This window comes from Nyctereutes procyonoides, unplaced genomic scaffold (assembly GCF_905146905.1).
Source record: "Nyctereutes procyonoides isolate TBG_1078 unplaced genomic scaffold, NYPRO_anot_genome, whole genome shotgun sequence".
NCBI classification, from domain to species: domain Eukaryota; kingdom Metazoa; phylum Chordata; class Mammalia; order Carnivora; family Canidae; genus Nyctereutes; species Nyctereutes procyonoides.
In genome coordinates, this window is record NW_026575155.1 from 6,563,029 (window position 1) to 6,635,117 (window position 72,089).

At 41.6% G+C, this 72,089-nt stretch overlaps 1 protein-coding gene and 1 pseudogene across 1 annotated transcript; both read right to left on the reverse strand.

Annotated features, from left to right (window-relative positions):
• Positions 1–2,804: 2,804 nt before the first annotated feature.
• Positions 2,805–21,031, reverse strand: CUNH21orf62 (chromosome unknown C21orf62 homolog). The gene is made up of 2 exons (XM_055313608.1): positions 20,901–21,031; positions 2,805–5,975 (listed from the first exon to the last, which is right to left on the reverse strand). The coding sequence occupies exon 2, from the start codon at positions 5,908–5,910 to the stop codon at positions 5,251–5,253; it is 660 nt and encodes a 219-aa protein (XP_055169583.1). The 5' UTR covers positions 5,911–5,975; positions 20,901–21,031; the 3' UTR covers positions 2,805–5,250.
• Positions 21,032–28,968: 7,937 nt separating this feature from the next.
• On the reverse strand, positions 28,969–32,152 carry LOC129502012 (microtubule-associated protein RP/EB family member 1-like; annotated as a pseudogene).
• Positions 32,153–72,089: the final 39,937 nt, after the last annotated feature.

The following is a 72,089-nucleotide window of genomic DNA, read 5'->3' on the forward strand; positions in this document are numbered from 1 at the left end:
ATATTAAGTAGCTTTTTTTTTTGCCAGTCAAATAGATGAAATATCAGTGTCCCATTGCATTTGTCTTGGTTCTTTTAGTAGAGGTAATTTTTAACTCAGTTATTGGCTATTTGAGTGTCATGTGAATCACCAATTTATTTATTTCTGTTTAATATAATGTTAATCCTTTTCTTTTTCTTTCCCATATTTTAGAGTTGTTTGTAGTTTCATTTTAGTATTACCCAACTTAACATTATGATGTTGCTTAGGAGGTCAGGCTGTAGCTTTAGGTATTAAGCACTTGTTCTAGCATTTGTTTATATAAAAATGCTCTTATTGGGTTTTCCCTATTACAAAAGTGATTCTATGTTTATTCAGAGAAGCTTAGAAAATCAAGATACTCAGGAAGGAGAAAATGAAAATCACTTTTAATATCATCACCCAGACACAGTACCATTAATATTTTAGTGTATATACTTTTTTTTTTTTAGATTTTATTTATTTATTCATGAGAGACACAGAGAGAGGCAGAGACATACGCAGAGGGAGAAGCAGGCTCCTTGAGGGGAGCTTGATGTGGACTGGATCCCTGAACCTAGGATCACACCCTGAGCCAAAGGCAGACACTCAACTGCTGAGCCACCCAGGCGGCCCAGTGTATATCCTTCTGATCTTTTTACCCCTCCGCACACCATTTATTAAAATTCCTTCCCTTTTTCTCTTCTTCACACCATTTATTAAATTTCTTTTCCCATGGATTTGTGATTTTATTCTTAACATGTGCTGATTCTTTTAAATGGGGCATCTGTTTCTGAGTTGTTCTTACTGCTTTATTTATTCGTCTGTGTGGTGTTGTGCCTGTATCATTTAAATTGGTGAGGCTTGAGATGCCTGGGTGGCTTAGCAGTTGTTGAGTGTCTGCCTTTGACTAAGGGCGTGATCCTGCTTTTGGGATAGAGTCCCACATCAGCCTCCCTGCAAGGAGCCTGCTTCTCCCTTTGTCTATCTCTTTCACTCTCTCTCTGTGTCTTGAATGAATGAATGAACGAATGAATGAGGCTTTATGATACATTGTGCTCCTGCAGAGCCAGCTCCCCCTCAGTGCTTTCCTGTAGGCTACATCAGGTAGCCTGATGACACATGTGTATCATTCTGAGTTGTGACTTGTGACTACGGACCTGTTAAATTTAAAATGCATTAAAAATTTGAACAGAGCATTGGATGTTATTCTATATATTGGCAAATTGAACACCAATAAAAAAAATTTGAACAGATAAAGGGCTCAGCATTAAACAACTTTTTGTTTTCACATCTTTTTTTCCTATAACAAATCCCATCAGATTTATAAACGTCCAAAAAAAAAAGATTTATAAACGTCCTTCTGTAGATTCTGGAGAAAGAGATCCTGGAGTTATTAATGGACTCTGGGAAATGGAAATTGATTGTCCAACTCCCATTTTTAATTTAACGTGTAAAAGGCTATTAATGGCTTTTCTTGATTCTTTTGTTCTTCCTTCCTTTCAGGAGCCTTTCATAGGTTTACTCAAGATTTTTAACCCTGAACTCTTGTTTCTCATAAGGCCTTAGATCCCTCACTATCCGCCCACCCCCATCTCCCACCTAAGGGCTTTTAGGATCCTGACTCTAGATGTTGAAGAGTGAGCTACTGCATGGGTGGGGAGGGAAAATTTCCTAAAATTCCCATCTGTAGCTCTGAAAGATGAGGAAATGAGGCATATCAATACTGCAAGAGGGGGTGCCTGTGTGGCTTAGTCATTTGGACATCCAACTCTTGATTTCAGCTCTGGTCATGATCTCAGGGTCCTGAGATCCGGGCCCTGATTGAGATCAGGGTCCTGAGATTGAGCCCAGGGGAGGGCTCCACACCCAGCAGGGAGTCTGCTTGAGATTCTCTTCCTCTGCCCACCATCCCCCACCCTCTTAAGGACATGTGCACACTCTGTCCATCTAAAATAATAAATAAATTAAAAAAAAATACTGCAAGTGATCTTCCACAACCCTGAGGTCATTGTCTTCACTCCATTCCTTCTGCATCTCTCTCTACCAGTCAGTGGGGCACTGGAGCTCTCTTGCACTGGCTCACCAGAGCTGACTGTTAACTTTTCAGGAATTTTGCAAGCTGATTGTTAAATAGTCATTATTAAAAATTAAATTATAAAAACTTAAAAACTAATTGTATAAAAAAAGATATTCCTCAAAACTTACCACTTCTTCATTATTCTACTGCATCTTACTATTATTTATGTTCTTGAGATTATTTGTGCCTATTGCATCTGTAGGTAGAAATGCTATCTAATCATGTCCTACTGCATATCTTTGCTCAATTCTGTGCTCAGTGGCTTCTCTTGGTTATGATGTCAGTATTTACACCATTAACATTGGAAAACACTACATATCAGGGTTTGATTTGTTGTTTTGTTGAGTGTGCTGGAGAAAATGTTAACAATACAGATTAAACATAAAAGTGTATCATTTCAATAGCCTTAACATTCGAATAGTCCTCAAAATTAAGGAAATATCTCTCCAGTATTTGAAAAATATTATTTGATTCAGTAATTTGCTTACATCATTGACTAGCAAATGATATTCCCACAAAAATCTTTTTTAATTTCCGTCTTACTCCTAACATAAATAAAAATATCAGCCAGCATTCATGCCAGAACTAACTATATGCACTCATCAGTCACAACCCTAGGTTAGCTTTAGATACAAGAATTTGCCAAAAATCACCGAAAGCATTCTTCAGGAATTAATTATGTATATTTTATTATAATTTTGTAAATTGTGTGATACACAAACTTTCTATCAGCAAAATTTATAACAAACTTATGTACATATTTATCTATGTACTTTTTTTTTTTCTGGAGAGCTGGTGGTTAAACTTACCAGCATACCACTAATCAGAGGTGACAAATGGCTAGCCCCAAGGTTAAGGGGACCATTGACAAGGTCGTGACCACATAGTGTTCCTGAAAGCAACAAACAAAAAGGCAAAATAGTGTCTTAACATTTACAAATTGTGAGGTTTCACATAAAAACCTGGGATTCCTAATTTTCTTGAAAGATGGAATCTGGCCCCATTATATGCTCCCACAGCTAGAGCTGAGGTGCTGTGGACCTTCAAAGGGTGGGCAATACTCTCAATTTGCCACTATCCCCACTGCTCCCTGGTGTCTCGCCAGCCCTCACCCTCCACTGAGCACCAAGTGTCCTTCCCCCCATGTATGTGCTGTGGATTTTCTCTGTTCCTTATTTATCCTCTGTCAGTGAAACCTGAACCATATTTTCAGGCCAGAAATAAATCAGGCAAGCTTGATTTATTACTAAATTAACTTTCCTCTTCTATTGATTTAAGTTCCATTGATCTACAATTATTTCTTACAAGAATCACTTACAACATTTGTGAAAGAGCTTTGAAACTATTCAATGCCACCAAATGGAAGATAATGCATATGAAGATGCTCATAATTTCTAAATCATTTAATTTTATACTTTATTAATAAAAATCCATTAAAATTCAGTTTTTTACATTTTCAGTAACTAATGATAGTAAATATATTTATTATTCATCCTTTCACTTATATTCTTCTTGCCTTTCCTTTTCCAAATCATCTTTTTCCTTGTCTTTTTCTCTCACTTTAAACTTACTTCTCAAATACAATGTCAGTAATGAGGTCATTGCATTGTTCTATTAAAATTCGTACTTTGATCTTAGTTTTGGCCTAATTTAAACACTGACATTATGGACTCATGCTAATTAGCCTGAGTGGCCAAATCCCCCACCAATTAAGTGAATGTGGATATTTCAGGTTATTTCAGGTGCCCTATGTTAAGGTTAAGAGAAAAATGTGGTAAATGTGATCTGAAATCATGAACCCCAAGACGTCCTGAACTGTATAATAAAAAATCTTTCTTCCCATTATGACATTATAAATGCAATTATGTTTCTAGTTCCTTGCATTGTGAGTTTGGTCATTTGTATCATGATTGCCATGGATTCTTTACATTCTATCTTGGTGGTAAATTGAATCTCTGCAAGGAAAATTTTCCTTTGTACACTAAGGTCAGTTTCCTTTTTTTGTTTTTTTTTTTAAATAAGTTGCCTTGGTTCCTTTTGTCATCACATCTAAGACCATTTTGTGTCAACCATGTCATACAAAATACCCTAACTTTCTAACTTTCCAGAATTTAACATCAAATGGAAAAAATTTTTTGTAAATTGTATGATGCATAACCTAAAAAGAGCCCTAAAAGATCTTTTGGTAATTATCTGTTAGTAATATGAGCATTTTTGCCCATAAGAATAACATTATAAATGATTCTTAGATTCTGCAGGCTAGCCCCTAGTAGTGTTAAATTCAGTTCTAATGGTGTTAATCTAAGTTCTTATTTCTGGAGCAGAAGGATAAAGGGGAGAGGGCAGATGAGGAAAATGAGGAGAAAGGTGAAATGGTACAGAAGGGACAGTAAAGAAGTCAAAAAAATGAATAAATGAAAGAGAAAGGATAAAGAGAGAAACTCTCCAGGTTTAGGGCTTGCCCTAAGCAAAATTTTGATGCCAATATGCCATTGGTTTTTGTGCTCTCTGGTTTTCATTTCTGTATCATACTCCTCAAAACCTAGTGCTTTCATTTGGTGAAGGTCCTACCCTAACCCAGCCTGTTCCACTCTCGAAACTCCCCTTTCACAGCGCTCAAGTTTTTAGCAAGATTTTTAGCAAAATATCAGTCTAAGAGAATGTAATCATTTTGTGGAACTCACGGTCCTAAAGCCTCTGGAATCCTATCCTTCTCTTCTTAGGGGAATTCTAGTCAATGTAATGAAAGGAAGCAGAAAAAAATCAAGGCAGTGTTTTGAAGGAAGATGTCTTCCTTGGGGGTCATCCCCCTCTGCTGAGTCCTTGGTGTGCACTGCTTTCTCTATTTCTGACCTGACATTTCTCCACAGCCTCTGGCTGGTTCTTAAGACCTTCTGGACTCAAGTAGTTTTGTTTGTTTGTTTTGGGTTTGTGTTTTTTTTTTCCGAGTTTTTGTTTGTTTCTTTCCTTTAATTTTGTTTTTCAAAATACCTCCCATGGTTGGGCAGAGAGTGGAGAAGAGAAGGCTGGTTGTAGGTGTGGTTCTGTTGTGAATAGGGCTGGGCAGACAGGTGAAGTTGTAGGTAAGGGTACCCAAGGCCTTATTTCCAGATTCCTTGTTCACCTTATCCATAGTTGGCCACAGTTCTTGGTGTTTGGAGCCTGTTTCAATGTTAGTAAATGAATGTGACCACATAGCTTTTGTTGCTTAAAATTGGGATAGTTTCAAAGTAAGAAAAGTAAGGAAAAATGCTGGCAATGCTGGCAACGTTTTCAATACTGTATGCCTTCAAGGATGACTTCCTGTTGAAAAGTGCCATATCCAAGAAGGAGATGTACATACATGTTTGCCAGCCTTTGTGTAACAACATAATCTTCTCTCTGGGTTCACTTTCCCCATTGTTGTAGATGAGTAAGCTCTGCTCCAGTGATGGACCCCTGGCCTCAGCATTGATACGAAGCCTCTTCAGACCACAGATAGCCAGGTATTCCGTGGGGAGAGTGTTGGTACCACACAGAGAAAGCTTTAGGTCCCGGACCAGTGTGAAGTTCAATAGGAGGCCCAGTGCAGATGTGTCCGTGAACCAGATGGTCAGATGGCCATCGTAGCTGGTTTGCTCTATTGCAAAAGGCAGGACAGTTTTGCAGCTGCACATCAAGTTGGCCAAACTATAGTCACAGTCCTGGACATCTGCAGAGCAACTGCAGTTCCGAATGATGTTTTCCTTTGTGAAAATGAGTGTGCTGTTCTTCTGCCCTCTTGTGAAGCAGTGGAGTATGAAAATGCCCAGTGCACTGGTCAGAAGGAGGCTGTGCCCAGAAGGTGGTGCCATTCTGGTCTCAGCGGGGGCCGGCAACTATGTGTTTCCTCTTTGCAAGCCAGTTCCCTGAAGCTCACCTGAAAGAAAAGCATACAGGCTGTCATTAAAAATATACAGCTTATAGGGTGCCTGGCTGGCTCAGTCCATAGAGCCTGTGACTCTTTTCTTTCTTTCTTTCTTTTTTTTTTTCAAGCCTGTAACTCTTGGGATCCCTGGGTGGCGCAGTGGTTTGGCGCCTGCCTTTGGCCCAGGGCGCGATCCTGGAGACCCGGGATCGAATCCCATGTCAGGCTCCCGGTGCATGGAGCCTGCTTCTCCCTCTGCCTGTGTCTCTGCCTCTCTCTCTCTCTCTCTCTCTGTGTGACTATCATAAATAAATAAAAAAAATAAAAAAAATCATTTGAAACAATATATTAAAAAAAAAAAAGCCTGTAACTCTTGATCTCGGGCTCGTGAATTTGAGCCCCATGTTGGGTGTAGAGACTACTTAAGAAACATGCCACTGATAAAAAAGGAGCCCCTGAAATAACCCACAATAATTTTCTCTCTCATAGTTTTATTAAAGGCAGGCAATGCATGGAGCCCAAGTGCAGAAATGATCTTTGCTCAGGGCCTCAGGAGAGGCAGCAAACAACCTGCTCATCTGAGTTATAAAACTTGTTGTGATGTCTGCCGACAGGCTAACACACTAACAGCAAGCAAGACAGGGTGCCCAAGATAAGACCCGATGCACCCTGTCTGTGGGCAGGGATTTTGTAATGCTTAGAGTGTGCACATTCTCCAAACATTGTCTTCCTTGTACTGAATCCCTGGCAACCCCTGAAACCTGCACATTCCCTCCTCCCCCTCAGTATCTGACTTTCTGGAATTTAGGACACAACAGTTCCGCGTTGGATTCAGTTCCCCAAGTGCTACCTGTTAAACAGCATAGCATGAATACCAGTGAAACATTTAGTTAATGATAAACTTTAATTTCTAACTAGACAAACATGCCCCCCCATCATATTAATCTGTTTAGAGGTCCATTGATACTTCCTGCTCTCCTACAAATGTGAAGTATCAGAGTAGATTTTTAACTGTATTGATGGATAATGAACACGCTAACACGCACCAATTAATCACAAGGAACTTGCTCATCTGCTCCTTCTCCAGAATAAATGTTATAAATTGATTTTATCAAATAATTTAGTGTAGGCCTCCAAAACTAAGCAATATATCATTAGCGTTCAATGATCTAAATAGGGTAGGAGTGCATACATAGTTGAAGGAGCAAAGCCAATGTCTGATCTGGAGGAAAATGCCCTAAGTACCTGGCATATCATAGATACATGGTCTTCTTTTATGGTGAGCTTGGAATGAGACATACATTATGAAGTAGGGTCAGGTTTTAGTCTTTCAAAAATAAGGACATTTCCCCTGAGTGAGCTGATGCCTGACCAAGAGATACAAGACCAAAGGTACAATTCAGTTCCTCTGAATTGACCAAAGACATAGTTGAGTTAATCTGCATGTACAAAGCACCATGGGTTTGGCAAAATACTTAAAATAAGACCTCTGACTTGGAAAGTCCAAGGTTGGTGACAGGGCCCCCGCAGGAAGTGCTGGGGAGGGATAGGTGGGTCAATCTGAGGAGCTGAACATGTGTCCAAAGAGAATGGTGACAGCAGGAAAGGGGCGAGGTGGACATGCTACACTTAGGGTGCAAGATGAGGCCATGAGGTGGCAAAGCAAGGTGAAGAGAAGTCAAGGGAGGTAAAGCTAAAAATGCCAGGGTCAGGTAGACGGGCTGCAAGCACAAGCTCATCAGCAGGTGCCTGGAGAGCAGGGAGACTAAAAATAAGCTGAGCCAGGTATACGTGAGCAGGTGAGATATTGGTTCACAGCAATTATAACTCCATTCATTCAGCAAACGTTAATGGGGAGTTCCTCAGGCAGCAGGCACCTTGCTAGCCTTGGGGACACAGCCCAGAAGACAACGAGCTGTTGGAACTTGTGTTCTAAGGGAGTTGATTCTGCTTCCAGGCCTTTCAGGTGAGGATTGAGGGGCTGCAGCAGTGGGGAGGAAGAGGATGCAAAGGTAGAGGAGTCAGGTAGGATTCAGCACTGGCCATGTGCCAAGGGCAAGCAGAAGAAACAAAGACAAATAAGACACATACCCTTCCCCTCCAAGGGCTTATTGGCAGAAAGCGACAAATAAGGCGGAACTGAGAAAGGCCGATTGAACATATGTGTAGTTATAGGGACATAGCAGAGAGCTAGGTTAAAGTCCATTTGAGGGGCTGAGCATGGTACTTTATAGAGTTTTGTGTTTATTTTGAACTTGGCACAGGGCTTTCTTAAAGGCTATATTCATTGGTTCATTTTGTAATAAAAGAAGGGCTTTGAGGAATGCATAGGGTCAGATTTCTTCCTGAACACAGGGTTTAACAGTTTTAAATAATTTTAAAATGTGGTGGTGACTACCCCACTTAGTAAGGAGCAGTGACTAATTTGTTAATTACAAGATAATTTTAGATAATCAGTTGTCCCAGATTCCACTGGAGATTTCTGGGACTTCATGCCCTGGTAACCCTTTCATCCCAGAACTAGGAAAGCTGTCAGCAATATCCCTAGCTTGCTCTGACCCCAGCCCAAGGGGACAGGGAGGTGGAAGAGAATCTATCCATCAGTCTGGAGCTTGGTGAGGAACATGTCTACTTTATTCTTGCAGGTGCTAATACCTTTCAGAGGCATTCATGGAGGAATAAAAGAGGTAGGAAGGGAAATGGACATTGATTTCCTGAAATGAGTGGGGCTGGAGATCATAAAAGGGACTTGTGAGCAGTTCCCCGGGCCCTTGGGCCCCCCCCCCCTGCAGTCAAAGCCCTGGCTGGACCTCAGGGTGGGCTTTCCCTGCCTTCTGGTTATCAGGGCTGGAACCAGGAGGCTAGATACATGAAGCCTCCTGATAGAGCACAGAATGGGATAGATGGCCCTGGTAACAAGCTGATGGGGTTTCCAAAAAGATGCTAGTTGGAGATTTTTCTCCTTCAGCTTTACCCTGGACTACTTTCTTTAGATTTGTTTCTTTAGATTTGTTAATTTGTTTAGATTTGGATTGCGAACACCCTAGTTTCACTATGCATTTACTCATTTGTGGGCAGATTCCAGTATGGCATAAGGAGAATGGGCACAGATACATCACCCTGATCCTTTTCCTCCCCTAGCTAGGCCTCTGACTGTTGTGGGGGTGGTACTATGGGGAAAGAAACTTTTTCCTCTGGGGGTTGCCCATCTTGTTAGAAGGGAAATCTTGATCTACTGGTGACCATAATCTTATCTCCAGAAGGGGTGAACTTGCCTGACAATGAAGCTAGCACAGAGAAGAACAGACAAGAAATGGAGAGACATTGCTAACAACCTTTTTTGAGCACTGGGATCAAGCCATGCCTGACACCCTTCCTTGATTTTTGAAATATATGAACCAAGTTTTTGTTTTTGTTTTTGTTTTTCCTACTCAAACCAGTCTGAATTGGATTTCTTTAACAAGCAACAAAGAAGACACTGACATTTGGTAAACTTTTTTTTTCATTCATTCAATAAACCTTTGTTGAATACTTGCTATATACCGGGCACTGTGCTGGAAACTGAGAATAAAGGCAATGAGAGCTCCCTCAGGGGTTCTACACCAGTAGAAGAGACCCCTGAATCAACAACCACAGCATGGTGTGACGATCATTATAACATTTTGTACAGAGTGTTAAGTCTACCCCTAACTTTGCCTGGAAATGGAAGGTGTCATAAGCTTCATGGAAGAGGAAGTATCTGAGGAGGGCAGTAAAAGTGAAAAAAAGAAAAGGAAAAGTTACCTATGTAATTATCATAGAGTGATCAGAGTTTGAAAACCCAGGAGTAGGGCAGAGAGATTGATGGGCTGTGGGGATGGCGGTGCAAGAGGGGAGGTAAGTGGTCCTATGGGGTGAAACCTTGTGACTTGCCCTGACACATCATTTTCTCAGCATCCCAGCTTTTTGTGTGCTCTGTCATTAGGACTTGCCTCCTATGTCCTAAGATGAGCCCTCTCCCCACCCCCAGGATGGGCAGCGGCTTAGCAGGGACAGGGGCAATTTGACGTGTCTGTGCTATTCTGCTTGTGTTGTGCTGGAATCTGCCCACATGAAAAAATACATAGTGGACCTACGGCAAAGGTTGATTTGCCCCTTATGTGGCGGTGTAATGCCATTAAGGAGCTGTGGGGATGGGGAGGGTGTGCTCTTCTCCACATGGTCATACAGGGACTCAAGCTTTCATCCATAGCTCTATCATCTCCTGGGCCTTTGGATCCTCTACAGAAATTTTTGTTCACATTTCACCAACCAGAACTCAGGCACATGTCAACCCCTCTCTGCAGGCAGTTTGAAGTCCAGCATTATGCCAAAAGAGGAGAGGATGGATGGCATGGGTACTGGTGGGCGCCAGTAATGACCTGCCTGGGTTGTGAGACATAATAAATGGCTTTATGCAATGATGACAAACGACCCGGTGGTGTCAATCCACCTAAATTTTTCAGGCAAGGTGCAGAAAACCATATATGATCATTAAATCTTCGAGCCTTTAAATCACTATGTTGAAAAACCACAGCAACTATTCAGAATCAGTTCAACTATTAGTTTTGTTCTGCAACTGAAGAAATCTCAACAGCAATTAATACCAGCAATTAGCTGGATAAAAGCAAAGATTTCCGAATTGAGCAGATACAGACATCAGTTACTTCAAAACAAGTTCCACACAGATTCCTCCCCAATCTAGGATTACACCCAACGTTTAGATAATGTTTATACTTGGCTCCAAAAGGAATGTTTCAAACTGCACTAGTTCTGTTTATAAGAAGACATTACTAGTAAGGAGATAGTGTGTCTGTCGGTGGGAGGATACTGTTTGGACCATTTGCCCAGAACAGATTTGAAACCTCTTGAATCATGATGTTTTGAACTTTATAGTCTCAACACAAAAGAGAGAAAATACAATTGTGGAATAACAGAGTGGAATTCCTCGGATTCTAACTGCAATTAAAAAATTAAGAGTGATTTCAAGTTTTTCATTGAGAAGCAAGTTTAATTTGACATTAAAAAGGATTTTTTAATGGTAGAAAGGTAGAAAGACACTTAGGGAAAAGACTCCATTGAAGAAGCTGAAAAATAAGACCATAGACTAATGAGATGCTCCAGCAAGAAACACATGGTCTGAAAGAGAAATCTGAACAATAGACATGGGAAGAAAGACAGCTAGTGGCCTGGTACCCCACGAAACCCACTCAAAGCCAGGACTTGGGGAGCTAGGTTAGGATGATATCTCTCCCAAATGCAGTTCTCAAAGCGTGTTTTTGCAAGTCGTTGAAGATTCTCAGGGAGCGAAAATGAGGGAAATTCCAGGAAAGGTGACAATTTGGAATTTGGGGTGTATCCCACAAAGTGAGACCTACACCTTACTCTGGAAGTGTATTTTATCCCAAAGGTGCCCAGTGCTGCTAACCCTGAGAGCAGTAAGATGGCCTCACTCACCCCAGGGGTCCAATGAATTGAATTGCCCCAGGAGTTCAGCAGCTACTCTGGGATCAAACAAGTAGGCAACTAATTATAGGGCAATGAGATTGATGAGTGATTTTAAAGTCACAGAGCAAGCGTTAGGCAGAAGGACCCGGAAAAGACTCCCCAAATGGGTGCTGTTAGGGCCAGGCATGAGGAGAGGGCAGATAGAACGATCACTTGAGCAAAATCTCAGAGACTGTAGTGCTTGGCACATCTGGCAGGGTGTGGGCAGGGCAGGGTTACACAGGACCTTGCCAGCCAAGCTCAGGGGTTTAGTCTCCAAACCCTACTAATCCTCACCCCATCAATAAAAACTTAAAAAAAAATCCTCCCCAATAGATGAAACCTTTTATTTGTAAGAACATTATAAATACCATATTTCTATATTATCTGCATTGTAAGCAATACATGAAGAGTAGAATTTTTAAAATTTGAGATGAGGCACAGCGGTTTAACGCTGCCTTCAGCCCAGGGCCTGATCCTGGAGACCCGGGATCGAGTCCCATGTCAGGCTCCCTGCATGGGGCCTGCTTCTCCTTCTGCCTGTGTGTGTCTCTGCCCCCTTCTCTGTCTGTCTCTCATGAATACGTAAATAAAATCTTTAAAAAAATAAAATTTGAGATGAATGAAAGCTGGAGGATGTTCAGCTCTACCCCACTGGCCTGGCTTGTGTGCTCCCTTGGATGCAAACACCCCCTTTGGAGGCCCCTGGAAGAGGCAAAAAGGAGGTGCTGAAAGTTTGTAAGCAGGGCAGACCTGTTTAGTTCCCTGTATAGGGAAGGTCATTTAGGCGCGCTGGTCAGAGATGAAATTGGAGTCGAGATAGAATACAATTAGTTCTAAATAGCAGAACTTTTTTTTTTTTTTTTTTTTTTGTATTTTCTTTCTGCATTTGCTGACTTCTCACTCCAGGCTCTCCAGCTAAATCGATTTCGGTATCCAGAATCCTGGGATGGGGCAGGGGACTGAGGAAGGAGGATTCAGCAGGCAGGGGTGAGGACAAAGCTCCTGCCCTGCTGTGGGCATGCAGCTGGGGACACCTGCCTGAACTCCTCAGGAGGAACAGGTGGTGTAAGAAGCAGGAAATCCCAAGTGGGCAGCACTGGCAAGCATTCGGTTTCGTTCTTAGCATCCCATCATGGCTTGCCTTGGACTCTACTCCTGAAGATGCCCATTCTGTCCCCGACAGCCCTGAAAAAGGCACAGTTCATTTTCTGAGTCAGGAGCCTCTGGGTGGTTTTGTTAGGCTGGCAGTGAGACCAGCTGCTGGCAAGACAAGTTCTAGGCAAGATTCTGAAGTGGGTACAATAGCTTTCCCATCCCCAGGGTCCCCTTGCTATGCCTTCCCTTAATTCCTTGGTCAGGGCTCATCCAGATACCTGGTGCAAAAAACCCACCCTCATATAGGATCCTAAATGGCATTTGGTGAAACCTTAATATGGATTTAAGTAAACACGTTCTTGCTCAAGGGTGTTTGCACTTTGAGCTTTATCCCTACTTGTCCCTTGTTAGAGGGAAAGCAAGGATTAAATAAGTAGGGGAGGAGTGTGGGATGGGGACTCGTCTCAAGGACCCCAGAACTGAGAGATCTCCTGTTCTCAGGTCTGGTTTCCATTCATCTGTGGCTATACAATCACCCTTCCCAGGCAGGCCAAGGAGGAAGGGCAGGCTCATGGCTCAGGTGGATGAGATGCTCATGGGGGACCCATTAGGTGCAGGACCTTGAGAAGCTCTTTGAGAAAAAGGATTTGGGGCATTTTCTTTTCTTTGGCTCTGTCCCACAAACACGCTGCAGGAGGCAGGTTACAGATAAACACTGGGAAAGACGATATTTAAAAGAGGAGTGATAGCTTTGTCATTTAATATTTGAAATCTTAATAATGTTGAAAGCCACATTGATTTGGGTCTCTCCTCAATGTTTTCTTACTGTGATAAGTGTTGTCTTTTCTTTCTTCACATTCCACAACAGCACACCCCCTAGGAGCCACTGAATTTTCACATGCCTTCCCAATGTCTACTTCTGGAGGCACCACCGTGTGCACACTCTGTTGATGAAGGGCACTTCCCTGTCACTGAACTTGACACAGTTCACTGTGAGAAGTACAAAGTGGAGTTCACCGTGATTCTGAGGGATCGGTATCTTGTTGGATTTATATAGTAGGAGCTAAACTGTTTGCTATCATCTGATTTATTTCCTCATCTAGAAAAAAGCAGAAACAAAAGTTCATGCCTCCATAAGATGGCACTGAGGCAAAATTAGCATCAAGCATGCCATTTGGGTCTCCAGAGGACACAATTTAAAGTATTTTTGTGATGGTTCATGTTCAACTCACTGTGCATGTGGGCCACTCAGAAATGACTTTTTGAGTCATTTCTCCCAACGTGGTATGGGGATGATAATCCCTACCACACTAGGATATAATATGAGTAAAGCAGGGTGCATGTGGAAATATATAGAGTCTATTAGTGCTATTCATGAAGTACTATTACTACTAAGTATACTATGATATACATAGTATTATAGTACTACTTATTAGCCAAGATATTTTGTAATGTCAGAATTATAATGATAATAGGGATAAATTAACATGTTCTATCAGGGCATCCCAAAAGCCACCCCAAAGGAATAGAAAGTTATTGTTTCTTTTAATGCACTACTTACTACTTATTCAAAAATTTGAATAAAGAACAGGCTCAACGTAAAGCAAAGATGCCTCTTTGCACCATTTTTCCTGTAACAAATAACTCTGACTTACAAATATTCTTCTGTAATTCTGGGGAATGGGAAGCCTTGAAATCATTAGTGAGCACATCTAGTAAATGGAAAGAAGTGTCCAGCGATTTCTGCTAATTTAAATGCGTGTAAATGTTTAAAGGAGCAGCAGGGTATAGACTTTGATTAAAACAATTTCTCTCCGGTCTCTTCTTATTCCTGCTAGATACTGTGGGGGCTGCATAAGGGTTGCATGTCCTAATCCCTAGAACCTATAAATGTTGTCTTTCAGAGCAAGAAGGACTTTGCAAATGTGATTAAGTCAAGGATCTTGAGATGGCGAGATCCTGGATTATCTGGATGAGCCCAAGGTAATCACAAGAGTCTTTCTAAGAAGAAAACAGGAAGAGACAGAGAAGAAAAGGGCAACATGACAACAGAAGCAGAGATGAGAGTGATATGGCTACAAGATGAGGAATGCCAGCAACCACTAGAAGCTGGAAGAGACAAGGAACTGGTTCTCCCTTGGAGCCTCCAGAAGGAATGAGCCCTGTCAACACCTTGACTGTTAGCATAGTCAGACTGCTTTTGGACTTTGACATCCAGAAACATAAGAGAATGAATTTCTTTTAAGCCACTCTGTAGAAATTCGTTATGTAGTAATAGGAAACTAATAAGGAGGTTATGAGGAAACTACAAAACACCCATATCACACCACCCTTTGGACCAAACGCACTAGCAACGCTGTTTACAGCCCTACAGTATTTGCTAATTGTTTCTTGTGTCTTATTACTCTCACCAAACTGGATCATAAATAAGCTCTTGGGGTAACTGTATCCTCAACTCCATTACTTGTTTTCTGAAATACCAAGCTCAAAACTGTCCAGAGTCGTCATGCTGTTTGGACCCAGCCCAGCCTAAACAGATGCATCTGGACATGTCTCATGAATTCACAGGGGGGCCTGTATCCAGTAGTTATTTGCATGTGTGGAACTGTCAAGGAAGATAGAAGGAAGCGTGAAGATGATGTGTGAAGGCCTGGGGCAGGGATGAGTGGAAGGACAGGATGGCACTTGTCTTTTCTCAGCCCAGACTAATTAAGGCCTTGGGCTGAGTCCAGTGGAGCTGTAGGCAGAGACTGCACAGACTGCTCTCAAGAACTCTGAGAGGTGGGGCACAAGTGGCCCTATCTGGGTGACAAAATGTGGCACCGAGCTAGGGGTAGAGTCCTTCCCACTTCTGCATGGAGTGCAGAGCAGCTATGGCACAATAAAGAAAGAGGGGCAGGCAACACCACTTGGCCCTTCCAGGAGGACAGACTGGAGATTCCCCTGGTCATTACGCTTCAAGTAGTGAATCAGTGGGGAGCCCTATGGCTAAGGCAAGGGACAGTCAACATCCAGTTGTGGTGGCGACAGAATCAGGTGAAAGGGTAATTTCTGAGCACGGGTAAGACATTCCTGGGGACTCTACTATGTCAAACCAGTGGTAGGAAAGGAGGCAAGGACCTGTATCAGGTAGGTGGAAGCACAGACCAGCAAAATACAAGCGGTTAATGTTCATTTAACCGTATTTGTGCTCATTGGTTGGTTGAAGTCAGGATTTCTTCAAGGATCCATGGATTACTGCTTTGAGATTAAATGTATTTAATAATGGAAATGGGCTCAGAAGCTTCTGGACTGGACTAAGAACCAACTTGAACCAAATGAAAAGCAGGCATTTTGTTTTGAAAGCATTGAGCTCAGCCGGGTACTCATTTCACCTGCTAATTTGCTAAATTGGATGCTGGACCCCTTGCTGTTGGTATGCTGTGTAGGTCAGGTTTCTGATGTGACAAAACTCTAGTCTTTTTGTTTATGGTTTTTCCCCCAGTCCTTAGCACAGATATATAGAGGCATTCCATAAATATTTATATTACCCAAGTGGATCCCTACATTAGCTAAGCCAAAGATGCATTCATTGATCCTTTGCTTCTTCTTTTACCTTTCACCTCCTAGAATTGTGGAGTGCATCACATTATCAAATCAGCAAACAAAATTCATCTTTTTTAGAAGGAATTTTGGTGTTTAGCCTAGCCGTGACAAAGCAAGCATATTGAGACTTTGTGAATGGGTGAGAGGATGGGAAATATGAACTTGATATCCTAAGCCTTGTCTATGAGTCCCTGCTAAAGCCATTGAGTGACACCTGGCAAAAATCCTATAAAACATCCCCAACCTCTGTGGCTTTACCAATGAGTGCCATCTAGGTTTGTAGTTGCCTTGGAACTTTCCTGTAAGTCTGATGGAGACACAGGGCGAAACACATTCGCCTGGAATGGGGACTATGAGCCCCAAGTCAAGGCCCCAGATCCCTGTCCTTCTACCTCACTGCACACACCCATCCAGGCCTTATGGGAAGAGTGAGCAGAGTTTGTAAGCATTTATTTCACAGATAGCCATGAGCATTAGAAGCCATTGCCCTAATTGCTCCCGGTTGAGGAGTTATAATAACCCCTACTGCAAACTTCCCCACAACCCAACATTTAAGCACCCAGTTTTTAAAACTATCCTGTAACAGCTTTGCTGAAATTACTGGGCCTCTATTATATGAGTGTGAGGTTGCCAAGGAGAATGAGTCAGAGCAATCCCTTTGCTAAGAGATTGGGGGGGGGGGGAAGAAGCTTGCAAACCTTTAATATTTTAATTACCTGCTTCCAAAACAATAAAAAAGGAGTAAGCTCTTCCACTTAGTGTTATACATTATTACAGTCCCATAAAATGCCTTGAACTATTTCCTCACAATGTAAGCCTTAAGCTTTTCCCTTTCATCTGTATTCAACTATTCCAACAATTTGATTTTAGAAAAGTAAGAATTAAATTTCCTTTAGTGGTTTCAGTTAGAAATATTGGAACCAAAAGCAATTTAAACCCTGCTGCTTTCTTTTTTAAAAAAAGATTTATTTACTTTAGAGAGAGAAAGAGAGTGTGCATGTGAGCAGGGGGAGGCACAGAGGGAGAGAGAAAGAGAAAGAGAAAGAGAGAATCCCAAGCAGACTCTGCACCAAGCCCAGAGTCTGACACAGGGGTCGATCCCACAATCCTGAGATCACAACCTGAGCAGAAACCAAGAGTCAGCCATTCAATCAACAGAACTAGCCAGGTGCCCCAAACATTGCTGCTTTCTTAAAAGATTTGTAAGGGTCTTTAAATGCCTCCTGGGAATGATGGCTAAGGGTAATGTGGGATCCTGGAAGAGAAATAGGGCATTCTAAGGAAATCTGAAAAAAAAATGTGGACATTGGTTAATAATAGTAATGTACTGATATTAGTTCATTAATTGTGACAAGTGTATATAGCATAATGAGGTGAGATGTAGCAATAGGGGAGACGGGATGTGGGGGGCACATGATAGTCTCTATGCTATCTGCACAATTTTTCTAAGACTAAAACTATCCTAAAATAATTTTTTTAAAAGAATGCCTCCTTATTTCATTGACTTCTTGAAGATTACTTTTGTGACAACAGCAGAGCTCCAGTGGATCATCTGGGCATCACAATTTGGGCCAAACTGAGTACCCATGATATGATGTCTAGGCGTGACTCCAAATGAATTCTTTAGCCCTTTTGGCAACAAGAAGATTCTGGCTTTCTTAATGACCTTGGAGGCCAGGCAATTCAGAGACGCAAATAAATGGGAAATGATCCTTTTAACTGGAAGGGAGAGGCATCAGGAAATATTGTGGGAGGAAGTCCTGAAAGGGCTTGTGTGTGTGTGTGTGTGTGTGTGTGTGTGTGTGTGAGAGAGAGAGAGAGAGAGAGAGAGAGAGAGAGAGAGACTTCCTTCATGTGGCTTATGTTTTTCCCTGTGTCTGGGAGTGTTTTCTATTTCCCAACTGCTAAAAAACCAGCCTCGTCTCAAAGCATCTTTAAATCCTACCTGTTGCATGAAACTATAGTAGCTAGGGACATGAATGGCTATTCTTGCCTGCCTCAAACCTGGGCTCCTATAGGGCTACACCAGTCTACCATAAAAGATATTAAAAACAAGCTCCTATAAGTAAATCTGTAATTGTACAGAGAGAGCCCATATGTTGTTTGTGTTAGATTTTTAAGCCACTCCAGTCAGGCTTCTGTTAGTATCACCTCATTAAAACCATCGTCCTCAGCTTTCAGATGGCTCCCACCCTCCAACATGTCCACATCCAGTGGTTAATTTCCTGATCTAATTTTGCTTGCCCTCTTACCACTATTACTCTCTCTTTGAGCAAAGAACTTTCTGTTCTTCCTTGACACCATATTCTCCAGTTTTTCCTGCTACCTCAGTGGTCGCTCCTGCTCAGTCTCTCTGGCATCCCCCTTCTTCCTTGTCATTGTTGGCTGCCTCTGGTTCAGTGCCTGGCTCCCTTCTCTGTGTATATCCACTCCTTTACTGATTGCATGCTAATCTATGGACTTCAATATTGTCTATATGCTGATGATGAACCATCTCCCAAACTGTTCCTGAGCTTCATGCTCATATATCCAGCATCTTACTTGCTAGCTCAACCTGATAGAATATTCAAGACACCTCAACTTAACACAACTTTTGATTCCCATGAGAGTTCAGACTGCTTGTTAGAGAAGACATGTTATTGTATCAACATTTTACCACATCGACATTTACTGCCCCTCAGCCTTGTGTTCACACAACTAAACCAGCTAACTATAGGAAACATTAATAACCGATGATGTACTTCCAAATAAGAAACGTGGAAAATACATTGTGTTGAAAGTTGACTGAAATTAGGAACTATACATATGTTTTATTGATTTATAATAATATTTAAAGATTGCTTCTCTTGTGCTGGGTATTCTTCAAAGAACTTTTACATGTTTTATATCATTTAATCCTTGCAATCATAATAAAGGTAGATATTGTGGCCCCATTTTTATATCATAATATGGAGACACACAGAGGTTAAATGGCTTGCCCAAGGTCACAGTGCTGGTAAGAAACAGCTAAGATTTGAACCCAGGCAGCCAAATATGCTCTAGGGAGTCGTGGTGGACATCACAGGGTTACTTTCCATGCCAGGGTCACGCTCCTACTCAAAAGCCTCATATTCTATCACTAGACTCTGTGCCCTTTAACATAAAGGGTATTTAGGAACCTCATGCTAGAGGAATAGGAAACAAAGACACAAACATTTCAGAAACACTTTTTTAAAAAAGAACATTTAGAAATTAGATTTAAAAATAAGGGCATCAGTTGAGTGCTAACTCTGCATGTGGGACACAAACTATCTCAGAGACTGAGCAAATGGGAAGACTTCACTAAAATGTGTAGCTACTGCATTTCTGTCCTTGACACAGGGCCTTGTGAGAATTAGTTAACCAGTGATTGCAAACCCTTGAAGCCTTTCTCTTGAATGACTTGATCTATGCTCAGCTAATCAGATCATTGAGGTTCAGACCCCTAGCATGCCATACACTCCCATGTCTGTGCCCTTAATCATATACCCTTGGAGCCATGTGACTTGTTTGTTCTTCTGACACTGATACAGAGATGTGGTCTGCTGAACACTGGATTTTAAAAGTTGATTGTATACCAGCTTTAACCAACACAAATATTGGTATGGAAAAGAAAATTGGGAAATCCAAGTCAGCTGTGGAAAAGCACTCATTTCCATAAACACTTTATTGAACCTATTATTTTCAGAAAATGCCCAATTTCTATAAAAAAAATTAGTGAGAATATTTTTTATTCCTTCAAACATATTGCATTACTTGGTCCAAAAATAAAAGTTAAAAACTTCCCAAAGATCACTGTTTTCATTAACAAATTTTTCAAACAAATGAGGCTGGATATTTTTGGTAGTTTTTGAAGACAGGTTTTTATAGGATATTATGCACAACTTTTCTGAAACATTTCCTCTTCTCAGTTCACACCAACATACTTACTGCTAAAAAAAATGTCCAGAAACATGCTTATTAACAATAAAATTTATGCAGACTGTGTAGGGCTATAGGTTTGAACTAAAAAAAAAATCCCTATCCTCTTGCCTTCAACTACAGTATTTATCAAAATTTTTCACTTTTAAATAAAAGGACACATTTTTTAAAAAGTTAACCAATCCATGGCTAATGCTCATCTAAGCATACTTTCTTCTTATCTTTCTATGTTTTCCAGTGAGCAGTGTGTAAAAAAGCAATAAATGTAATACTGTTAGATAAAAACAGAGCAAAGGAACAATATAAACTGATGTTTTGAGAGTTCCCAGTTTTCTCTGTTTGGCATCACAATAAGGAAAGAGGTCATCTCGTATGTAATTATGATTTCACATTGAAGATGGACAGGGAAATAGAGCCAAATATTTTAAATAGAAACAAGAAGCCCAGGTTCCATGAAGATGTCTCTTATATAATATTAGCCTAAGTGAGTTTATCTGCTTAGAGACTAAATGAGAAGACCATTTCACTCTTTGCTGAAGGCACTAAAACATTTCCTTTTAAAGGCAAAATCTCAGTAAAGAGCAATGCATGTGCCTGGAAGCCTAAAAAAAAATTGTTTCGTGGTGAAAGCCACCCGTAAGCGTACATTATGTTCAGGAAATGTAAATTCTGTGAGAAAAAGGGGTAGCCCAAAGTGGCTCCTCACAGGGTCACAGAACTTGCCTGCCAGGGAGCAAAAATTCTGAAGCTATGAAAAACTACCGGTCATGCTAGACATGCTTTTCAAAAAAGAACAGAGGAAGTACTTACATCTCAGAGTTCCACCGTGAGGGTTGCTTTTCCAGTCAGCAGACCTCTGCCTGATTCTTCACTCTGGCTTGACAGCTGGTTTAATCTGCAAGGCAGGATGGAATGCGTGGTCTTGCACTTGCTGTTCTTTTCCGTTTTCAGAGGGCCAATGGCCCTGGTCGTTCCCCTGGCAACCAGGAGGAAGCTGCCGGCCCACCAGCTTCATTACCCACACAGCAGGAGGGAACCTGCTTTGGTGAGTGCTGGTGACTGTCTTGGAGTTCTACAGTGGAAAGTTTCCAGAAGAAAATAGGGAAAGTGGTGCTGTGTGCTGACCCCAAAAGGCCAACAGTAATGAAAGAAATTCTACTGTAGCGGGAATCGAATGGGCTAAGTGTAGAGCATGGAAATTCCTATATGCTTTTACTTTCATGCTTTGTTCTACTCTTTTTGGCCTGATGGATTGTTATGTATGCAAATGCCTGAACTAGGGTAAAAACTGTCCTCTTGTGGTTGTGTCAAAGAGAAAATGAACTCATTTCAACTCCAAAGATGTCCTGTTCTCTCCCTCTTTTTTTTTTCATTCACTTTTTAAGAGCCACAAAGCAAGGAAATATGTAAAAAATATTCTGTATATGTTACTGATGAGGGGGTCAGTAAATACTGGAGAAATCAGATGGATGGTGGTGATGGAGGAATGTCTCACTAATGAAAAACACGAGGGAAACTAAAGCAGTTGATTTGTAATTACCCAGAGATTGATTATCTAGTATTTTAAAGAAGAGAGAGCTTCTTTAAGGAAATTCATTCTTTTTTTTTTTTTTGTATTATTTATCTAGTACACCCTTACCATATACACGTGCTGTGCCAAGAGCTTTAAGGTACAATGGAAAGAAATGTCATTGGGACTGCCTGGGTGGCTCAGTGGTTGAGTGTCTGCCTTCAGCTCAGGGCATGAGTCCTGTATTGGGGTCCTACCACGGAGCCTGCTTCTCCCTCTGCCTATGTCACTGCCTCTTTCTCTGTCTCTCATGAATAAATAAGTAAAACCTTAAAAAAAAAAAAAAGAAAAGAAATGTCATAGTTCTTGTCTTCAAGGAAGCTATAATATGGAAGGGGTAGTTATATAAATTGATATGAGAAATGTTTGAAGGGAAGTACAAAGAAAATACATGGGAGTTACAGGGAAGATGGAGCTGCTTGTTGGCAGGGAGATTGAAGATGTCTTTGTAGAGGAGGGGTAGCATTTGATCTGGGCCTTCAAGGATGGCTAGGATTTGAGTAATTGGATATAAAGAAAAAGGACAATAATGCCTCATAGAGTGAGTCTTTGGCCAATGGAGGATATGAGCTGATGGATGAAGGTTTCTTCCTCTCTTATCCCATATAGTCCTGACACCCAGGTCATCTGGCATCTTAGATGATCCATGGGACCAAGCTACTAAAGCAATTAAGAATGTTGCTAGAGCAAAGGTTTGAAGATGGGAGAGTACCAAGCCTATTCAGCTCTTTGAAGGCCAGTGAATCATAGTCTGGAGGAAGGGGATTGAGAAGAGTGAATCCACTATCCTCAGCATTTAGTTTTAGCAAAGCAAACATAAATTCTACCATGTGAGAACAGACAGACATGGACTTTGGCTCAAATCATGATTCCACTACTTTCTGGAATGTTATTGTTTAAAATTCATGAGCCTCAGTTTCCTAATTTACAAAAGGGATAGCAATACTTCATTGAAAGGTTGAGGTGGGGATTCGATAAGATGATATATGTTGTCAGGAATCCTGAGAGTAGAGGAAAGGAAAGCTGACCAAGCATAGCCCAGCTGTCCCAACTTTCCAGAATAATTGTGGCTAATACAGGAGTATGACACACTGAACCTCTGTCCCAGTGCCTTTCTCTCTTGCCTGCATCTGCAAAATATGTAAATTGCAGTCTTCAACTACTGTTGCTGCTGCAGCTCCAGATAGGATTTAAGTTTTATTGATCACTTCTCCTTGATCTGGAACTAAGTCACATGGAGAGAGGACCATGGGACTTTGTTTAGGAATTGAGTTCAGTGGGGAATAAGAAGAGAGTTCAGCATGTCTCTTGCTGGCATCGGCCTCAGCAGAATTGGCCAATGCAGGAGCTAGTGCTTTCTGATAGGCTTGCTTCCTGGTCATGGCAGATGTGTGTCATGACTTGGAGTTGATGTCTGTGGTCCTGGCTTCCTGCTGTAGAAGGTGGCCTCTTACTTCAACTTCCTAATTATGGAAGAGGCAGCAGCTCCCTCCACAGCTTAATTCCCTGGGGACTTTCTGAGTTCCACCTGGGGCCTGTTCAGCCCTCCCCATGACTCAAGAACTATCTGTATGTCTTAAGAAATTCCTTGTTTTTTAAACCAACTAGAGTGGACTCCGTTGTCTGTAACCAACCTGAACCCTGAATGACACACCAGGGACAAGTTCTGGCCAATACCAGATGAGTGGCTGTTTGCTGGTAACTGCCTCCTCTGCTGCTTCTTCCTGGGTGAACACAGACAGAGATTGCAGGAGCAGATCCTGTCACTGAGGAGGGCAGAGCAGGACAGTGGAGCAGCTTGGCGCCTCGAGGACATTGCTGAATCCCCACAGCCACTCTGGACTGTTCCGTCTGTAGGAGAAAGATACCATCACATGCTCACAGGTATTTTATAACTAAGAGAAACTACATGAAGCATTAAGCATGAGCTGTGCACAAAAGGAGCCATGGACAATGGTGACTGTGGTCAGTATTACTCTTTGTTAGGACATCGATGCCTCCCAGGACCTCTTGCTGACCGGGGGACACTGGGACAAAGACACAGAGCGTGAGGAGATGGGTTCCTCCCTGGAAACCTGAAGGTCAAGCAAACAGCTGCTGATGAATATGACTGGATCTGTGTGTGTAGCATGTAAAACATTTACAACAGGGTTTATATCTCTATCTTTCTAAAACCTTCACTTATAAAACATTTAGTGTTGGTGTGACCTAGGTCACACTGTTTAAGGGGATTTAGCAAAAATGAGTTTGGGAAAACTAACAAAACCCCACCTTAGGCTGCCTGCTTTGTTCAGCTGAGGAGTCAAAGGTAGTGGACAAGTGTTTGTTCACTGCGGACTTGAATTCTAGTTTTGCCCTTGACTAATTTTCTTTCTTTCCTTCTTTCCTTCTTTCCTTCTTTCCTTCCTTCCTTCCTTCCTTCCTTCCTTCCTTCCTTCCTTCCTTCCTTCCTTTCCTTCTTTACTTTTCTTTCTTTTTCTTTTCTTCTCTCTCTCTCTCTCTTTCCCACAAGAGCAATACAGGCTCCCAATAGCACAAATAACACTCAGTGCACTTATTAAGAGTGAAATTCTACACACCTCTCCAACTTATCCTGCAGAAATAATGCCAGCTATAAGTCTGCGTTGAGGCAAATCTTGCTTTGTTTTCAAACTTTAGTATCTGCTTTGATTGTTAATTAACATGTTCATTCCCTAAACTCTTTTAAAGCAAAGCCTCAAACTCCACTCCGTCCAACAGCCTTTCTCCACGTGTTATCATCCAAAGTTTTTCTTACCACTCCATAACCACCTCCAGATCATTACCAGTATCTTCTATTAGGATTTACACCATCCTGGGCAACTTCAGGATGCATCTCAGGTTTTCTTTTTCCATCCCAGGTTCTTATATGTCATTCAGAACATCCCTATTACTCCGTTTGCTGCAGGATACTGAGGCTTGTGTCCTCATCTGTTAGCACTGATTGTGCTCTAGACCTTGTCATCAGCATGTGGCTCTGTTCCACCTTCAAGTTGTCACTGTTTCCTTTTTGTTCTTTCTCTCCCCCCCCCCACTCCTGTTCTGCTTTACCCTCATGGAAATGTCTATGAGGGCAGTGCCTGGGCTTCACTTCATCTGTTTCACCCACTCTTGACTCTGTGATCACCTGCTTCCATGCTGCTTTCCCCACCACTCTGATGACTCCCCACCCAGCCCTTGCTGTACACACCATACCAGGCCAGACCTGGATTGCCCCCACAACTGCCTTCTCAGCTCCTCTTGTGGAGAAAATGCAAAGATCCATAAGTTCATTAATGCTTGGCTTTCAATGGACCCCTGCACTATCTGACCATCCTTCCAGTCTGCTCTTGCTCAGTGGCTTTGATGACTCTCCTCTACTTATACTGAATATTCATTCCTACCACAGTGCCCTCATGCTTGGAAGAGGTCCTTGCATCTTATTTTCTTGGGAGGAGCCAGGAACCTGGTCTCCACTTTTAAATCACTCTGTTCATAGAAACACATGTCTTCTTAAACTGCAAAAATCTTGGAGCAGAGATCCCTGGGTGGCACAGCAGTTTAGCGCCTGCCTTTGGCCCAGGGCCCGATCCTGGAGACCCGGGATCGAATCCCACGTCAGGCTCCCGGTACATGGAGCCTGCTTCTCCCTCTGCCTGTCTCTCTCTCTCTTTCTCTCTCTCTCTCTCTCTGTGTGTGTGTGTGACTATCATAAATAAATAATAAAAAAAATTTAAAAAAAATCTTGGAGCAGGCACCTGTTATGCACCACTCCACCTTCTTTCAGCCATACTTGTTTTCTACTCCAGTCACCACTGTGGTAAATAGTTCTGCCATGGGTCCCACCAGCTGCGCCTGAAGGCAACCTGCAAGCACCTCTTGCCCTCTATGCTAAAGCTTCTCTGTTGTCATTTTGGCTTGGAACAAGGCAGACAACCCTTGGCATCCTCATAAACACAACCTGAAAGTGCTGGGGAGTTAATGCCTCATGGAGTATTCTTTGACCAGCGGAGGGTGCAGACACATTCTGCCTGTTTTCTCACACCACACGGACAGTCCTGAGATGTGTGTCCAATGGCCTCTCAGGTGCCTTGTGGGGTCAAGCAACTCAATAAGAGAACTTCCCAGTGTGTCACTCTCCTTCACTGCTGCTTCTTGGGATCACAATCTTCAGCAAAAGATTTGCAGATATGTGTTTTTCTCATGTTCTTCTCTCTGAGGAAACCAGGCTAAGACACATCCTTTGTTCTTCTTTCCAGATTCTGAAATATTTTTCCTCCTCTGAGCTAAAAACCAGCCCTTCCCCTTTCCTGAGATGGTTTTCTTCTATAGTGATATCCTCACCTCCTTCAGTAAGTAAAATCTTGATAGTTTTAAGAGATGAAGAGTTAAAACAAACCATTTTTTGAGGATCTCTCTTTTATATAATTGTCTCCACAAAATAGAATACCTGAAACTCCAAAGTGATGTCTTAAGACCCTAAAGTGGTTTTATAAAGGCCTCTTTCAAGGCCTTAATCTACTTATGCTCTGTGTGGTTTTTGACTATTAGCCAACCCTTCTATGGTCCTTGATTCTGTGATTTTTCTCTCGTGTTTACTTAATAATTACATCATCTCTTTCTCTCCCTATAGCTCTTCTTTCTCTTTCCTTTCAGCACTACCTAAAGGTCATAACTTTTTTCCTATCTTCTTTTACATTTCTTCTTCATGAATTCCAATCCCTTGTTTGAATAATCCTAAAGCTACCCCCACTTGGAGGACAAACCCAACACAGCAGAACTCAACTCAACACAGGAAGGTCATCTTCTTAATACTTGGTAATCCATCCTCAGCGAGAATACCTCCAGAAATGAAGGTCTTACCTCTTTACATGGCAGATTTTTTTCATTTCTAGAGAGTGCTTCTGTGTAAAATGGTTTGTTATATGTGGTTGACTCTGTCTCCTGGTAATGAGATATTGTTTCTCTGTCTTCCAAAGCAGCACTGAAAAAAATCTGCCCTCTTCTTTTTAATAGTCCTTTGCAATACTCTGTTGTCTCATACTAAGCTCCCTTTGGTCCCTCAGACTTGATGCCCCAGAAGCATTTTTGATTTTTCCTTCTCCTTCAGTCCAAAGAGCAAACAACTGCAAGTCTTGTTTTGAAATTTCTTCTGCAGAAATAGCATATTTCAAGGTAAAAGAATGAAATATTCTAAAAATGACTTCTCTCAAGTTAATTTATAAAGATAATGCAATAATGATAAAAATCCCCAATGCATTTTTTCCAAAAGAGTCAGTGCGAGTATTCTGAAGATTCAACTGAGATAATAAAAAATATTTCAAAAATGAAGAGTGATAAGGAGAGATTAGCCATATGAATCATTAAAACAAAGTTAGAGTTATAAAAATGGTATGGTACTAACTTGGGTGTATACAGATAGATCAATGGAACATCATAAACAGTGCAGAATTATAGTTTATAAAATATATAACTGTGAAATATAAAAGAAGACAATAAGTATCAATGAAGAAATTAAAGATTACATAACAATGATTCTGGAATCACTGGCTGCGAATTTAGAGGATAATCAAAATTTAGATGGTCACTACAATTGGATGAAGTCCATATGGGATTAATGGATTTAAAAAGCAAAGCCATAGAAAAATAGGAAAATTACTTGAACAGTGATCAAATCTCTGAACACTGAGAAACTTTTAAGATAAGAAGTATTGATGGTGCAGCCACTTTGGAAAAGTCTGGCAGTTCCTTGAAATGTTAAATGCAGAGCTACCATATGACACAAGCAATTCCATTGTTAGGTATATACCCAAGAGAAATGAAAACGTGTTCACATGAAAACTTGTACACGAGCGTTCCTGGCAGCATTATGCATAACACCCAAGAAGGGAAGACAACCTATGGCCATCAGTGGACAAATGGATTAATGAAATGTGATATATTCATGTGGCAGGATATTATTTGGCAATAAAAAGGAATGAGGTACCAATATATGCTGCAAAATGGATAAACTTTGAAGACATGTAAGTGAAAGAAGCCAGTCTGAAAGTACTACGTATGATATGATTCCCTTGACATGAACTATCCAGAGCAGGTAAATATATACAGACAGAAACTACATTCGTGATTGTGTAGGGCTTGGGGTTGAGTGAAATCGGGGGTGATTGCTAATGGGTGTGGGTGGAACCCCACAAGGATAAAATAGTGATAAAAAAAAGTTCTGAAATTAGGGACACATGGGTGGCTCAGCGGTTGAGCGTCTGCCTTTGGCTCAGGGTGTGATCCCAGTCTGGGATTGGGTCCCATATCGGGCTCCCTGCGAGGAGCCTGCTTCTTCCTCTGCCTATGTCTCTACCTCTCTCTGTGTGTCTCTCATGAATAAATAAATAAAAAATCTTAAGAAACAAAGTTCTAAAATTGATAATGAGGCTGGTTGTACAATTCCATGGATGTGCTAAAAACATTGAATTTATTATTTTAAATGGGGGTATTAGGAAGTATAGGAGTTATATCCATAAAAGTGTTGAAAGAAGAATTGAAGTCAGCAAGGAAAGTATCAACTTATTACATTCCAAAAATATGAATCTTATCCTAAATCCTTTCTTGAATGAGATAGAAGTGTACGCTATTCACAAGACAGGGAGCTCAAATAAAGTAAGAACTGAAAAATTCTGTTTGTACTTTCTCCCCCCTGCCCTTATCACCTATGGTAAGACTCATTAAAATGTTTTGTAATCATATTTCACAGGATCGTATTTCAATTCAGTGAATCAAGTCTTTACATTTCTTTTTAGAGTCTTCACCTTCGTGTCCTACATAACACACCTTGTCCAGCAACCCCCTGGTGAACTCCCAAGATGTGACTCTTCATTTCCAAGGTGAATCCACTGGATGTTAATACTGTAGGTAAGGAATAATGATCCCAACTTAAACTTATTGGAGAAGTAAAAAGATTTCTGCAATGGGCACTTTAAGAGTGCATTTTGCTTATTGAAACCAACCAGCATGTCTTCTAAGAATAACACAGAGCATTTTACAATTAAGCACAAGATTTGGAGTGAAGAATTCAGATGTTACTGCTTTGCTGGCTCAGGCTGTTAATACTGCGCTGGTTCTTCCCATGGGTCCCCTTCATTAGGTATCACAAAGCTTCATCTGTGGTACAGTGATGTCATACTCCTTCCCTTCAGTTGTGAAGTCTGTTTGGTCAGTCTTCAGGTTGATTTCTGGAGTATTGAGAGAGATCTGATGGCTATTTAGTTGTGTTTGAGGGATGAGACCAGCGTAGGGTCCTCCTACTATGCTGCCATCTTAGCTCCTCCCAAAAGCAAGATGCTGTACTCCCAATACAGGGCAATCTTCTTCCATATTCTCTTGGCAAATCCATTCAACATTCTTTAGTTTTTCAAAGTAGAACTCCTTTGCTTTTCCAACTTGTCAGTGGTTTCAATACATTGACCTGTTGCATTGATTTTGCTGCTTTGTTATTTCCATTACCTAAGCCAAGATTTTTTCCCTCCAAGCCAGAACCTGTATTGAGTTCTTTGTTTCCAAATGGAGCCCTGGGAGATGCATGGTTGGTTTATTCAGAACTGTAGCAACAAGGGAAGGTTCTCCTGTCGTACCTTGACCTTGCCTAGCAAATACAGTAGGGTCACAATCTTTGCCATTACACTTTGCATCAAGATTTTTTTGAGCCACTGGCTAAGTTTAAAAAACTTGAGACTTTCCTTTCAATGACTTTATCCACAAAAGAATTTTTTGTCAACCTTCATTCTCTTAAAACCTACTTGTCATATCTTCAAATTCTGGGTATATTAATGTTCCAGCTTACCTTGGAGTTTAATTTCTCCAAAGCAATATAACCAGGGAACAGCATATTCACAAATGGACAGTAAGCAACCTCCAAGCACAATTGTTCAATTTTTGTCAGGGCCAACTGCAGAGGCACATTCATCCAAGCCAATGTCACCTCCTCTTACTGGAAGCAGACTCAGAATTGGAATATAAAAATGGAATGGCATCCTTTATGCAGTGGTTATAGAGACATATTTTAGAGATATCACAGAAGTAGGTGACTGGCCATTTAGAAGGTCATCATCACTCAGGGTCTAATCTAACTTTGAGTTACCAGAAACTCAATTTTTTTTTTCAGCGAATGTGGACCTGATCATGCTCTGAGGAACAAGCTCATGCTACTCAAAATCTTAGGGGGCTGGCGTATAAGCCTGGTGAAGTGGGGTACAACTAATGTGAGGCAGGGGGAAGAAGGGAAAAGGAAATGGACAGTTTATTAACTTTTTTGCAAAAATCCCAGCTTGCAAAGCACATGTTCAAGAGGGAAGAGCCTTTTAGGATATTTGGGAGACAAACTGGCACAAATATTTAAACAACCAGTATAGTAGAATGTGTAGATTTATGTACCAGATGGAGAACCAGTGATTAGAGGACTCACTGGCCTTAACTTCCTGAATCCCACCAAGCCTGTATGTTCAGCTGAGCTGGGCATCTGTTGGCAACCTGCTGAAGTGTAGGTGTCTGGAATCCACAGTTCCACATCATGGTGTGTTCTGGGTGTCAGCCAGCCAGATGGAGAGGGCCCTGGCTCAGGAGGCTATGACAGTGTGCAATAAAGATTGGGACTCCATTGCCCAAGAGAAGGTGCCTTTGGAACTCTCTGTGGAGGACTGCCCTGGTTTAGTGGTGTCATCCTTCACTATGTCCCACATTTCCAGTTAGTCTTGGGTCTCATCTAGTTAAATACCCACTTCCTGATATTTGCTAAACTATCTGGATCAGGAGCATCCTCTGACCTGCTTGGATCACTTAATAGCTAAGCTGGCAACCTTCTCCATCTCCAACATCCCACCCCCCAAGCCCCCCATGAATTTCTGGCCAAGCACTCCACCTACTGGTGATACTTGATTCTCATAGACTGAGATCTTAAACCCAGCTGTCCCAGTACTTGACCAAACCAACACTTACCTTGAAAGGCCTATTTTAGAGGGGTTGCTCATACTCCCTTTATCCTATTACTACTAGAAGTTTCAAACTATTGACAAGAAAATCAATGTGTGTTGTGGGCATTATCCGTGAAGCAATAGGAGATTAATTAATTAAAAATATTTTATTGGGATCCCTGGGTGGCGCAGCGGTTTGGCGCCTGCCTTTGGCCCAGGGCGCGATCCTGGAGATCCGGGATCGAATCCCACGTCGGGCTCCCGGTGCATGGAGCCTGCTTCTCCCTCTGCCTGTGTCTCTGCCTCTCTCTCTCTCTGTGTGTGACTATCATAAATAAATAAAAATTTTTAAAAAAATAAAAAAAATAAAAATATTTTATTTATTCATGAGAGACACAGAGAAAGGCAGAGACATAGTAAGAGGGAGAAGCAGGCGCCATGCAGGAAGCCCAATGTGGGACTCTGATCCTGGGACTCCAGGATCACGCCCTGAGCCAAAAGCAGACGCTCAATCGCTGAGCCACCCAGGCATCCTAGAGGTTAATTTATTTATATACCAGATACTGATAGGGTGAAACCAGAAACAAAACCCAGCTTCTCATGTTGGTAGGAAAGAAGCTCAAGTAGTCAAGAAGGTGGCAAGAAAGGCCATCTATGCTCCTTATTCAACCTTGTCCTAATTCCAACTGATTCCTCTAACTTATAGTCTTCAAATCTGTTATTTGGTTGTCTGTTATAAATCCTTAAAGTTTACTGAGAAGGAAATAGCAAACCCAGAACTTTGCAGATCATTAAACTCCCACTTGTGTGACTTGTCCAAACTAATGTTTTTACAAACTCCTGGAGTTCTACTAATTTTAGATGACAAGGCAGTATTGCTAGTTGGTTAGTCAGAAATGAAATTTAGGTTCAATTCACAGGATTTTTAAAAAATCCATTCTTCAGTATTTTAAATACCATCTTGCAAAAGCAGGCAATGCTGAAAATATATTCAACTGGCTGATACAGCTAGAATGATGGAAATAAATTTTAATTTATTATAATAAATTATAATAAATTATAATTATAATAAAAATATAAATTATAATAAAAATAAATAAATAAATTAGAAATAAATTTTCTAATGAAAAGGATGGTAAAATAATAAAAATAGCACAGAAAAACCACACCTTTACTGTGTAAAAAACATAAAATGTAGCTACGCAATGTTACTGGTTTTGGCAAGTGAATGGTAATCCTGTACATTGCAGTTTGTCAATCCTTGAAAAACATGACATAAAAGTACTATGGAATTAAAGAACTACTTTTAAAAACTAAGAAATCATAAATACTTGTAAAAGATGAGTATAAAGGAAAGTCTTATTGCAAAGTCTGCTGTACCTCTAAGAAATCTGTTTCACTGTTTCTGATTTCTATGGCATCTTACTAGAAAATGTGCCTCCAAGCAGAGAAAGAATACATCATCTGGGCCATACTTGCAGCAACAAGGTTGCAGATTCTGGTCCTTGATCAACTGAGTTTTGTTGGACACCCATGATGCATGCACATTTCATAATATGGAAGTGTAGCAGAGAGAAAGAAGGCAAAAACACACCTCATGGAGCTTATGTTTGGTGGAGGCAGTTTGGTGATGGGAGGGGGGCACATACACTGATAAAATGATTGAATGAAATGATTGATAGAGCAATTCAACTCATTTATATTTGTTTGGTTTTGATGAGTAGATCTTGAACTCTTGTCCTTCCATTATGTTTTTCTGTTATTTTTCCTTCTTTGTTACCTTCCAGGATTGAATGGCCTTTCCTTTCCTTCCTTACTAAAATTTCTGGACTTTGTTAGGCAGAGATTTGCCAAATAGAGTGCACTTGGCTCTTGTAACCGGGTGTAATTACTTCAACAGAAACCAATAACAACAACAAAAACCCATAAAGCACTTAGTGGCAGGCGGTTTTCAATGCTTTATGCATATTGCTCATGTAATCTTCTCAACAATGCTTTGAGGTAGGCTCTGTTATTACTTTTTAAAAAATGCTGTATTTATACACAGATAATCTAAACTTCCTACTCCTGTTCTCTACTTTCTCTTAGGATTGCCAGAAGTAGTTAAATCTCTGTGGCAGCTTATCATAAAATTTTTTATCATATCATAAAATTATAGCATATTTTAGCTATATCGTTTTAGCATATCATATTTTAGCATATCATAAAATTTTTTGGCCACCTGCCTCTTCAACTTTGTTCAGGGGCCTTCCTTTCGCAGAGAGAAGACTCCAAGTGCCTCCCAAGTCAAGAATGTCAGCATCAGTGAGGATCTATGAAAACACTTAGATTAGAAACATATTTATTCTGAACTGAACTTCATGTGATTTAAATTTCATTGGCTATATTTGGCAAGATAGTAAATGCTACGGTTACAGCCCCCTTTGCTGCTGCTGCCTTTTGAAGTCAGGATCAGCCCTGGTGGCTCTCGTGCAGGGTAGAACATTCTGCATTCCATCAGTTTTCAACTTTTTAAACTTTCAGGGGAGGAGTTCAGACACATGGGTTTATAACCTAATGTGGTGAAGTTCTCCATCTTGTCCACTGGATTTATTTGGATTCCTTCTTTGCTGCTATGACCTACAAACAAAATGGGGGAGAGTTCTGAAAAAGACTTCAAATTCTTCTATTATTATTCTGATTTTTCAGATATGGAAACTAGAGAACAGAGAGTAACTTGCCTAGGTGTTTGACTGCTGGTGAGTCCTGGAGCTCAGATTGGATCTCATGCAGCCTGGCTCCAGAGCCTTTCCCCATCTGAAGTTATAAGGATATTTTTTATATTTTCTCCTGAACATTTTAAAGTTTTGCTTTGCACATGTGAGTTTTTTGTAACATACCTATAATTAATTTTGAGCATAATATAGATATTAATTTTTTAAATGGATGTATAATTGACATATGTTATTAGTTTTAGGTGCATAACACAATAATGATTCAATGTTTGTGTGTATTTCAAAATGGTCTCCATGATAAGTGTAGTTAATATCCATTACCATACAAATTTTAGAATTTTTAAGGTGTACTCTCTTATAAACTTGAAAATGTGCAACAGAGTATTATTAACTATAGTCACTATGCTGTACATTAAATCTCTGTGACTTATTTTATAACTAGAAGTTTGTACCCTTTGATCCCTTTTACCAATTTCTTCCCCCACTTTTCACTTCAGTCAACTACCAATTTATTCTATGAGCTCAATTTTATTTTGCTTTTTTAGATCCCACATTTAAGTGGGACATCATATATTTGTCTTTCTCTGATTTATTTCACTTAGCTTAATGTCTTCAAGGTCCATCCATATCATTGCAAGTAGCAAGTTTTTATTTTTTTCCATGGCTGAATGGTATTCCATTGCACATATATATCACAACCTCTTTATCCATTCATCCATTGATGGACATTTAGGTTTTTTCCATGTCTTGGCTATTGTAAATAATGCTGCAGTGAACATGAGGGTGCAGATATCTTTTCATGTTAGTGTTTTTATTTTCTTTGGATAAATGCCTAGAAGTGGAATCATACAGTAGTTCTATTTTTGATTTTTTGAGTAACCTCCATATTATTTCCATAGTGGCTGCACTAATTTACATTTCCAGCAACAATGACCAAGGGTTCCCTTTTTCCCACATCTTTGTCAGCGTTTATTACTTTTTGTCTCTTTGATAATAGTCATTCTGACATGTGTAAGGTGGTATCTCATTGTGATTTTGATTTGCATTTCCCTGATGATCAGTGATGTTGATCACCTTTTCATGTATCTGTTGACCATCTGTGTGTCTTCTTTGGAAAAATAGAATTAAAATTAGTTAAAATTGGATTGGTTGTTTTTTAGCTACTGAGTTGTAGGAGTTCTTTATATGTTTTGGATAGTAACTTCTTATTAGATACATGATTTGCAAATATTTTCTCCCATCTAGTAGCTTGCCTTTTCTTTTTGGTTTGATTACTATGGCTTTATAATATAGTTTGAAATCAGGGAGCATGATTTCTGTAGCTCTCTTCTTTGTCTAGGTGTCCAATTTTACAGGAAGACCTCATTTTATTGTGTTTTGAAGATACTGCATTTTTTAAAAAATATTTTATTTATTTATTCATGAGAGACAGAGAGAGAGAGAGGCAGAGACACAGCAGAGGGAGAAGCAGGCTCCATGCAGGGAGCCCAACGTGGGACTTTATTCCGGGTCTCCAGGATCAGGCCCTGGGCTAAAGGCAGCACTGAACCGGGCTGCCCGATACTGCATTTTTTACAAATTGAATGTCTGTGGCAACCCTGTGTTTATCGAGTCTATTGGCACCATTTTTCCAGAAGTGTTTGTTCACTTTGTATCTCTGTGTCGTATTTTGGCAATTCTTGGCATTTCAAGTTTTCTCATTATTGTTATGTTATGGTGATCTTTGATCAGTATTCTTTGGTGTTACTATTGTAATTGTTTTGAGGTGTCACAAACTTCTCATTGGAGACCAGAGAACTTAGTTGTATAAATGTTGTGTGTTCTGACTACTCCACCTACAGGCAGTTCCTGTCTGTCTCCCTTTCCTTTGGCCTATTCACTGAGACACAATGTTGAAATTGGGCCAATTAATAACCCTACCATGGCTTCTAGGTGTTCAAGCAAAAGGAAGAGTCACACATATCTCCCTGCAAATCAAAAGTTAGAATGATTAAGGCTGGTGAGGAAGGCATGTCAAGAGCCAAGACAGGCCAAAAGTTAGGCCTTTTTGCTGGTTGTGAATACAAAGGAAAAGTTCTTTTTTTAAAATTTTTTTTTAATTTTTATTTATTTATGATAGTCAGAGAGAGAGAGAGAGAGGCAGAGACACAGGCAGAGGGAGAAGCAGGCTCCATGCACCAGGAGCCCGATGTGGGATTCAATCCTGGGTCTCCAGGATCGGGCCCTGGGCCAAAGGCAGGCGCCAAACCGCTGCGCCACCCAGGGATCCCCCAAAGGAAAAGTTCTTGAAGGAAATTAAAAGTGCTACTTCAGTGAGGACACAAATGAAAAAAAAAAAAAAAAAAAAAAGCACCACAGTTGAATGGTCTGGATAGAAGACAGAGCCAGCCACAATGTTCCCTTAAACCAAAGCCTGATCTGAGAGCATGGCCCTGACTCTTCAATTCTGTGAAGGCCAAGTGAGGTGAGGAAGCTGCAGAAGAAAAGTCTGAAGCTAGTAGAGGTTGATTTATGAGGTTTAAGGGAAGAAGCCATCTCCGTAACATAAAAGTACAAGGTGAGGCAGCAAATGCTGATGTAGAAGCTGCAGCAAGTTCTCTAGAACATCTAGCTAAGATAACCAATGAAGTGGCTACACTAAGCAACAGATTTTCAATGTAAACAAAACAGTCCCACATTGGAAGAAGATTCTATTTAGGACTTTCATAGCTAGAGAGAAGAAGTCAATGCCTGGCTGCCTATTTTGTTAGAGGTTAATGCAGCTAGTAACTTTAAGTTGAAGTCAATGCTGATTTTCATTCTGAAAATCCTAGAGCACTTCAGAATTATGCTATATATGCTCTCCCAGTGCTCTGTGAATGGAACAACAAAGCCTGGATGACAGCTCATCTGTATACAACATGGTTTACTGACTATTTAAAGCCCACTGTTAAGCCCTACTGTTCAGGAAGAAAAGATTCCTTTCAAAATATTACTTGCTCATTGACAATGACCTTGGCCACCCAAAAGCTCTGATGGAGATGGACGAGATGAATGTTGTTTTCATACCTGGTGACACAGCATCCACTCTACAGACCATGAATCAAAGTGTAATTTTGACTTTCAAGTCTTATTTCAGAAATACATTTTAAAAGGCTCTAGCCACCATAGACAGCAATTCCTCTGATGGATCTGAGCAAAGCAAATTGAAAACCTCCTGGAAAACATTCACCATTGTAGATGCTATTAAGATCTCATTCATGATTCATGAGAAGAAGTCAAAATATCCACATGAACAGGAGTTTGGAAGAAGCTGATTCCCATAGCTTCTTCCCATTCCCACCCCTCATAGATGACTTTGAGGGGTTCACGACTTCAGTGGAGGAAGAACCTATGGATGTGGTGGAAATAGCTAGAGACAGAATTAGAAGTGGAGCCCGAAGATGGAACTGGCTGCTGCTGTCTCATGATCAAACTTGACCAGGTGAGGAGTTCGCTTCTTACGGATGAGCAAAGAAAATGGTTTCTTGAGATGGAATCTACTCCTGGTGAAGATGCTATGAAGATTGTTGAAATGACCACAAAAGGTTAAGAATATTACAGAAACAGTTGATAAAACAGTGGCAAGTTTTGAAAGAATGACTCCAATTTTGAAAGAAGGTCTGTGGATACTTTCAAACAGCATCACATACTATAGAGAAATTAAATTGTTCATGAAAGGAAGAGTCAATGGATGTGGCAAGCTACATTGTTTTCTTATTGTAAGAAATTGTCACAACCACCGCAGCCTTCAGCAACCACCACCCTGGTCAGTCAATAGCCATCAACATCAAGGTAAGATCCTCCAGCAAAATAGATTATGATTCACTGAAAGCTCGGATGATGGTTAGCATTTTTTTTAAATCAATAAAGTATTTTAATTTTTTTAAAAGGATTTTATTTATTTGAGAGGGCTGGGGGAGAGAGAGAGAGAGAGAGAGAGAGCATGAGAGGTGGGAGGGGCAGAGGGAGAAGCAGACTTTCCACTGAGCAGGGATCCCAACTCGAGGCTTGATCCCAGGATCCTGAGATCATGACCTGAGCCCAAGACAAACCCTTAACTGACTAAGCCACCCTGATGCCCCAGCCCCTGCCCCACTCCTGAGTGCCCGAGGAAGGGCAAATGGAGAACCCCGGGTCCCACGGCTCAGGGAATCCTGGTGACTTGGGAGCCTGCACCAGGTGACCTATGACTGCCATTACCTCTTGCAGACCTGCCCCAGCTCCCTGAGCACCCAGCCTGCGCTGCCATCACACTCCGCTCAACCACCCACACCAGGCTGGCTGCACCTCCTTTACCTCTACCGGCTGGCTGGGTCCCCACGCACTTGCCTCCCCTTGGGTGGCTCATCTCACCACCAGAGCTCCATTTGCTCAACAAGAAAACAAGCACATGGGATCGGCTCAGAGCAGGCATTGTCCTAAGCACTGAGCCAGGGTCACAGCCTGACCTCCTACCAACTGTGCGCAGCGAATACTATTGATTAGCAATCGTATTTTATGTAAGAGAAACTGAGGCACAGAGAGGTTAGGTGACCTGGCCAAGGGTACACAGCTAGCATGTGGTGGTGCCAGGAGTCAGACTCTGAACCACCAGGCTGTGCCGGGTTGGCAGTGAGGATGCTGGTCCCACCACCAAACAAGACCCAATGTGGAAATGATCACACGCAGCCAAAAGGCAAGAGGCTTCCAGAGGTGAAGCTGGCTCAGAGCTTCCACTCTGGCCACCCTGCCAGCCGACAGAGTGCAGCCTCTCAGTCCCAGTGGGGACGTCAGGGCCAGCAGGGGACGAGGACTGCAGCCTCAGCACCAGGGCCGCTGGCTGTGCACTGGGCTCCGAAGCTGCTGCTGGGAGGCTCGGTCACGGGTCAGGCCCTGCTGAGGCCACCACCAGAGGGTCCCTCCCATGGTAAGAGCCAGCTACAGGCCATCGGTGGCTTGAGAGCTTTCATCCTCCATCATCTCCCTCCTCCTCCTCCTCCTCTTCCACACCCCCTTCCTTTCCCTGCCCTGCCCTGGCCCTGGCGAGGATGTAAGCTCAGGGGCCCAGAGGCCTCACCGCGTGCACACTGTCCAGGGGGCAGACTCAGTGCTGCTTGGATTCGACGTCGGCCAGCGAGCAGGTGCCCGTTGCGATCACTTCTTAGCTCCTTGAGCTCCCTCTGGGTCAGTACAGCTGCCACCCAGCCTTCTGGACCGCTTTTCTCATGAAGAGGACCTCTGGCAACAGGGGCAGGTGCTTCTCCCCAACTCCTTGCCTGCGTCTTTGGCCGTCCTCCCGCAGAGGCTGCGGATCTGACACGTGCAGCTCGTGCCTCGGCACAGGCTGGCCAGTTTCCTCTCGGGTGCAGGTGCCGCATTTCCTCCTCCGCCAGTTTTCTCTGAAGTTGCAGGATGTGTTCTTGGTGTAATTCAGGCAGAATTTGAAGCTGCAGCTTCAGCCGCTGAATCTCCCTTTCAAGCTGTGAATTTTCACGCTGCAAAGATGCTTCCTCAGTTTGGAGACTTTTTATTTGTCGTCTAAGCTCTTCGTTCCCTTTGCTTTTCTTCCCACGCTTGTCTGGCTAGTTCTTGATGTTCCTGGTCAGAGCTCTGAAAGGACACACTGAACCCAGCATCATCAGTGACACCCTTGTGCCTGTTGGGCGGGGTGATCGCTGTGTCCTGCTCCCCACTTTTGCTGGACTCCCTAGGTCCTGGCACCCTGATGATCTGCAGGGAGGTCAGGCGAGGGGGCGGCCTGCAGCCTGGGGCCTGCCCTGGGCTGGAACTGGCTGGCTGAATCTTTTGGGGCAGCTCCACGCCTGCCTTCCACTGCCCCAGCCTTTCTTCCCCCTCCTTTTCCTGACCTCTCTACTTCCATCTTGAAATTCTTTGGTTGAGCAGTTCTGGACTTTCTGGAAAATGAGTGTTTTTACTCAAATGATCCATTATTTTCTTCCAAAGTTGTTCTCCATCCTTCTCTGATACCCTTAAGATGGGTTTTTTCACCAGTGACTTGGGAAAGTTTAGGAGGCTGGCCCATCTGTGCCTTTTTCGGAAAGTTGACAGTGTCCCGAAGTGAGAGCCTGCTCAGGTTTGCATTCATTGCTGACGAGCAGGTTTACAATGTGGGAGGACTGGCCTCCACCCTGGGCGGCCTGAGGGCATCATTGGCTGGTGTCATCTGTCCAGTGTTCTCACTGCCTCTTCCAAGGGCTTTACCACGGGAAGAACACCTTTTGCCCAGCGCCTTCACACTTCTTAGAGTGAGTCGTCTCTTCTCTAGGAAAACCAGCACCACAGTACATACCAGCATTGCCCCAGGGAAACACAGGGACACTTGGGCTATGTCTGGAAGCCAGCTTCCAGAAATCACCAGAAGTACATGCGACATGAGCTCCAGGATGAACTGGAAAGGGAATCCGGGGGCCAAAGGTGGGCCCTCCATGGCTGCGTAGGGCTCCACAGCTCTGCCTCCGAGTGCCAGCCCGTGGGCCACAGCTGACCACTCAGAGCCCTATGGAGAGTTCCATCTCTAAGGTAACAGGTGTCTGGCAAACAGAGATCAGCTGGGCTGGGGGAGGGGAGGCCAGCCACATTCTAGAGAATAGCTCCCCCTAACTGCTCTGAAGTAGAAAGCACTGGGAGAGGTTGGAGGGGCCAATCCCAGCCTGGAGCTCACCATTCTAGGCCCCTGTGGCCTTCCTGCAAACCTATGGGGTCAAAGCAGGGCCAGACAATGTCCCTTTATGAGCACAAGAGAAGTCAGGGCAGAAGGGTGGAGGTCCTTCCCCTGGATGAGTCTCAGTCTCTGGTTTAAATTGTCCTTCTGCTTTAGGAGCTCTGGTGCTATCCACAAAGTTCCTGGGATCTTCCTTCTCTGAGGTTTCCTTTCTTCTTGTGTGTGGTCACTGTGTGCAGGCAGGGACCCAGGACTGAAAAGTATCCCCTAAGAGACCAAGAATCCAATCCTAACAACTCACAAGAAGTCAATTGGAATTGACAGCATCTTACAGTTTCCTGGGTTTTCTGCGGAGGCTGCATGCTCCTGTTCAATCCAAGTGGTCCTATAAGGGGATGACTCAACTCCAGGGTGACCCAATGACCTGGGCTCCTTCCCTGTGTGACCCTCCACTGAAGCCTATACCTCCCTCTGTTTTTACTCAAAACTTTCTAAGGCTTGCTCTGCCAAGGCCTATGGGACACATATGATAATGTTCATTATTGCCCTTGTGATTTTCAGAAATCTCAAGTATTTTCTCTTCATTTGGGCCCATCAACTCATTTCTATTTCTACAATAATTTCTTGATAGCATATTTCCAAAACGGGATCACCAATCCAGAATACCACACCAGGAAGGTTTATTAACACCAACACCTATGTATTCTGAGCCCATGGGGCCAGACTAAGTGGAGTTTTGACAAAGAAATCACAGTATGTACATAGACAAGGGGAAAGTACCAGTAAAAATGAAGGGAATCCCAAACTGACCATAAAGGAAAAATACCTTTATTCTCTCCTGATTTCCTTCCCTGTCTAGCTCAGATTTCTGTAGGAAAGTAGCAATTACATTTGTTTCAGTTCATTGAAATATAACATTTAACATGGAAAGAAAATGATCAGAACTTTTTCTAGAAAATTTTAAATGTGATTCAGCCTAAAAGTGAGATGGCATTTGGGGCACCTGGCTGGCACAGTTGGTTAAGGCTCCGACTCCTGGTTTTGGCTCAGGTCCTGATCTCCAGGTCATGAGACGGAACCTGAGTTGAGCCCCACATTAAGCTCCAAGCTCAGCACAGAGTCAGCTTGGAGTTTCTCTCTCCCTCTACTTCTGCCCCCCCCTTTGGAGTGTGCGCTCTCTCTAAAATAGATAAATCTCGACAACAACCAAAAATGAGATGGCACTAGAAACATTCAATCCACAATCATACCCATAGCTCAAGAAAAGAATTGGGTACACTGTTCTTTCTTGCACTAGATGGCAATGTTTCTCTGCAAACCAAACCAGATTTATAGGCTCTGGGACAAGCTAGTAGACTCCCCTAGGGGGTGCCCGAGGGCTCCCAGTAGTGCTCCTGACTCCAGGAGACAAATTAGAAGTGGTACAAGCTTCTAGGGACCAAGGAAGGAGAGTTGCCCTGGCCCCCTGAGGCTGGTGACCAAGAAGTAGGGAAAGTAGACAGAGAGTGAGAAAAGAGAAGAGAGGGGATAGTCCATCACAGCAAACATCTCAGTGAAAACACAATAGGAAGCAGGGGCTCTTCTGAGCAAGTATCTTTGGACCTAGCTTTGGATTTAAGAAGGGAGCTTGGTTTCCTTCTCTTTGATGTACCACATTCATGGGCTTTCTTCACCCAAGGTGTTGGAAAGAATCCAAATGATAGGCAAGGCTGCGTTAGGTCTTAGGGTGACTCAGCTGGGGGTCAGCGCATGTTACAAGATGCTTACCTTGTCATGTCACTGTGCCTCCTAGTTCAAAAAATCTTTCCCAGTACATTTCTTTTAGTATTGCCACTTTTATCAATAGATTTTATGGAGAGAAGTCCACGTTCAAAAAATTGTGCTAGCACTTTAACAGGTACAAAGAGGTACTTGGTATGTACTGAAGAAGTACTACGATTTTACCGTGTAAACATATTGGGTCATCAAAAATAATACAATCAGCCCCTTGTCTATGAAGGGCCTGTAATTTTCAAATTTTTGGAACTCAAAATACATTTTCTAATTAACATTTTACATGATGATTAATTTTCCAAATTAACCATCAGCATCACTACATTTTATCATTTCCCTCTATCATTTGGGTAATCTATGGTTATTATCAAAAATATAAACACAAAGGAAAATACTGGACTCTCCCCCAAATTCCATCTCCAGAGATGATCACTGTTAACGTTTTACTGTCAATATTTTTCTCTGAGCATTACAAAAAAACAGTCATTAATTTTTAATTACCAGAAGCATTTCCTTTCACCAGTAAAAATTCTTCAAACTGTGAACTCATTGATTTCTGACCCCGGTTTCTTTATCTGCAAAGTGAAAGTAATAAGAATCCCTATGACACAGGATTAATATAAAGGAGATAACACAGGTAACATGCTTACCATAGGGACAGGCACATAGGAAATGACCAATACTTAGTTTTTAATGTTGTTGTTACCATTATTGTGTAAACCTTTCTATTACAAAATGAATATTAAAAGTTTGAAAAATTCAAAGAAGTAAAATAACATAAAAATGATGTGTAATCCCACTACATGGAGATAATCATTGCTAACCTTTCACATTTGTTTGTTTTTAAAATTTAACTTTTTTTTTTTTTTTTTTTAAGAAAGAGAGAGCATGTGAGCAAGGGGAGGGACAGAAGGAAAGGGAGAGAGAGAAAATCTTAAGCAGGCTCCATGCCAAGCCAGGAGCCTGACACGGGCACAATCTCACGATCCTGAGATCATGACCTCAGGTGAAATCAAGAGTCGATGTTTAACAACATTTGGATGTTGAGTCACCCAGGTGCCCCAAAGATTTTTATTTTTTTTAAGTTATACATATACCCAATGTGGGGCTCAACGTAGAACCCAAGATCAAGAGTCACACGTTCCACTGACTGAGCCAGTCAAGTATCCCAAAGCATTCACATTTTTAATGCTTATTTTTAAAGTATTGATCCAAATAGGGATCATATTCTATGGTTTTTGTTTGCCGCTTTTTGACTTATAATCTCACCAAAAATCCTAATTTTATTGGCTGGAAAATACTCTCTTGTAGGCATGTATTGCAATGAATTATTTCCCTATTACTGGATGTTTGAGTGCCCTCTAATTTTTTGCTGTTATAAACATGATGCGATGGATATCCTAGATAAAAAAGCTTCATCTGAATTTGACTTATTTCTCTAGATGAGTGTCATAGAAATGGAACTATTGAGTTGATGTATATGAACTATTTTTAAATTATTTTTTTAGAATAAATTTTTTTCAACTCACATTTTGTTTTAAAGATTTTATTTATCTGACAGAGAGAGAGAGAGAAGGGGAGAGGGGTAGAAGGAGAGGGAGAGGCAGACTCTGCTGAGCAGGGAGCCCTATGTGGGGCTTGATTCCAGGACCCTGAGATCATGACCTGAGCTGAAAAGCATACACTTAGCCAACTGAGCCACCCAGGTGCTCCAATTTTTAAATTCATTGGCTAGATTCTCTTTAGAATCTAAGTATACCATTATTTTAAAATTTTGGCTACTTCGGAAAGCAAAACATACAATTCCATTTCACTTGGCCTTACTTTGATGATAGGGTAAGACTTGTTTTTTTTTATTGTTCCTTTTGTCATCTATCTGCCCTGTGAAATATCTTTTTTCCTTTGTCAATTTCCTGTTGTTCTATTTTTTTAAAGATTTATTTATTTATTTTAGAAAGAGAGAGTATGAGTGAGAGGGGTAAAGGGAGAGGGAGAGAGAATCTCAAACTGACTCTGCACTGAGAATGGACCCTGGTGTGGGGCTCTGTCCTTACATGACCCTGAGATCGTGACTCTGGGGTCATGACCTGAGTGGAAACCAAGAGTTGGACGCTCAACCAACTAAGTCACCCAGGCATCCCTGTTTTATTTTGTAACAAGTCAATTTGTGTTAGGTTTTTATATAATACATATACTGATTTACTGTACTGGTCATAGTACTTTTCAGATTTTGCAATTTGCTTTTAATTGGTCTTACTGTGGAATTTTCTTGTGAAAAAGAAAATCTGTATTTGTGTGCGGTCGGACCTGTTCTGTGTGTGTGTGTGTGTGTGTGTGTGTGTGTAGTAGAGATGGGTTTCTCGTTTTGTTTTTATGCTTGCATGCATTCTTTCTCATCCAGAGATCAGTTTACATTTTCTTCTGCAATTAAAGAGCAATCTGTGGGGTGATGCTTTGAGACTGTGATGCTTCTGTTCCTCTAACAAAATTTGCCCATTGGCGTTAGTATCTGCTGGGAATTCTTGCCTGAATTGATGATTTTATTAGAGATTGCAATATGTACTTAGTGCTTTAAAATTGAACAATTTTAATCCATCAGGAATTTGATTTGAATACAGGATGAGATGAAAAGTTCAGGGACACCTGGATGCTCAGTGGGTTACATGTCCAACTCTTAATGTCAGTTCAGGTCTTGATCTCAGAGTTGTGAGTTCAAGTCCTATGTTGAGCATACACTGGGTGTGGTACCTACTAAAAAAAAGGTTCAATAGACTTTATTCCTTCCAAGTATGGATATTTACTTTTTATTAATTGAAAAAGTAATATATGTGATAAAAATGCAAATAGTAAAAAAAAATAAAAGTAAGTTATCATCCCATCCCAGTCTTTCAGTATCTTAGTACGTGTGTGTATTCAGTTACTCAGTGTTTCCTGTTTCTTGTGTAACTTTCTAGAATTATTCTAATATGCAAGTGCACATGTAAGTGTGTGTGTGTGTGTGTGTCCATTTTTACATAATGGAAACATACTATACAAACTGTTATGTACCTTGTTCCTTTCTTAACTTTTCTGAAGTCAATTTCTTATCTCAAGGGTACCTCAGAGTTTTTTGGTTTGAGGTTTTTGTTTTTGTTTTTGATGACTGCAGGGAGTTATGTTGTATAAAGGATGTATGTTTACTTGACCCATTTCTAACTTATTATTTTTAAAGATTTTATTTATTCATAAGAGACACACACAGAGAGAGGCAGAGACACAGGCAGAGGGAAAAGCAGTCCTGCGGGGAGCCCCATGTGGAACTTGATCCTAAGACCCCAGGATCACGACCTGAGCTGAAGGTAGACCCTAAACCGCTGAGCTGCCCAGGTGCCCTTCTAACCTTAAAATAGACTTTTGCAAGCTGGATTGGGGATGTGCCGTGTATTCTCTTTACTTTTCTGTGGGAATAGATGTGGTGTCCTTGGGGGCTCCTGGAGCATTTCCAACCCCCTGCTAGTCGGGAAGCTCTCTGAGGGCATTGTTTTTCTGCTCTGCTGTATGCCCAAGTGTCTATCCCTGGGATATAAATTAGCCTCTTGTGCTCCTAAACTTCTCTTTTTCAGCCTTCATCCTCAACTTGTAGTCCTGAATAGATGAGCCCTTTGGCAAATCTCCTTTCCTTTGCCCAGCTGGAGGCTTCTATGTACTGGGTAGTGAGTGTGGTAGCTGGGAGGTGCCCGGACAAGTGGAATAATTAGAGAATTGTTAACAGCCCCCTCTGAGGGACTGATCAAACATGCAATGTAGTAAGTGCTGATAGACAAGCACGCTACTGGGCATGACACTTTGTCATTACCAGTACCTGCAGTTCCTTGCTTATCTTGATCCTTGGATCAACTCAACTCCCATGATTTCTGACCCAACCTGGAACTATGGTACTAGTTGCTGCTGATGTGTTACTGTTATCTCCTCACTTGTCTTTTTGCTCAGCTTACATGGTTCCAACATGATATCTAGAGGAAAGAACAGAGTGGACAAGAGTAGTTAGAGAATGTAGGGCTCGAACTGAGCCCTTCCGATGAATGGCTGACCTGATGGATTAGTCTGCATGGTGCCACAGGTGCGGAGCTTAACAGAAATTATTTTCTCACTGTCTTGGAAACTAGACACCCAAGATCAAGGTGTCAGCGGGGCTGGTTTCTTCTGAGGCCTCACTCCTTGGCTTGAAGATGGCCGCCTTCTCCCTGTGTCCTCACCTGCATTCCCTCTGGGCCCATCTGTGTCCTAATCTCATCTTATAAGGACAGCAGTCATATTGGATTGGGGCCCACACAAATGACCTCATTTTAAGTTAATGACTCCTTTAAAGACATTTTGGCAAAACACAGTCAGACTTTGAGGTCCTGGGGTTAGGACTTCAAACTATGGTTTCCAGGGGAACACAGTTAAAACTGTAACACTTGGAAAGGTATAAGGAAGGGGAAAGATTTGCCAGGCAGAGCAAGCAGAGTGTAGCATGATGAGCTCAGAGACCGAGGAGGGGTTGGGTGGAATTGGGGAGGGTAGTGAGAAGCACAGGTGAGCAGAGGGGAGGGCCAAGGCAGGGGGAGGGGTGCCAGCTGGGGAGCAGAGTGGTGACCCAGTGCATTGACATTTTCGGCTGGTTAGCTGGTCTCATATTAATGCTCCTAAGAGCAGACCTGAGGTGGTGGGGGAGGAGACAGAAGGTGTGTGGAAGGAACAATAACTGGAAGGAGAAGCTAAAGACTTGAGAGAGAATTTGAAATAGTAACACTTGGAGACAACAGGGCATAAGTGTTGGAGAGGGAAAGAGGTGGACATCTTCTGGCCGAAAAACTAGAGTGTGGATAGTGCCAGGGGGCAGGAAGCCAGGTGGCGATCTCTACATTCTTCATTTAAAGGCAATCTTTACCCTAACTATTAAGATCTTGCTTATCAGAATCACAGAATTGGAGAGTTGAGAGGTTCCAAGAGGTCATTTAATCCACTCTCTCCATTTGGCCCACACAGGCCAGGCCTGTTCTATTACCACCTGTCTGGAGGTGTCTAATTCCAGCTGTCTGGAATTTTACTGTTTCTTCATAGTGCAGCAGTGTTAAAAGTCACCAAGTCTGTGGGAAGAGATTACTGGTTAGCTAGCTACAAGGAGAAGCTCACTCTACCAGGAGATGCAGCCTGGGGTCTGATGCTCCTCCAACAGGTACCAAGTAGGCAAACATAGGTCATCACCAGGCCTGGACGCCTTGCTTGCCTCAAGGCTGAGAACTGAAGGCCAAATCAGGTGAACCCCATGAAGCCCCCACAGCTTTGAGACCTGGGGCTAGAGCAAGCCTGGTCACCAGTGTGGGTGGCTCTACCTCCCCCATCCATACTTTCACGGTGACAATGGCTTAGTCCCCCTCCCATGTATTTAGGATATAGGGATTTTAGATTTAAATAGAAGAGGTAACCCAATTACTTAAAACAGGAAGGTGTCAGATCTTTCACCAAGAGCTAAGAAGAAGAAAGGGTGCCAAGAATGAGAAAAGAGGAAGCCATAGGCATTCAAGACAAACAGGTGCATTTCCCACCAAATCCTGAGACTGGCATGAACATAAGGGCTAACTTTGTCTGCCTGCCTGTCACCATGGACTTCCGGCCCCTCTCTTCCCAACTTGGGAGCTGAACTGGGAAAGATGGGCAAAGAAACATCACCCCCTTGGCACAGTGTCCTAATGAACCTGGCAGAGACGGAGCCTGGCAGGGAGAGATGGTCCTTCCCTGGGCTCTGATGTCTCCCCAAGGGCTTCCGCAGCTCTCTTGTATTTTATTTTTGTCACCAGCATTATGCTCCAGTGCTGTCAGTATGGTTACAGGGAGCAAACAATCACAGATACACTCGCTTCCACATTTCCCTTCAGAACCTTAGTCATCAGCCAGATATTCCCACTCTGAGCTGAACCCAGCCAGCAAAAAATGACTGTATATTTGAAAAAAATCTGTGCACACAACACCACACTTTTGTGCAAAATGTCACTATAGTTTTCTATGTAATTTGATAGCTGTTGAAATACAGTGGAAAAATTTCTGAAACTCAAGAAATCAGCTATTTCAATTATTTTAAATATTCCTGTGTTTGTCCGATGGACTTGCTAGGGCACTAAATAAAACTTACAAAGGGCTGCTGTTTGCTGTTCCAGAGGGCCACAGGCCTAGGCTCTGTGATCCATGCACGTCCTTTTCCTGCTTGCAGATGAAAATGCAAGAAATTTGTGTTAAAGCTGTGCCACAACGTATTTTTCCCAGAGCAAACTTATTCTGCAGCCTGTTCTCTACCATGTTCAACGGATGCTAATCATCCAGTGATGAAAATTGAAATGTGCTTTGTAAACTCACTTTCTTAATGAAGCAATTCATGAAACAAATTATTTTTTCAGTTTATTTCAAAATCATCTCTGGTTTTAACAGACATTTTATAATTTCTTTGCATAAGATTCAAGTAATAACAGACATGGAGAAATAGCAGAATTTTAAAAAGCCACCAAATTGTAAATAAAATGTAAATTGTAAATAAAATGAAAACAGATAATATATTTCAAATTAATTTGGTATCATACGATATTAATTTAGTATACCCTCAATTTCCTCTTGTAACTACAAATTACATTTTAACAGCTTCTATTTGGATATGAGAGAACTAGTAGTTTAACTGCAATTTTTTTAAAAAAGACATCTTATAAAAAGATTCTGAGTTTTTAAAATATTAAATGTTTACCTAGAGTCATTTGCAATTATCATAACTCAAACATGGCCTTTCTAAAATTGTACTGTGTGCTAAGGAATGAAACAAAAATCAGTAACAAATCATGTTATATTTAATTCAGATGATCAATACAATCAAAATGTTGCTGCGACCCCCAAGAAAGGAAGGAATGCAAATTAATATGAAATTCCATGAAAAGACAAGTCCTTCTTAATAAATCATACATTTTTAAAAGCAGAACTCTAAACCCGAAGGATACAATTTCTGTATTTAAAGAAGGTGAGAACATTTACATTTTTACTAAAAACATTTTACCTGGTTCACTGCTACTTTACTTTGCTAGACTTTTACAAAACACACCATAGTCAGAGAGCCAAACACAAAGAAACGGAAACTTGTGTTAAACTGATTTAGCAGTAAACTCATAAATGATCATACTTCGTTTGTGTATGTGTATTTTAAGGTTTAAAAAAAAGAAATAGATTTATTACCTTGAACAAATAACCCAGTTTCATTGATTAGCTCAAATGGTAAAACATTTTTAGGTCATGATTCACCTTTATTGTCTGCCCCAAATGAAATGAGAAGTAGCAGGATTTTGGCTCCTTTTTCATTGATGTGTGGTGTAGGTGGGGATGCACATTTCAGAGCCAAACTGTTGCTGGGATTGAACTATAGCTGAATGCTGTTGGCCTCTGTGATCTCCAGCCCACTCTTTCTGCAGAGAGCTAGAGAGCCCCTCCCTCAGGTGGGCCTGGCAGCCCACTGGCTCTCCCCATGCAGTCCAGCAGTTGGGCATCACCCATCTAAGATATGGATTTATCATCTCCCAGGAAGGCTGGTTATGTTGTGAAGCGAGCACAGGCTTTGAAGTCAGACAGAGCTGAGCTCCTCCTGCTGTGCCATCAACTGCTTATCTCTCCCTCAACCTTGGTGTTGTTTTACAAACCAGGGCTGAGCAGGACCAAACTCACATTGAGAGAGGCTGGAGGGTTGCATGAGGTTGCAAGGAACAAGGCTGGCACAGTGCTTGGCACATACATAGTAGATACAAAATAAAATACCATTTTATGTAGACTTGTAGGCTTCTGGTAGGTTTAACCTGGCTCCTATGATCTTAGGCAAATCATATGACTTCCTTGAACCTCAGTGTTTTAGTCTGTAAAATGAATCCATAAAGCTCAATCAAGCCAGGGGATAGTGGAAGTGCTTTGTAAATGGTAATACAGGGGATGCCTGGGTGACTCAGTGGTTGAGTGTCAGTTTTGGCTCAAGGCGTGACCCTGGAGTCCCAGGATCGAGTCCTATATTGGGCTCCTTGTGGGGTGCCTGCTTCTCTCTCTGCCTATGTCTCTGCCTCTCTCTCTCATGAATAAATGAATAAAATCTCTTTTAAAAAATGATAATGCATTAAGTAAATGTTACAAACATGTCTTTCGATGCATATTTTTCTTACATCAGCCTGGTGAGCAAGGAAATACTACACTCCCACGAATGGAAGACACACACTCAGGTATGTTATGGTGAAGTCAGACAGCTAGGATGCAACCCAAATCTTATAATTATAATGCAATCCTTAAATGTTTATACTCAGATACTAATGCTCAAATGTTATCATATTAATACCATATTCAAATGCTTTATGATAGTCCCAATGTCCACATACTATAATGCATGTCCTATCTTATACTGTAGTACCCATATTCACATATTATAAGGCTCTACTCAAATAGTATGAAAAATGCAAATTCTCAGATATTATAATCATAATACCATGCTCAAATATTATATCATTGAACTACCACTCATGTATTATTAACTATAATACTATCTTCAGAACTTTGTCATAGTGATCTCTCTGTTTTATGATTTGCATTTATTTCCAAACCCTGTCTCTGTCAAACTCCATGTCCTACCCTCCGGATGAAGTTCCTCATGGACAGGGGCAGCTGAACACAGTGGCCAACCATGAAATGCTTCAGGTGGACCAGCTTCTCAGGTCTGTTCTTCTGTCGTCATTGGTCTAAGGCAGGGCAATGTTTGCCTCCTCTCCGAAGACTTGCTGCTCATTCCGGCTACACTGTCTCCCTATCTCCTGGTCTCCAGTGGTGCCAAGAGGCAACACCACTGGACTTCCAAGTATGTTCAGTGTTCTCTGATGGTTTCCCATTGTTGTTTGGGCAGGTAGTGTTTCCTTTGAGAGTAGAAACCATGCTTTAATGCTTGCTTAAAAACACTTAATAAATCCTGTCGATCAATCCATTAATTGAAGTGCAGTCCCCCTGCCCCCAGACCTGTTTTTCACAGGTAGAATGTCAGACCCTAAATGTGTCAATCGCCTTCCTCACAAGGTCATACCCACACTATAGAAAAGGACCAAAGATGCCAGGTCGGGCACCACCTCTGGATAAGCCATTGCAGAGGGATGCATGCCAGGAAAGAAGTTGAAAGTTGAATCTTGGTTTTGGGAGCTCCATGCCTGCAGAATATTGCAAACATTTTTATATGTAAGTGACATTTTATTTTAATTTTTTTAAGATTTTATTTATTTGAGAGAGAGAGAGAGAGAACGGGAACAGGGTGGGGAGGGACAGAGGGAGAAGGTGAAGCAGATTCCCTGCAGAGCAGGGAGCTGGATGAGAGGCTCAATCCCAGGAACCTGAAATCATGAACTGAGCTGAAGGCAGATGCTTAACCAAATGAGCCACCCAGGTGCCCCTGTGAGTGACGTTTTAAAGCTCAAGTGGATTTCTCTACCTTATATAGTCTTTTTCTCACTAACCTTGGGGAATTTACATTCTCTTAAAAATGGTCTTAATACTGTATTAAACTCACTTATAGGGACACCTGGGTGGCTCAGTGATTGGGCATCTGCCTTCAGCTCAAGTGGTGATCCCGGGGTCCTGGAATTGAGTCCTGCATCAGGCTCCCTGCAGGGAGCCTGCTTTTCCCTCTGCCTATGTGTCTCCCACTCTCTGAATGTCTCTCATGAATAAATAAATAAAATATAACAAAATAAAATAAAATAAAGCTCACTTATTGACAAATGGCTAAGCAATCACAAACAGGAGGAATTATTTTTCATAAGGGGACTCATGAAAAATTCAGACTTCACTAGTAGTCAGCAGACATGGCAGCTACTTCTATAATTAGCTGACATGTTTTACTTTTCTAAAAAAAAGATGTATTTATTTATTTGAGAGAGAGCATGAGAGGGAGGGGCAGAGAGAGAGAGAGAGAGGGAGAGAGAATCTCAAGCAGACTCTATGCTGAGGATGGAGATCATCGTGAGGCTTGATCCCACGACTCCGAGATGACAATGGGAGCCAAAATCGCCCAACTGACTGTGCCACCCAGGAGCCCCACAAACATGTTTTAAAATGAAAATCTGTGGGGCACCTGGATGATGCAGTTGGTTGGGCGACTGACATTGTTTTCGGCTCAGGACCCTAACCCCTCCTGGGGCTCTGTGCTGTGATTCTTTCCCCTCCCTCCCCTCCCACTGTGCTTCTCCCCCTGCTTGAGTGTACGCTTTCTCAAATAAATAAATAAATAAATAAATAAATAAATAAATAAATAAAATCTTTAAAATGGAAATTTGCTGTGCAGGTGAGGCCTTGGAAAATGCTGTACCTATATATGGCTGGTTATAGTGAAAATTGGTACAAGCCTTCTGAAAATCAGGTAGCGATTCAGGGTTGAGATCTCACATCATAAAAATGTTCATCATGTTTGATCCAGTCATCAGACTTCTTGGACTCTCTCCTAGGCAAAGAACTAAAAAGAAGTTGAACAGTATGTGTTTGAAAATGTTCACTGGGATTCTACTGTTAGTGTGGGGCACAAAGAAACCAGCTAGCCATAGCTACCACTTGTATGGGCTCTTTGCTTCAGAAACAACTCTCACGCTCATCATCTCTTTGATTTTATGGTGGCCGTGGGAAGTAGGTGCTGTTGTTACCCTCACTTCATAAATGAAGAGCCTCATGTTCAGAGTGGTAAAAGTACACAGATTACACTGTTGGAAAAGGGCAGATCAGGGCTGAGGCCACCTCACCAGTAGTGTAACATCCCTTCATATATGTGTCCAGCAGGAGGGTAAAGGTTAACAATATGAACTTGATAAAATACATATCTAGCCATTGAAATCATCATTATGGAAGCAACGTAGCAATATGAAAAAGTGCTTGGCTAAAAACCCCTGCAAGGAACAGAGATGCATCTTTGCTGTGATTATTATATAGAACTTGACAGGCAGAGTAGGTAAGGACTGGAAGAGGAAGGAAGACATTTAAGTTGTTGAGAGATGTCCTTGGATTTTAGTACCACTGTGTTTATAATTTCACAATGCTATGAGCCAGCTGGCATCTTTAGCTCCTTTAGTGGAATGAGAATTTTCAGGGAAAATAATACATAGAGAAAATGGTCCCACTGGGCTACACTCCCTACGAGAGACTCCCTAACTAGGAAAGGGCCTGGAAATTAAATCATGGCCTTCATAGAATTATGGATCTAGAGAGTAACAAAGCCTGTGAAGGATGGGCCAGCACTGGTAGCAGAGGCTGGGCCTGGCAATCCCCAAGCCCCACATATCCTGGCTGTTTCATCTCAATGACACTTGTGAAGGGAATCTTGTGTGGAGCATGGGGAGGTGGGGCCTCCTTGGGAGGCTGACAAAAGAGGGCTGGGCTTGCCAAATGGAATCAGGCTCAGGGAGGCCGAAGGAGCCTTCATTGTCTTCCGCTCCAGTGATTAAATGCCGGATTAAAGAAGAAACATTCCTTCCCCTGCCCTGCCCCCTAGCCTCGGCTCATCAGGCCCATTCACAAGGCTCCTTCCAAAAAATATTGACAAGGGTGCCTTCTATTCATCGCCCTCACAGCTGACACTGCCACCCAGACAAAGGGGTTTCTGGAGGTTAATTAAAACCAGGTAATAGAAGGATCGAAGACCAACACTTCAAAAATGCCACAGGGGCTCTAAGGCAGGGAAAGACGTATGGGATGAAGGCCACCTCCCAGACACTGTCCCACTCGTGCTCTGCCTTGAGCTGGCGCTCAGTGATTTTCTGGACAGAGAGGAAGAACCACTTTCTCCCCATGTTTTACCCTTCTCCTGATCAGGCAGGTGTGTCTTGCTGTCCATCTTAATCTAGCTAGATCTAGTTTTACCAGACAAGATGTCTTGTGTCTGGCAGTGTTGCTTGCAGCTTCTCCATCAAACTCATGTGGATATTTAATTCTCCTTCATTACTGTGGGCATACCTGCACAGGATCTGCTAGGATGCCATCAGACTAAGCTAGTCTCTTGGGCTAAACTTAATATTTCCTCAGTCTGACACACGGGATCAGGGAGGACAGAAATGCTGCAAGAAAAGTTTTTTTTTTTTTTAACAAATATTACCTGAATAAAACAGATGCAAGCATTAGACACATAACTTAGACTCAACTATCCATCACAATATTCACTTGCTTCTTTAAAAGCAAAATATTGTGTAGTGCCTTCAAAATAGGAGTCACTCGGTAAATACACGTTGCAGGTGGAATAAATGAGTGGCTTAGGGAATCAAAGCATATGCTCTCATGCCAAATTGCCTGGACTTTGTCACTTACTACCTGTGTGACCTTGAATACATGACTCAAGCTCCATTTCCTCAACTGAGAAGCAGAGATGGTGACCATGACAATGAGGACAACAGTGCTTTCCTCATAAGGCTGCTCTGAGGATGGAAAACATTAAAACATGCCAAGCTGTTAGACTAGCATCTGCCACAGAACACACACTATCTAACTGTGAGCTACAATTATTACTATTACTTGCTTTCAGCAAATCAATTCTAAATTCTAAAGTTATTACTAGCATCCCCCCTGCCTATGGTGCCAAAGAGAATCGAAACATCAGTATGGAGGGGGATAATCCTATTCTTTTATATTATATATCATTAGGTACAATTCTGAAGGAAAACATTAGCATATAGAATTCAGGAGTTTATTAAAGTGCGAAAATCACAGGAGTGCAAGGATAGTTTGATATTATGAACTCTAACATCCAAACTCGCTATATTTATAATTTAGAGAACAATCCCATGATTATATTCTTGGTGGCCAAAAGAGCTTTTCATCAAAATTTAAGTCATTTTTTTAATTTAAAAAGTTTTAATTAGGAATAATCCTGGGGATGCCTGGATATCTCAGCAGTTGAGCATCTGCCTTTGGCTCAGGGCATGATCCCAGGTCCTGGGATCAAGTCCCACATTGGGCTCCCTTTGAGGAACCTGCTTATCCCTCTACCTATGTCTCTGCCTTTCTCTCTTATGAATAAATAAATAAAATCTTAAAAAAAGGAATAATCATGAACACAATAAATTCACATGTAGACACATGTGCATGTTAATTGAAAAATGATCACAATGCTTCATGGTAAAATGTTAAAAGCATTTTTCTATAACCAAAGATAAGAGAATATTGATTACTGTGGAAACTATTATTTACTATTATTCTGAAAGTACTAACCAATGCTACTTGATAAGAGAAACAAACAAACAAAACCTCTACAAATATGACAAAGGAATTATTTGCAGATTATATTAGAGACAACAAGATAACTAAGTAAGGTGCTTGGTAATAAAGATAGTTATACACAAATTAATAGGTTTTCTTTAAATAAATACCGTGAGATGCAATTGATGACTTTCCAAAAAGTTTTCTGATAGAGTAGATTGATTTCTTTGCCTCTGCAAACTGGGCTTCTTTCTGCCCTTGAGCAGTGGGCTGTGACAGGGCAGATTTCTGTCAGAGAAACTGAAGTGGTGGCTTGGACAACAGGACAATTCTTCATGAAGACACACCTTTTTGTTGCTTCTGATTACCTGCTGGCAGGAACTAAGTTTGTCTGTTATATGTGTCCCATGTGTGTCAAATCAGAGTCTTTGAAGTTGTTCAAATAAAGAGGATTAGTCATAGTTCTAGGGAGACATAAAGACTAAGCCAAAAGAAGCAGAGTTCATATGGTTTCATGCATCTGTTAACCTGGCTTATATACATTTCCTTGTTGTAGTATGGGTATTTTATGCACTGTTTGCCTTGAAAAAGTCACAGATTTAATCAATTCTTTATGGTACTAGACCTCTTGTGTCCACAAAGAAAGAAGATGTTCCATCATTATCTTAATAGCACATCTAACACAGAAGGGCAGTACAATCCAATCAGAAAGTTATTTCTCAGACCATTACATTTATACATAAACTCCAAACACCATATATTACATTTAAGCCTACTTTCTGATCTCCTGCCATCAAACCTGACATGTTGCTTTATTATGATTAACTCTCTATAAGAGTTTACTTTTTCATCTAAAATGTGCTTTAAGAGCTGAGACAATTGTAACAACATTTTTGAAGCTGTGTGATTTATTCTTATTTATCGTCCACTGTCAAACATACATTATTCAAAGATGTGTTACCATTTTCAAGCACTCATAGTTAGGGAACATAGAACTTGGAAAGTGGTAGAAAGCTTTACCCATAAATCCCAAACCCCTAATGCTGCATACCCAGTTCATCTAGAGTATCAGAGGAATCCTGAATATAACATATATGCTTAAAAAAAAAGAGGCAAAGATGTGGGGCATTGGGGGGCTCAGTTCACTAAGCATCTGCCTTTGGCTCAGGTCATGATCTCAGGGTCCTGGGACTGAGCCCCTCATCAGGATCCCTGCTCAGTGGTGATCCTGCTTCTTCCTCTCCTGGTCCCCCTGCTTGTGCTCTCTTTCTCTCTCTCAGTCTCTCTCTCTGTCAAATAAATAAATAAGATCTTTAAAAAAATAAAAATAAAAAGCAGAGGTGCTTGTATATGTTTGTAGGATTTTTAATGAAAAATAATGTTAGTCATATAGAAAAGACCTACAGATTTATTTTAAAAATCAGCTTGGAGAATTCTGATTATTTAATGTTGTTTTGACAATAGATGCTTGATAAATATGTAAGAGGCAAAAATAATTATAAAATACATCATTCAGTTTTGTGCTCCCTACATGTGTGTCACCACATAAAGAGAAGTGAGGCTGAACTCAACCATTAAAAAAAACCCTCACTGGAAGCAAATCCAGCATAAACCCTAAAGTTTTTTAGAAAATTAATTTATGGTCATTGTCCCTTTTCTGAAAAGATTCTTCATTACGGGAGACACACACATACACATATATATGCACACAATGCTTCCTTTAAATAGCTAGCTCTTTCAGTATAACTAAAAGTATTTAATTTACAGAAATTAAAGACACATACATATATTTAAGATCCCATTCAGTAATTTTTTTTGGTTAAATCTTTTCTGGCAGATATATCTTTACCTCCTTGATCTCAACCTCCTCCCTAACGGGTTGTGATCAACCTTGAAGTACATCATAAAATAAAGATGTATAATAAAATTACTTACTGTTCTTATGTTGCCTTTTAAATTTCATTTATTCATTCATTCTTTCATTCAACAGATATGTACTGAAACCCCCGCTATGTGCCAGGCATGTGTGCCCTGGATTTATAGCCGTGAACAAAATTCCTGTCCTCATGAAGTTAAGATTCTGACTCTGATGGAGATAAGAAACTGATGGCTTTAACATTTTAAAAAGTCTACCAGATGCTGAGTTTGTCACAAAGAAAAAAAAAGGGAAAAAGTTCGGGTCAATACATGTATCCTGCTAATCTAAATCCTTCTTGGAAGTAGGCAGTTCTTAGTATATAGTCATTTGGGCGCCTCTACAACTGCAGTGCACAAATAGAAAATAATCCTTTTCCAAACTGCCACTCCCGTTTGGCGAATCATTTGGTAGGAGCCATGAGCTATTGGAAGTTGCCCACAGTTTCGTACCAGTGTGCCATTCTGGGAAGAACATCTGCCATGATGTCAGAAGAACTTGCCTTCAGATCTCATGTCTTATTGGGACATTAGGTGAGTTACTTGACTTCTGAACCCATTTCTAATATTCCCTCAAAGAACTATCATTCAGGTTAATGAAATAGTCAGTAGAAGGTGGTTAGCAAGTGGGAGTTACCATACTTGGGGTTCCTATTTAATGTTAAAGCCAAGATTAGAATCCCTGTCAGCTCACGTGGAGACCAGTCCTTTGTCTTGTACCAGTCCTTTGTCTTGTACTTAGTAATGTCTGTTGACTTTACCCATATGACAAGACAGTAGATATATTCATCATTTATCAAGAAGACCCAAGTCCTATGCTATGCTGCCTCATGGGCTCCTCTGGGTCTCAGTTTCCTCTTATGTAAGATGAGGAGTTGGGCGGGATGGTCTTTAGGGTCTCTCTCTCCCATGCATGGTGATGACTCCAGGTAGAGTGACCAACTGCTCTGGTCTGTCTGTGACCAAAGAGTCTCCCTGGATACCTGATTTCCAGTGCTGAAACCATCAGAGTTCACGCAAACTGGGTGAGTCCACCTCCAGTAACTCTAGGCTTCCTCCCTGCTTGGTTTCCACTATCACCTTTCCTGATATACCACTTAATACCCCAAACTGAACACACTCCTGCAGCAGAATTCAAGCATGAAGTTAGCAAACAAAATGGCAGCCCTTGGGCCTTCACCTCTTCATCCTTTCTTCATGCTTAGAGTTTTCCTATCTGAAAGCTGTTTTGCAAACCTGTTTCTAAACAGCCACTGCTATGATTTTAGCTTTTTATAGGTAGCAACCTATAAAAGCGGCTGACCAGCCACCTCAGCAGACTGAGGAACAGTCACAGACTTCCTTTTCTGCAAGTCTTGACATCCCTATTCATGCCAGTGGGAAGAAACCAGAATTTCCATAGTCCCAACACTCAGCCTTGGCAGAAACATTCCCTAGTGAGTGTAAGTGCAAGTCTCTTCTCCTCCTCCTTCTTCTCTTTTTATTTTTATTCTCCTCATTATTACTTTCATTACTACCAAAAGGCAGTCACCTCTATGGGAGCAACAGCAGAAAGGAAGCTCTCAGAGCATGATGTTTTGATGCTGAATGGAGGCTGCACACCTTTTGGCTGTTCCCTGGTGGGGATCTTGGCTCTGCCAGCCCCAGCTGAGATATCACTTAACAGTGTGGGGCCTTCAGAGGCAGGCCCAGTCCAACATGTTTACAAGATGTGTAGCCATTAGCAACATCTTACAACTCACGTTAATTAATGGGGAGAGCGGCTGATGAAGGCCAGCTCGAAAGAGGGCCAAATTGCATCAGTGTTTGGGCTTTAAATTGATACCAAAAAATAACTCGTTACAGGGGTGTTTTGAGTAGCACCTTCCCCCAGCAGGTTGGTTGTTTGCTACGCTTCAGTGACAGTAGATCCCAAAGTGGCCAAAACACCAGGGTTACAGGTTTATTAAGGTCACTTAAACTGGTTAAGCATATCCATTATTATAGCTGAGTGACAGAGACTGTACACAGGCACCAGCTCCCATGAATCCTGCACCAGGAACAACGTGGTCACGAGGTCCTGCCCCTGTCATAGTTGGGGGCATAGATTTGTGTAGTGTTCTAAACCTGGGGTTGGAAGGCTCACTCTCCACTCTAAGATGCATGTGTTATCCCAGCAGAAATGCAATGTTTCCCTCCAGTTTAGAATGAAATCTCTCCACGCTGAACTATTTCAATCAGATCAGTGGATGAGAGTTTTTGTTTTGTTTTTGTTAAAAGAACCCTTTTACTTATTAATAGCTTCTGTGGCAGATAGCAACCTTACCTGTTGTTTTTCAATGTCTGCTTATTTGAAACATTTCCAATCGGGTGAGGAAAATAACTTAGAATTTTGAGGTCACCGAAATTACCACTCTCTTGGATTTTATTGTCTTGGATACCTATCTATTTAGTGCTTTCTCTGCCTCCCTGGTAAGAAGGTGGTGAGTTTTATCACGTGCATTTTATGGTGGGTAAAATAGCACCCCTACTGTATAATCCTCCCAGGGTTAAAAATAAATAAATGAACAAATCAAGACAAAACCCAAACCTCTGAATTTCCAAGGTAAAGGGTTATGGTATGTGTGAGATATTCCCCCCAGGGTTGATGTAGCAGGCACATTCTGTCTCATTCTCAGCATCATAGAGGAGATTCCAGTATCTACCAGAACATTGATGAGCACCATCCAGGACCCCTTTCAGAATACATGACACACCAGTAACAGCCATTGCTCTTGGACAAAGGGAGAAGGACAGTCAATGGAGAAGTGCATGCGAGCAGGGGGAGGGGCAGAGGGAGGAAGAGAGAATCCCAAGCAAATTCCCTGTCCGATGAGGGGCTTAATCCCAGGACCCTGAGATCGTGACCTGACCTGAAACCAAAAGTCAGCCACTTAATTGACTGAGCGACCCAGGCACCCTTATTTTGAAAAATTTTAAAAACAACCAAGTCTCGCTTTTCAATAATACAAAAACAATTTTTTTCAGGCTCTGATTCAAAGATACCCTCTGTGTTTGGGTATGTTTGCCTCCGAGCAGACACAGAAGGAGCTATGGACGTGGAGCTGCCCCGTGGGGCTGGTGGCAGCTGTGCGGTGAGACGTGACCAAGGGCTACCTACAGACCAGGAGGTAGGAGGTGCCCCATGGTCATCTTTTATCTTCCCCAGTTTTATTGGGATGTACGGACATACAGTTCTGTGAAGCTTAAGGTATATGGCAGCGTGACTTGACATACCCTGTGGCAGACTTGATGGAACCCCTGCGCCCGGGGGCGCTTTGAGGGGAGGGTGGCAGAAAGAGCTGCAGTAGGGAGAGAGAGGAAGGTGGCTGGTGGCTTTGACACCATTCCATGCTGGGTTGCAGGGGTGCTGTGAAGCTCGCTGTTCACTAATTACACCTTGGTGAGAGCTCATGCTCCTTGGAGGAAAGGCCAGCCGCATAAATGCAAAATAACAACCAAACATTGCTGCTAATATTGCCTAATGACTTTTCTCTTGGAACTCAGTCTTGGGCTGGTCCCACCTTTCGGTGGCACCTGAGCCACAAGGTTTCTGCCCAAACTGCCCTTCGGCTGGGCCTTTCCACCACAAAACATGATCCTCTGTGTCTCCTGATCCTTAGAGAAAAATCTTCTCCCTCTCAGCCAGTCTTTTTTTTTTAATAATATTTATGTTTTATTGGTGTTCAATTTGCCAACATATAGAATAACACCCAGTGCTCATCCCATCAAGTGCCCCCCTCAGTGCCCATCACCCAGTCACCCCCATCCCCCGCCCACCTCCCTTTCTACCACCACTAGTTCGTTTCCCAGAGTTAGGAGTCTCTCATGTTCTGTCTCCCTTTCTGATATTTCTCACTCATTTTTTCCCCTTTCCCCTTTATTCCCTTTCACTTTTTTTAATATTCCCCAAATGAATGAGACCATATAATGTTTGTCCTTCTCCGATTGACTTATTTCACTCAGCATAATACCCTCCAGTTCCATCCACGTTGAAGCAAATGGTGGGTATTTGTCGTTTCTAATGGCTGAGGAATATTCCATTGTATACATAGACCACAGCTTCTTGATCCATTCATCTTTCGTTGGACACTGAGGCTCCTTCCACAGTTTGGCTGTTGTGAACATTGCTGCTATGAACATCGGGGTGCAGGTGTCCCGGCGTTTCACTGCATCTGTATCTTTGGGGTAAATCCCCAGCAGTGCAATTGCTGGGTCGTAGGGCAGATCCATTTTTAACTCTTTGAGGAACCTCCACACCGTTTTCCAGAGTGGCTGCACCAGTTCACAGTCCCACCAACAGTGCAAGAGGGTTCCCCTTTCTCTCCAACATTTGTGGTTTCCTGCCTTGTTAATTTTCCCCATTCTCACTGGTGTGAGGTGGGATCTCATTGTGGTTTTGATTTGTATTTCCCTGATCCTCTCAGCCAGTCTTTTAGCCACATGCAGGTACTTCTGTTTTGATTCTAAAACGAATCCCCAGTCTGTTCTGTGTAACAGTGTGTGTGAAAAATAGATTTTGTGCGGCTCAGTACCCATCTGAGTGGCAGAAATGAGAACAGGTATCCGCCCATCTTTTCTCCCAGAAAAAGACGAGCAGCTGATTTTCCCCTCCTACCCTGATTCCACCACTCCCTCACCTCTCATGCCTCTTGGCCATGCTTCCGACAACAGCAAGCCTGTCATTAAAAGCGACCACTTTTATGAGACATTGTTTGGCCAAAGCAAATACCCTCAATGTGTTGATGTAGGGAGGTTTCAGGGGAGCCAGGATGAGGCCGCTCGTGCAATCCCAGGCTAACGACTTTTGAAAGAGGACCATATGTTGTCCTTACAACATCCCTTTGGTGTTTAATTTGATGAAACAATGTGCCATAATCAGCCGTGAGGACAGCGGTTGTGATTGATGGAGAGAGACTCACGTGGTACAACTCTGATTTCAATATCACCACGCTAATCCCATTATTCGCTTGAGTTGGCTTGTTTTGGGCTACCTTCAAAAAAGTTATTTCTTTAATGGTCAAATTGCCGTGGGGTCTAGAAGATTTAATGTATCATAAAACTCATTAAATAACCAGCCTGATGACCCCCACTGCTGGGTAATGTTCTGGCAAACAGGGGATCCTAGCCAGACTCTTCCATTCGTTTCTACACCAAGCCCCCAAGCCTCAAGGGGTGAGTTCAAAGTGTAGAAAGAGGTGTGTACTAAGTAGTCAGCATTTCTCAAAATTTTAAGTACCTATGAATCATCAGAGTGTCTTACTGAAACAGATTCTGATTCAGCAGATCTGGGATGGGGCTTGGGATTCTGCATTGCTGGCAACGTGCTATCGATACTGCTGGTCCATGGACCGCACTTTGAAGAGCAAGACCCTGGAGGATCTTGAGACTATCCAATAATAGCAGTTAACATTTATTAACCCTAGAGTCTGTCTTATAAGTACCTTATTTCCGTGTTATGCATGTTTGTTTAATCCTTACTTTCAGCCTCATGGTAGGTGTTGTCACCCCCACCTGATCCACGAAGAAACCAGTGCACAAACTCGTCAAATAACCTAGAGAAATCGCACAGCTTCTCCGTAGCTGCAGTAAAGTTCAAAGCCATGTCCTCTGCACGGTCTACTTGATTTTTGGTTTTGTTTCTCTTTTCAATCCCTATATTATATTCCTTTCGATTCAAGATTTAATTCCCTGGCCCTATCCTTAGTTCAAGAGTGGTCTCTGTTTACATGGATTTTCCATGGGCTGGTACTAGGCCAATGATGAAATCTGTCTTGGAGCCTTTAGCTTTCTCTTTCTGAAAGACAGTCTCTGCCGATCTGTGATGTTTGTAATACTTGCATTTTTGGAGAAATGTGTCGAATCAAGGCAAGAGGTAGCCCAAGCATGGAACTGTTGATGGCCTAACCTGAACCCTGAGAGGTAGTTGTTTCAGCCGCCGTGTCTACATGCTGAATTGGTGCTTGCAGTGAAGCTGGTCTGGCAGCCTTCCCAGAAGGAGAATGTCAAAGAAGAAAACAAAAACCTTTATAGGTTTCTGGGGGGGGGGGGGGAACTTAGGATCTTGGAAAACCTGTGCAAGTACATTTCTCAGACAACCTGTTTTAATTGGCATTCTTGATCACCATTCATTCCACCCTGGGGCCATGATTAGGGACTGTTTTCTCAAGTCAATACATTTGTGTGTGTGTATGTGAGAGAGAGAGAAATGTATTTCTGATGTTACATTTTTAAAAGATTTTAAATGACAAACAGATTTGTTTTGCTTTATTAACTTGGCTTCACAAGTAACAAAACAATAACCACCACCTCTGCAGTGAAGTGGACAAAAAAAAATAGACACTGCAATTAATTTCTAAAAATAGCTCTTACAGATCCATAAACACACCTAACAAGCAAAGGGAAGCCAAACAATGTCAATTCAGAAAACTCTCTGAACTCACCCAAATGTTCCATTTCATACAAAGTAGGAATCATGCATTGAAAAGACAAATCAGGATATAGCCTTCACATCATTTCCTTTTAAATGAATGTGCATGAAGAATATTATTAGATTGGGGGTCAGGAGGCCAGAGTTTTGTGAATTTGAGCCTTGGTTTCCTCACCTATGAAATGAAGGGGGTAGACATCCAGAACTGACATTCGATGAATTAAGTCTTACCTGGCAATGCAGCAGCGGAGTGAGTTTACCAGTCAGGTTAGCTTATAAGCTATAGTCATGGCCTCTGCTTTCCATTGGGTCTTTTGGGTGTCTCATGCAACACTAGTATTTCTTTATTTCGGCCAAATGAGATTTCTCAGAAATATATGTTTTTATTTCTATTTCTTGATTGCTGGACCAGGCAACCAAGACTGTGCTACACATAAATTACTCAACTCAACAACAGTGTGAGATACTACTTTTCCTACTTTACAACCGGGCAGGGAAGCTCTTGGAAGAGTCAATTTACTACCACAGAAGATTGCATGTGTAGTTCAATGGCATTTCCTTCAGCAGAGAGACCCACACTCGACACCCATCCCTCCCTGCTAACTATCTAGCTTTCTGTTTTTAGCGTTGGGTCACCTTTTTAGAACTACTAAAAATGCTTTGTATTTTAGCCTATTGTTAGCTATGTAAATATATTTCTGCTAGCAGCTTATGTATCTAAGATAATAAGCAGCCCTAAGTACTCATTCATTTTTCTTCAATCTTTGCATGGAACTTGGGTCAACTTTGGTCTCATTCATCCTTGGGTTCTTTTCAATCTCAGTGGATTGTTAGGGAGAAGCCTGCCCCAAGCAGGTGACTGATGACTAAAACTTCTTGCCTTTGCTGATAGCTTGCTCACTGCATTACAAAATTCATGGGGAAATGCCATGTCTCTCTAAAAATATTGCACTCGGGCAGCCCAGGTGGCTCAGTGGTTTAGCGCCGCCTACAGCCCAGGGCCTTATCCTGGAGACCCGGGATCAAGCCCTACATTGGGCTCCCTGCGTGGAGCCTGCTTCTCCCTCTCCCTCTCCTTCTGCCTGTCTCTCTCTCTCTCTCTCTCTCTCTCTCTCTCTCTCTCTCTCTCCTCTCTGTGTATTCTCATGAATAAATAAATAAAATCTTAAAAAAATAAAAATAAAAAATAAAAATATTGCACTCAACATATGCAATATATTTTAGCTCAATTCTTCACGAGTCATGGCCTCTGTCTTTGAAATGTCCTAAAACATCCTGACGAAGTAGGGAAAAATTCTTACATTTGAAGAAAAAGGGATGGATGCTACAGGAAGATGTTTGCAAAGCTCTGGGAATAGTAGCGAGAGTTGGAAACTGGGAAGAGGTCTATTCTATGTGCAGCCATAGGGTAGTTTGTTGTCGCTGAGCTGTTTGTAGTTTTCTCTGCCACTCGTGTCCCCAGATTTAAATGACCAGTTTTGGCTTAAGGGCTCACATGTGCAGCATACTCTGTAGGCTTGGATGAATTCATATGAAACGACTGCACCCTATTTGGGATGGAGGCTGATCCACTGTTCTCTCTCATGCTTTTGCTTTATTCAGATCCCCAGTAGCCAGCTGCCACTGACTTTGAACATTAATGAGGTATGATCATACCTACCGTTTGTAAACTCTTTTTTTTTAAGATTTCATTTATTCATTCATGAAAGACACACACACACACACACAGAGAGAGAGAGAGAGAGAGAGAGAGGCAGAGATAGGCGGCGGGGAAGCAGACTCTCCATGAGGAGCCCCATGTGGGACTTGATCCCAGGATCTCAGGATCCCAGGATCCCAACCTAAACTCAACCACTGAGCCACCCAGGTGCCCCATGTTTGGAAGCTCTTAATGCTTCAAAATATCAGTACAAGTTTTAGGCACCAATAAGGGAAGAGGTTTAAAGGAATGTTTGAATTAACTCATCACTTCTGCTTGCAACATTGCCTAAAAGTCTGATTTTAAAATATGGCCTTTATAGTACATGGAAACATGTGATAATGAACTTCCTAATATGAAAGGATAGCTCCTAGTATTGCAGGGTTGGCCATCCTGGGGCTGTATCTGACCAAGGGGAGAGTTTTGAACTCAGAGGTGTTAGATCAAGCTTAAATCTAAAAAAAATTCTTAGTCTGTTACCTTTTTTGTTTGTTTCTCCTATAAAGTGATAGAACTATATATTACTCTTACCTACTATTCTGTTATAGTTATAATACACCAACGAGTTTTTTAACCCAATCCAGAGTGAAAACTATCACCTTACTGATGATAAATAACGTGAGAAAAACCTTCACCTGACTCCCTATACAGCATCCTTGAAGATTTTGCAGGAATTTAACTTATTCACCAAACAATTCAAACTGCCATAGAAAAATAAAACGGGTTTTGGCTAATTTGCACATAATTGCCTATGAAAAGATTCAGAAATCCAAAGGACCCATTTTGAAAGATCAATGCAGTTAGAAGGAGGGGAGGTATTATAACCCGTTTGAAGTAACAGGTACTAAAATGAATGAGATGAAAGTTTTTGAGCTCTCCCTCCACTCTCTCTGCTCTATCTTTTAAAATGACACGTCTTAAATTAATTCCATTAGATTTTCAGCTGCTTTCCGAGAAGCAGGGTGCCCAAGCAGAACAAAATGTTTCCTGCCAAACAATGGTCCTGCTTAATTTGATGCCTTCAGCAAAAACCCAACAATATTCCATGAGACCACTACACACTATTTTATCCTTTCCTTTTCTTTCTTTCTTTCTTTCTTTCTTTCTTTCTTTCTTTCTTTCTTTCTTTCTTTCTTTCTTTAATGTTTCACTTGCAGGAGCGGGGAGGGGAGGGGGAAAGGCTAAAACAAACTAATTTTTGGTCATTTTATTCCTTTCGCAAACAGTTTGAAGACTAACCAATTTGTACTTACAAATCTGGGGCATTAGCGGGCGGGGACCCTAAATCCACATGCACACAAGCAGTAACTGTTTGTATGCCAAGCTGTTTGTAAGCCTGATTTGACAGGAGAGAGCTATTCATTCTTTTGTCAACTGTCAGTCTAAAAACGTTAACCTGCCCGGGTCCCGGGGTATGGGAGCGCTAAATCTTCCGTCCTACAACTGTATAATGAACAGACTGTTTCATTAGTGAGACAATTCACTCGACAAATCCAGCCCAAACAACTTATTTCACAATTTGTGAGCAGAATTAAATTTAGGGGAAGCCGCAGGAGGAGGGTGGGAGGGGAGGAGGGGGAGTAGGTGAGCCGCACACAATATACTGAGGGATCAATGTGTTGGAACAAGTGTTCCAGGCAATTTTGCTGGCAGTTGCGGGCTGAGGCTCGCGAGGCCATGGCATGCAGATCAGCGGATTAGGGGGGCCACAGCATTAGGTCAAGTGTCTCGAGGGGGGCTGATAAACACCCCAAACCTGACAACAGATTTTCCTTTCTTCCTGCACTACTTGTTAAGTGTCAGAGCAAATCTTTTGAATGGCAGTCGAGTTTACTTAGAGGCCCTTTCTTCAAGAAGACACTCTATCCATTTTCTGAAGCCCATTCCAGGCTGCCTGCGGAATAAATTTGCCCCGCATCTCGCACACAAAAAAAACGTCTTTTTCCTCCACATCTTGACTATGAGCCTTTGTCTCAAGGTGTGTGAACCAGAACAAAAATCCACATCGAGAGCCCCTAAGGTTTCAGAGCCTCTGGATTTAGCTTTAATACAAATTAAACACTTTGAAGATTACACAAATACTTTTTTTTTTGGGTCACACACACAAAAACCCTCTCATTTTTAACATCAGCAATGTATAGATTCTGCTGAATGGGAAATTTCAAGCAGCAAATGGTCATAGACTAACTTGATCTTAATCATATCCCATATGTACATCACTATTCATTCAAACCAAATAAATAGCCAGCATGCTACATTTCTTATGTTCTAAGAATCCCAAATGGGAGAAGCCATGCTTATTGTATTAAGTTGTATCTCTGTGTTAACGCAAAGTGCATGATAGAAAATCTGTGTTGTAACACCAAACATTTTCTAACTAGGTTTGAACAGAGATGCTTGTTTTTTTGCTTGGAGACGTTCTTAAATGTTTAAATGGGATCAATGTTTGAGGATCCTTTGTTGCAGCTTGGCTTTGCTTTATGGTTTTACTTTTTTATTTCTTTTGGCAGTCAAATTTTAAAATGATCAAGGAGGAAAGCCCTCTAGAAATTAGGATGTCACTTCCCTAGACATTTAAGTTGGAACTCTTTGGGGTAAAAATTTTGCAGATAATTTCCTGTTAATACGTACTTGGGTTATATTTTTAGAATGCCCTTTTTCCCTTTAACTTAGCTGATATAAACTGTGTTATTGAAGTATTGGAAATTCTTTAAGGAGAGAATGCTTTTCATTTCTGTTGCTAGCTCCACCTACTCTAAAGAGAACATTCAATCAGGCACATTAGTAATTGGGCCACCGAAGCTTCTCCCCCACAGAAAAGTTTATACCGTTAAACTAGTCTATTTTAGAACAGATAACTACTCACATCTTTGATTGATGAGGACTTTAAAGCTGAGTGTAATAGTTACAGGGATAGTCCCCTCTTTTTTAGGAAAGAAAAACTTATTATATCCTCATAGTGCTGGACACACACCATTCAAGAGTTTTCAGCCTACTGTGGACCTTGATGGGTTGGAACGATTTCTATGTTGCTTGGAACGATTTCTGTCCCACCTCCAAAGACTGTGGTGTCTCCTGAGAAAGTTAGCTTTGCTACTTCCTTTCCCTGCACAAGGCCCAAGCTAACTGAGAAAAATCCCGGTTAGCCTGACCGTGCCAGTGGCGCGCTGAGTTCTATGATGGCAGGAATTCTATGAATAATAATGGGACACGCTATCCCGTGCAGCCTCCCAGTGAATTAGGTCTAATCACCCGGAAATTCTGCTTGGTCACAGTTCTTTCTCTTGCCATAAACTGCTTTGGATCCCTCTTTGCTTCCACATCATTGACGCCTTTCTGCCACCCTCAAATCCATCCACAGGGCCTCCATGGACCGTTATCCTGGGGTTTCTCAGGACTTCCCAGCAGCTCTGTCCCAGAGGCCTCCTTCCGGTACCATACCGACTCTTCTAGAATGTTCAGGCTACATGGGGCAGGGTGAGGAACAGAGTAGACATCTTCCTAAATTCTCCACCCAGAGTCACCACCATCAACAGACTGGAGACCACTCTCTCAGATGTCTCCCTGGCATTTGTACATTTTATTAGGTGAAAATTAAGCCATGCCATACATGCCATTTTATAAATGGCTTGGTTTTTTTTTTAAAGATTTTATTTATTTATTTGATGGAGAGAGAGAGAAAGAGAGAGAGAGAGAGAGAAAGAGAACCCAAGGAGAGTGAGCAACAGGCAGAGGGAGAGGGAGAAGCAGGCTCCCCGTTGAGCTGGGAGCCCCATGTGGGGCTCTGTCCCAGGACCCTGAGATCATGACCCAAGCCAAAGGCAGATGCTTAACCAACTGAGCCATCCAGGGGCCCCAAACTGCTTTTTTTTTTGCTCAACAGAATATTGTGGAAATTATTTCCATATTCCTGACTCTAGGTCTGCACATTCCTTTTTAAAGGGAGCATAAGAGTCCATCATCCAGACACAACTTAATTACCCAACTAAGCCCTTTTTTTGTGAGGCAATTAGAGTATGTCCGTTTTGTTCATAGTATAGAGAACACTGAAATGGACATCTTCATATAATCATTTTTGTGATTATATATAGTATGTACTTCTCTGACTAAAGTAGAATTATTGGGTCAAAGGATAATATGACGGTTTTAACACATGTAGTCAAGCTGTCCTCTGGGAATTTATTACATAATACAAATCCTGCTGGCTGACTTTTTGTGGGCAGGATACACGGTGGCTGGGAAACCATGCTGACCTGTATTAATTCAGCCTCTTGCAACCTGCAGCTCTTATGCCTTGGGACTATAGCTGTCTTGTGTTCTCTCTAGGTTCTCCAGAGCAATTTACAAAATACCACCTTCTCCCTCTGTCTATTGCATATGTCTTCTGATTTAGTTGGTCCATGGATAATCTCTCCACTGCTTTCTCCAACTTTGTCACTTTCCTTTGTCATTTTATGTGAAAGGCTGTAGCTTGGCACATACCACATATTTTAAGCTATAGTAGAGATTCACTCCATTTTATTTCGTAGAAAATACTTATCGAAATTATAAAACCAACATTGTCTAATTCCATAAAGATAGAAAAATAGAAAAATAACCCCACCATTTCTCCAAGTTGTGACATAATCTTCTTTGATCTATGTCTATAGTTTTGTGCCAGTACCATACTGCTTTCAGTGACATAATCTTCAAACTGTGCTCTAGAAAGTCACACAAATGTTTGCCCCCTTTGTGAAGCTGCCGCTCTCTTGTAGCTAGAATGTGATGTTTCATCTTAAACCAAAGAACTACAGCTATAGAGATTTGTGAACTTTCAGAACATTGGCTTCTCGAAATAAACAATGTTTTCTCTTTATAATATAAGGTTAATTTAGGGGTTAAAAATAACTATTTCTACTGGTGCAGTAAATATGAGAAAAAAGAGGGTACCTGGGTGGATCATTTGGTTAAGCACCCAACTCTTGATTTCTGCTCAGGTCATGATCTCAGGATTGTGAGATCAAGCCCCACGTCAGGCTCACACTGGGCATGGAGCCTGCTTAAGATTCGCTATCTCCCTCTGCCCCTCCCCACCACTCTCGAAAGAAAGAAAAAAAGAAGGAAAGAGAAAGAAAGAAAAGAAAAGAAAGAAAGAAAGAAAGAAAGAAAGAAAGAAAAAGAAAAGAACAGAGAAGAAAAGAAAAGAAAGAGCAGAACTTTTAGAAAAAGAGAAAAGGGACCCCAGCCTGAGTTTTCATGATGCCATCATGGAGTAAACAACACACCTTTTGCAGAATGAAGTAACAGCAACAGGCTTTGGGTCCTAGTAGATGAATTTTCAAATGTCTGGGACAACTTTCCACGGTGGTACAGGGGGGATGAACACAGCTGAAGTTAGAGATGTGATATCAAGATTGGTCCATCTTCTATGTTGTCCAGCACCTCCCCTTCCTGCCTTTCCTCTGGTGCTCCAGGAATCATCCACTTCGACACTGGGTGTCCCCCAGAGCTTTGCTTCTTTGATGTGTGTGCATGGATTCTTGCTTTTGGGTATTTTGACATTCTTCATTTCCAACAGCTGTGGGCTAAACACTTGCAGGCAGTGTGTGGTTCCATTCTGCTAGCTGCCAGGATGCTTGCCAAAAGTTTAATGTCTTCTTATCTTGGATGTAAAGCCTTTAAAAATGCTTAGTTTTCTCTTATTTCCAACAGTCCTTCCCTGTGTTTTAAATGTGGCGGCTCAATCTGAATGTCATGTTGGAGCACTCTTTTTTCATGGGGCTTAATTATTTCTCCCTAAAAAACTTGTGTGTACACCGCTTCCTCTTTGTAATCAATAGTTGACTCATATTTGTAATTCCTACACTCACCAAGTTGTGCCAATAGAGAATTTGTTCAGCATCTTTGATTCTAATTAGGTGGTTCCTAAAAATCGTTAAAATAGCCACCTCTGAATTGGAAAGTAGAATCAAGAATTTAAATCACATTGAATCCCTGGAACATGAACTCCATGAACGTGTGGAATGTTTTGTGTATTTGTTCACTGCTATATCCCTGGCAGTGCCCCCAACACACAAGGCTCGCAGTAAATATTTGTGGCATGAATGAAAGAGAAAATCCAATGAAAAAGAATGATATACTTTGAATAATTCAATGTGGCAGTGATTCAAATCCCCTTTCTTACCCTCTCATCGATTTTTTAAGTAAATGAGAGCTCTGTGACTTTGTCAAGTGTCTTGAACTTTCAGAATTCCAGTTTTCTTATCTAAAGATACACACTTGATGACTTCTAAAGTCCCTTCCAGGATTAAACCTTTATCATGATGTGTGATACAGATGCATCAGTGATGGTCTAGCCCATGCTAGACCTACTGCCAGGAAAGACTATATATATATTTCTATCTGAAACATATATATATGTTCCAGATAGAAATTTCTCCCAAATATTTGGGAACGGAGGTACAGAAGAATGAATGTGTAATCTCAGGGTAACACAGTAGAATGATAATATTAATTTGGATGCATAGGTTCCCTCTCTTCCCCTCCCTCCTTCCTCCTTCTTTCTCCCTCCCTGTCTTTGGTTTTCTTTGCTACCCCAGGTGATTCATTGATGAATCACCACTCTGAATAAAATGAATTTAAAAATGACTCCAACAAACAAACAAAAGAAAGAAGGCATTTTTCAGTTACTCCATACAAAGTACAATACTTCGTACTTTCAAACCTAGGAAAACAATGTATGGCTTAAGTGGGATAGCTAGAATTTTCTTAGTCAATACCACCTTAGTTATAATAACTCAGTACTCTGAAAAATAAATTTTAAAACAATATATTGAGTATCATCATATGTCATAGGTAGCTGGATTTGTTCTGGAATAAATTTATTTCATCTATTTTAAAATGAATTAAAGTGCTAGAAATTCTTTTTTTTTTTAAGTGCTAGAAATTCTATTGCTGTGCACAGATTATTCTGTTTTAGGGGCTCTCATCGTTCAATGTTTTCATGTCATTATATTTTTCT

Coding starts and splice junctions, on each gene's coding strand:
- CUNH21orf62 (XM_055313608.1), bottom strand. CDS start 5,910: ATGGCACCACCTTCTGGGCACAGCCTCCTTCTGACCAGTGCACTGGGC.